The 72,089-nt window shown below is 41.5% G+C and overlaps 2 protein-coding genes and 1 long non-coding RNA gene across 6 annotated transcripts in view; 1 reads left to right on the top strand and 2 right to left on the bottom strand.

Annotated features, from left to right (window-relative positions):
* Window positions 1-420: 420 nt before the first annotated feature.
* On the bottom strand, window positions 421-43,140 carry LOC133457726 (uncharacterized). 2 transcript variants are annotated; one of them, XR_009783900.1, is made up of 4 exons: window positions 43,080-43,140; window positions 28,867-29,019; window positions 13,084-14,451; window positions 421-873 (listed from the first exon to the last, which is right to left on the bottom strand). It is a non-coding gene; the product is annotated as an uncharacterized LOC133457726 (long non-coding RNA). The 2 variants fall into 2 exon arrangements; XR_009783899.1 differs by lacking the exon at window positions 43,080-43,140 and adding an exon at window positions 38,298-39,089.
* Window positions 43,141-52,248: 9,108 nt separating this feature from the next.
* tmem161a (transmembrane protein 161A) lies at window positions 52,249-62,650 on the top strand. Its single transcript, XM_061737744.1, has 11 exons — window positions 52,249-52,353; window positions 52,909-53,012; window positions 53,765-53,848; window positions 54,003-54,094; window positions 54,210-54,366; window positions 54,480-54,695; window positions 54,862-55,005; window positions 55,088-55,201; window positions 55,352-55,526; window positions 55,615-55,711; window positions 60,227-62,650. The coding sequence occupies exons 1-11, from the start codon at window positions 52,351-52,353 to the stop codon at window positions 60,529-60,531; spliced, it is 1,491 nt and encodes a 496-aa protein (XP_061593728.1). The 5' UTR covers window positions 52,249-52,350; the 3' UTR covers window positions 60,532-62,650.
* Window positions 62,651-64,097: 1,447 nt separating this feature from the next.
* mef2b (myocyte enhancer factor 2b) overlaps window positions 64,098-72,089 on the bottom strand; it is a 16,106-nt gene continuing 8,114 nt past the window's right edge. For all 3 annotated transcript variants that reach the window (XM_061737745.1, XM_061737746.1, XM_061737747.1), the window contains 7 exons: window positions 71,858-72,061; window positions 71,569-71,697; window positions 71,223-71,412; window positions 70,142-70,272; window positions 69,796-69,910; window positions 68,288-68,399; window positions 64,098-66,750 (listed from right to left, as the gene is read on the bottom strand). In XM_061737745.1, coding sequence (XP_061593729.1) covers window positions 66,432-66,750; window positions 68,288-68,399; window positions 69,796-69,910; window positions 70,142-70,272; window positions 71,223-71,412; window positions 71,569-71,697; window positions 71,858-72,061 — 1,200 coding nt within the window. In that variant the 3' untranslated portion in view covers window positions 64,098-66,431. The remainder of the gene's footprint in view (window positions 66,751-68,287; window positions 68,400-69,795; window positions 69,911-70,141; window positions 70,273-71,222; window positions 71,413-71,568; window positions 71,698-71,857; window positions 72,062-72,089) is intronic.

The following is a 72,089-nucleotide window of genomic DNA, read 5'->3' on the forward strand; positions in this document are numbered from 1 at the left end:
CTTTCTCTGTTAGACTTCTTTTATAAATATATATATATATTCAAAACAAATATGTAATATGTATTTAAATTGCTATTACAGCTGGCGTTCATTGAAATGTCACCCAGACGAGGTCAACAAATATGAAGCAAATAGAAATAAATTATATGAACCTTTGGATAGAGAGAGGTAAAATCAAATTCTTAAGTCCAGCTCTTTTCATCACATTACTGGACTAAAAGTAAATTAAAAAGTATCACCGGGCTTATTTGTTCTGTATAAGAGTATAACATTTAAATACAAACATTACAGAAATGTACAGAAACTATATAAACAGAGAAGGAAAAAAACAACTGAGGCGGTTTTTAATTTCAAAATCTCGTGCACTTTATTTGAAATCTCAGAACAAAGCAAAGACTGTTTTTAAATGAAATAGTTCATTACAGAATGAAAGTAATTATCTGCATCTCATGCTCCAAACAAGAAAACAAGAACATTTTTTTAACTGTAGCTCACTCGTATTTAGATATTTTTTCAGTCACACTTTATGTAAAGTTTACTGAGAAAGAAAATAAAACAGAAACAAATTGGGAAAATTTTATCGGACAAGTTTACTTTACAGTTTACACAACTCCTAATTTAACAGAACCTCCAAACATACCTTTTTGAAGCAGCTTTGACTTACCTGTTTTCAAAGTCCGGGGACCAGATGAACAACAATATAACGATGTGTCTGAGTGTTCATGCAGGTGTGGAGGTGGCATTTTATCTTTTGTGGTCAGGGCTGAGCATGTTCAAAGAAACTGGCTACAGGCGGCGTGTGTTTCGTTGTTCAAGGCCCAAGGGTGGGATCACTGCTTTTCATCCACATGGTAGATATTTCAAAGACTGCATCTGAGAAAACACAAGCATAGAAAAAGGAGAGTTCAGTAAAGGAATGAACCTGCAAATTGTGCTTTTAGTTCGGCTGTGTTGTACCGATTCTGGATACATTTAAGTAAATGCTGACAGATCTTTATGAAAAGAAAGGGATGAGCCCACATGCAGAGCAGTTTCCACCACGTGAGCACAATGCATACATCCAGGAAGAATGACGTTTGGCCGTGTCATCATCATAACGTCACGCCGAGCCGTTAATGTTTACAGGAGGGGGAGTGTGTTTGTTTGTGCGCATATCAGCTGTCTGCATCCATGGTGTGCATGACCCCTGAGCTAGCAGACAGTCATGGTTCAAAGGTCGGGGTAGATCCTGTCTGGGCCTCCTGGCTGACCCCAGTGCCTGCAGCACAAACACATACACAAAAACTGGGGGCTCCATTGAAGGAAGGGGGATGGGTAGTCCCCCTGCCAGACTAATATCACCTTTGGGATTAGGATCCAGACAGAAATACATTGACCCCAAACATGCTCACACACACACACACACACACACACATGCACACGCATGCTGCTTCAGTTGCCAGATCTGCTTGGTCATAAAACAGGACTTGGCTGTGCAGCATGATGCAGAGAGGAGCAGAGGTGCTGAGTCTGGGAGGACCGTCTAATTATCTTTGGGCGCTGAGTTAAAGAGGGTAGTGGAGGAGACTGGGGAGGTTCAAGCGTCATCATGGTGAACAGGAAAAGAGGCTAATACATTGCGAGGTGGCAACATGAGGCTGTTAATCTTGCAAGGAGGGGAGAAGAGGCCAGGGAACAAATCTGTAAGGCAGGCATAAGTGCAGATACAGTTTGCAATCAATGTTGTGTAAGTTAACCTTATGTTGAGTGTATTAACCATTTTACAAATACAAGCTCACACAAACAACGTACATTATGTTAAACCATTATATATTTAACAAAAATGAAGCCAAAAAAAAAAAAAAAAAAAAAATATATATATATATATATAATAATATATATATAATAATATATATATATATATATATATATATATATATATATATATATATATATATATATATATATATATATATATATATATATTCCATAGGATTTAAGAGGATAGATAGTAGCAAGGTGCTGCTAATTGTTAGCTCTAGATGAAGTGGTGGTCAGCCAGTGTGCAGACCTCTATAAAAAGGTATTTTGCCAGTTTGCCCTCCTGTCAGACAAAATAATTCTGATGTGCAATAACACTATGCTAAAAAGGGAAAGACATGAGCAATATTGGTTGAGAAGAAAGTGTTTTTAGACATCAAAATGGAAAGGGGCTATATAAAATGTACAAACATCTAGTGTTCAGTGTTCTGCAGTGAGAAAAAGGATTAGCAAGTGGAAAGCATTCAAGACAGTTTGCAATTTTTCCCAGGATCATCTCAGCAAATGTACCCCAACATCTGACCTTGCAATACTAAGAGAAATGTTGGATTAAAAAGGGGGTATCAACTGTTGCACATGACTGTATATGCAATCTATACAGTATTCAGTGGGGGGTCATTTCTTCAATGTTTAATCATACAACAACAAGCATGTTGGGCGTAGTTAGGGTTTGCTGTGTTTCGTTGCCCAGCAACAGTTTTTCACATGAAGGAACTAGAGATTGAACTGCTGACCTTCCAAGTGGAGAACAACCACTCAACCCACTAGCGATCAATGCAAACAAAGATGCTGGGATATGTCAAGTATTGTAGCTCTTTAATTTAATCCAAATACTGATGTGGTTATACAAAGTCAGAGCCTGGAGCAACATCATCAGCATGCTAGAAGTTTGCAAAAAAAAAAAAAAAAAAAAAAACGACCCGAAGAGAAGAGGAACTGTAGGATTTCAGCCTCGAGTGAAAAAAAGGTCAAATTCAGAGGAGCTGATAGGCTTCTGCTACCGGGCCACTGGGAAAACTTCCTAAATAAGCCAGAGTGTTAAGCCTGCTAATCCCCTGTATTATTGTAACATCTGTGAGGTCTAGAGCGGCTCTGCTAGTGATTACCGAGACAGATGTAAACAATATCCTGGCTGAAAAGGAGAGGAAGGAGCTTGGTTAAGTAAGAACCTGCTGTTAGGATCAGAACAGAAGATGGTTAGAATTTGGAGAATATAAAGCAGGTATGGTGGGATGATGTGTCAAGGGGGATAAGGGGGAGAGGGGAGGGGGGGTGATGAAAACCAAAGCAAAAGATGTAGCAACTGTGATTTTTGTAGAAAGATGTAAATAGAAAACAGAAAATGAGAAGAAAGAAAGTGGAGAACTGTATTAGAGTTAAACTGAGGGGGTGAAGAATGCAGGATGCCCGGGACCCCTGAACAGCCCAGAAAACTGGGGAGCAGCTATGGGTGCTAGCGGCGGGAGAGCAAATAGGGCACAGGGAACAGAGGGGGGATGGGGGAGACAACAAGAGGCTTGGAGGATGCTCTCCCCGCTCAATTCAGCTGTGGCCGTCCGTCCGATATCCCATTAAGGTTTGGGACAGCTTTTGGGGAAAGAAGAGGGGAGCGTCACAGACTGGGGGGATAGGTGGAGGGGAAGTGAATGGGAGGCTGCTTGCCTCTCCAGTTTGGCTAGCCATTAAATCCATGGGGGTTGTGTGTCTGCTTCTCTGCATACTAATTCCTTTTTTTTTTTTCTCCCCTTGAACGTGAGCATGGAAGAGGGCCGGGGGGAGTCAGGGGCAAGATGCCCCGATGAAGAGCAGTCAGGGAGACAGGTCCAATAGCCATTAGCCAGACTATTATTGTTATCCCTATGAAATTGGCATAGTTCTGTTTTAATTTATCAAATCTATTTATCTATTCTATTTTTAAAATATCTATATCGATTTTTAAAATACAAAAATAACAAACTATAATTCAAGCTAGTCAATTTTGTCTTATGAACTGATTAATCCACTCGTAAAAAAAAAAAAAAAAAAAGTCCTAACAGTCTTTTTGTACTCCCCCATCCGCAGGACTGTAAAACAAAGCCCCCTTTTCAGACGAAGCTGTTCTCACTAGAGTGTAATCTATATACACTATTTAATAATCCACAAGCAAAAAATGGTCAGAACTCAGATCTAAACCACCGCTGTCAGATAACCGTGCGCAGTGACCCGATTTTCTGAGACACAATGATGCAAACGCAACATCGGCAAACGTGCTGCAACATCGGTATACAGTAAAACAAATCAGTAGCAGCTAATGTCATCCGTCAGAATCTTGTTTCCGTTGCGTGTTGAGCGAGTAGACAGAGAGTATGCTTTGTGTATGTGAAACCTGGCTGATTGCCACGGGAATCTGTGTGTGTGGGTCGTTCAAGGGCCCTGCGAGAAGCGGAGCGGACAGCCTGGCAGGGTGATGGTTGAGTCTGGTGATGCAGGCAGACAGTTTAATGACAGTCCTCACCCCTGAACACACAGACCTGTGAGCGCCTGGCATGCTCGCAGATGAACTCACACGGTATGACACATGAGCATATATGTGTGATCTATGGTGTGCTGTTTTGTGCACGAGACGCATGGCCTGGTGAAAATGAAAGAGGAAAAAAAAATATTTCTATTTATAGCCTCGGATAAAACAACTTGGCTACAAATAGTTTCCAAGTACTTCTTTGGAAATGTCGTAATATGTTTTCATTTAGAGCTTGTTCTTCACATTTGAGGATTCCAAACAGTGCTTCGAGCTGTCATTAGGAATAGCTAATTAAAAATAGTAGTGGTGGCTGCTAGTCGTGTTTGCAGAGGAGTGGTGAGAAAGTAGGAAAACTTTTCCAAGGGCTCAACAGTAGCTGGGCTCTTTGTGCTTTTATTGTCTGCTAAGTTGTGCCTGGCCATGGCTTTGCATCTTATTCAGCGAGACTTGTTCGGGTCTGGACTTGAATTTGGTACCCAAACAAAGACATAGAGCCACCTCATTAAAAAAACATGTCATTGGATCAGGCCTGGGCTGAATTGTGTGATTTTCCCTCCTACCATAAGTGACCGTGACTGCGCGCTGGGCTGAATGAGAGGCCGAGTGGAGGCCTGCCCACGGAGCGCCGCGCCGCTTTCCTATGGGAACCTCCCCCCTCTCAGAGGGAGCGGGGGGTGAGCACATCTAAAGCTTTGTTGGTCTGTTAACACAGATTTATAAAATGACTCTATGGAGTCAGCTAATGAAAACCACAGCCCCAGCATTTCTTCTGACAGAAGGAGATTGTGTAAATTAAAATTGGACAGTAGAATGAAGGAAATCCAAATAAAATGCACGCTATCTGGGATGAGTTGTGGCGCACATGTAAAGAGGCTTTATTGGGTGTGTGTCTGCATAATTGGTTCAGCATGCTGCATATCTCAACATGAGTGGAGCGTTGGGCTCCCAAGTGCAGCAGCCACCGGGATGAAAATGCATGCACATGCTTCGCCTCTCTCTCCCTTTCCTTTCCCCTCGCGCCATGCACAAGCAGCGAGGACCCCGTCCTCGCCGTCTTATTGCTGTCTGCTGTCTGCCTGATGAAAAAGCAAACCGACAAAGGGGGTCCACATGCCTAAAGGCAAGAAAACACACATTTCTAAACAGGAGCGACAGAAACATGAAGCGTGATGGGGAGGTGCTCAGACATGCCGTCAGGGATCCACCCGTCTGTGTGATTCACTGTCTTTTTTTTTTTTTTTTTTTTTAATGCTGTTATCCTGCTACATGAGAAAGTGTGACCGTTCGGCGTCTGTCACCACCCAGCAGAGGTGATGGTCTACGGGACTGCGAATGCACCAGAATACATTTGCACAAAGACTCTGGCATGTTGCCAGATGCACTGCTGAGAGAGCACAAGCCCATGATTGCCCCCCCCCCCCCCCCCCCCCAAATTAAAATGATAATGGAAACATGCACAAAACAGGAAACTGTGACTTTATTTTTATTTTTTTCAAAAATAATCACGGGAGCCTGCTCGTCTCTGAGGGGAGCTGGGTTTATGTTTATAGTACGAGCAGTACTTGTGAACCAGTAAGTGAATGCAGCAGCGTAAAGACGAACCACGGGGGGCACCAAAATCAGAGGTTATGCAAATCATTTTCATAACCTGGGATAATTTAGCTCGTGGGGGATGATGAAGACTACCCTTGCATCATTTTAGATGAATAGGGAAAGCACTTTGACTTAAAAGTAAGGCTAAAATACATTTTTAGAGCCAAATGTAAAAAGCTCTTTTCATAACAGACATATCTGACATTTACGTGTAGCAGAAATGCTGAATGTGTTTAATCTAAATGAAAAAAGTTGTACTCTTTTTGTTCATAAGATTATAACATTTTTCTGAGGTCTTAATTATTTGTCTGTGACATGTTTCTCAAATAGCAGAGGCATACAATACAAAAGTACCCCCTTTTCAGCATGTCTTTACAGCTCTGTTCACAGCAGCTAGTTTAGCATCAGTCAGCATCTCAGCGTCTTCTAAAATAAATGTTCCAGGTGTGTAATACCTTGTTACAGAAACGGAAAATCTAGAAAGATGTGAACTTGTGTGGCGATACAATATGATGACACTGGATAACATCTGATCTGGGTCTGTGGTGTCAGAGGTGCATCTGCATCTTTCAAACACCTGAGCAGAATTTTATGGATTTTATGATAAATGCAACTATGGTAGATAGTGGGGAAAAAATGAATTATTATTCATTCTATTGTCTCAAATTGCTAACATAGAAAATAGGAAAAAGTGGCATTAAAGAATGTCACCGGACAATTGTTTTGTCCCACTGTAGTCCAACTTCAAAATAATGCAGAAATTAGACCTCATTTCTTCACACAAAGGCCAGATATATCTACTTTCTGATTGTATTAAAAGATACACAAGAACTGGGCCTAAGATGATAGGATTCCACTAACCTTAGGATACAGAGCTGCTCTCAGGAATAAAAACCAAACACATTCATTTTGAAAATAAAAACAGGTAGGGAGCAGAATGGGGAGTGGGGAAGCCCTGTTATAAACCTCTTGCAGATATAGTCAGCTTGCCAAACCATCCTGTCAGATCAGTGCCTGAGGAGAGGAGGAGGGGGAAAGAGAGTCGGCAAGAAGGGGAAGAGAGCAGAACAGGGGTGAAAGGGGTCAGCAGGGAGGAAAGCTAAACCCCAGAAGCAAGCAGACGATTGTGTGTGTAGCGCATTTATATTTCCGCGTATGTGTCTGTGTGCGTGTGTGTGTGTGTGTGTGTGTGCGTGAGTGGGTGGGTGGGTGGATGGGTGTGTATGTGTGTCAACGCCAGCTGGGCAGACATTTACTTGACATGCTGATAGGGATTTAAGCAGTGGGTGGTGTGTCTGACCAAGGTGAGTGAATGAGCAGAGAAGGGGAGCCGGTGGGGATCGGAGGATGATGGGAGGTGGAGGGAGGCGTCAGACCAGAGGGGCTCACAAAACTGCTGTTACTAAGCTTGGTTTCAGCGTGACTTGAGACGATTAGAAGACAGAGACAGAAATGTGGAGGAAAACGGGGGTAAAAAGGGGCAGCTTTTTGTAGGAGAACCCCTCCAGGCTCTGCGAGAGAAGGGGGACCGGTCTATGAGGTGATGAGAACAAGTGGGGTCTTCCTTTCAGGCACTCTAATGAAGCTTAAGTCCCCGATGCAGAATGGGAGCAGGCGACCGCAGGGTGGGTTTGCTTGTGCCTGCGTGCCTCTCCATTTCTGCCCTCTCTTCCTCTGTCCTGTCTTTTACCACATCTCGTCTCCTTCATCTCCTCCCCTCACACGCTGCAGTCCCTCCTCTTAAAGGGCTTACACAGTCCACAACGCAATGTGCATATATGTATCGTGACTCGTAGACTTGACTGCTGGATGGTTTGATGAAATGGCTGCGGCAGAGTGGATTTCACCGGGATAAGGACGGTTGGAATTGATGTCCGGCTTGATCCAGAAGTTCTGGCACATTGCACAAAATTAAGAAATTGGGGCAAAAATAAAACAGATATCAGGATCGTAATTTCATTCAAATTTAAAAATTGAGATGAATTGAAATGACATCTGCAGAGAGCGACCCCCAAAACCAGCCCAGAGTGGTGCTTGTGATGAAAGACACACGCGTCTTATTGAGGCACGCATAGTCGATGAAGCTGGAGCCGACATGTTAAATTACAGAAGGCAGCAGACTGAGACAGACGAGAGGGGCTGTCAAAGCGTCTGACTGGGGTCGGCCGTGTTTGGCTGGGGGTTGTTTGACCAAAGGGGTTGACTGGGCTGCAGGGCTGATTTCTGGCACGATCTGGCTAAGGGGCCGGCTGGAGACCGTCCAGGACTCGCTGCAGGGGGGGGGTGGGGGTGGGTGAAGTGGGTGGGTTAGAGAGGGGTGGGTGTTCCTCTTCCTGCCCAAGAAGTCCCGGGAGCGAAGCAATAAGAACCAGCTTATGAAATGAGAAAACACGGCGGCAGATTACAGACAAGCCAAGCAGCCGACTGGGGATGAACAGCAGACGGATAGCAAAGCAGCACACACACACACACACACACACACACACACACACACACACACACACACACACACACACACTAGGGATGGGCGGTATGGACTAAAAAATGTATCACGATAATTTCTGGCATTTATCCCGATAAAGATAAAAATGACGATAAAAAAAATACCAATTCAACTCCATCTTTTTAACTATAAATCTATCTCGCTCTCAGATCCGCCATGTTTGTTACACAAAAACATCATCAACGGGAATTTATCTTTCTTTCTTTCTTTCTTTCTTTCTTTCTTTCTTTCTTTCTTTCTTCTTTCTTTCTTTCTTTCTTTCTTTCTTTCTTTCTTTCTTTCTTTCTTTCTTTCTTTCTTTCTTTCTTTCTTTCTTTCTTTCTTTCTTTCTTTCAGGCTCATTTCCTTCCTTCCTTCCTTCCTTCCTTCCTCCCTCCCTCCCTCCCTTCTCCCCTTTCCTTCCTTCCTTCCTTCCTTCCTTCCTTCCTTCCTTCCTTCCTTCCTTCCTTCCTTCCTTCCTTCCTTCCTTCCTTCACGTACGTTCTGCGTGGATTTAACACAGAACCATAATTCAGCTTTACACACACACACACACACACACGCACGCACGCACGCACGCACACACACACACACACACACACACACACACGCATGCACACACACACGCACACACACCGCTCTATCCTGCAGTGATGACCCCTCCCCCCAGCCTCCTCTAACCTTGACCCTTGAGGTCCCTCTTAACCTATTTCTGAATGGAAGTCAGTGCAGCTGGGGTGTCTGGCCGTGAACTAACCGCAACCCCCTCCACTACATAGACTCCCTTGTCTCCCTTGTTCCCTCATCATTTAGCACGTTCCCACGCTTTGTGACTGAGATGCTCTCTCTGCATCTGAATGATTCAATCTAATATTTATGTGGCCACCGTCTTGCCTGTTTCTACGGGCAACAGCACTTTCAGGGTTGTGCGCGGATTGTGAAAATGACCTATTAAACATTATAATCCCAGCGGTTGATTTTTATGATGGTAATTTAAGAAGCTTTTGTTTATATTAGCACATAAATGTTCCTCTCTCCGGTCTTCAAATAGCATCCACAGCCTCTCTCTCTCAGCGACGTACCCAATAATAATCCATCCGGCACAAGCGCACGTGTACACTGTAGCATGCATGCGGAACAATGAGGGTGTGTGCGCCCATACGCATCATTCACGGGGGTTCAAACCCCACCACCTTCACATTTTCATTACGGCCAAGTCTCAGGCCTCTGTTAGAGCAGCGTGGCCTTTCGCAGGCAAGGAGGCAGTTTAATCACACATACAGCACAACTCCATTTTCATTTCCTTTTCATATGGCCCCCATTCCACTCCAGCTTCATAACTCTCCTCTCAGAGCTGTCTAGCCCATCTGAGTGTTTGCAGCTTGTTGAAATGACATAATCAGTGACTTGGATAAATGCCTGGCTGTTTTTCCCCCCAGTCTATAATCAGACTTGGGCCTCAGCAGCAACACTTGGAATTACACCCTAAGATGGGCAGCTTCATCTGAGGAACGTGCTCAAGCATCAGTGAAATGAATTTAGCTTGGTCTACTTAACGTATTGCTGCTAAAAGAAGGAGACTGACTTCTTGTGCTTTTCAAGAATTTAATATGCTCCTTTTCTAATACATGTTATTGTAATGGTTATGCGTGTACGTATTATTTTTCATGTTAATGAGGAGCAGATCTTTGGTCACGCCAGAAGAAGAAAGACCAGGATAAATTGAGTGATGGCTGTAAATGCTTTCAGCAACTATTACTTGAGAGGGTTGCCCACATTCAATCAATACCTCGGTGTGTAAAAAGCAAGGGGCAGTCAGAATGAGAAAAGCTGCGAGGGAGTAAGAAATAAAATGATAAGTGGAGAGAGAAAAGAAGACACACAAATGAACAGCCCAAATTCAGAAGATTAAAATAATACACTAGAAAATGTGTTATTATCTTTTTCTTTTTACAGTTGCACAAAAAAGCTTTTACTATTTGTGGGTCATCAGAATTTAGGCGGTTATTTTTTTTCTGTCCTGCTATAAAGCCATATTACTGTAACAATCATGATTCAGACATCGTCAGCTATTTTCCGTGATTTATCTCAAATTAAAACAATTGGATTTGCAATTATCAGTACATATACCCGGAGACAATGGTCCTCTTTAAAGACGACTGAATAATAATAGTGCGGACTGTCATTCACCCATGCAAAACCAAACAATAACAGTCAAGCATGCGCAGCATGGCCACCTAAACCCAGGGCGACTGTACCAACCCGCCAGTGTCCTGGATATTGAATTATGAATAGCTGCAGCGCTGTAGTAACACACATGCGGCCGCTGTCATTAGTGTAAAAGCTTTCTGCAGGGCTTGGTGTTTGGGAGTGCTTTTTCCTTGTGAGTAAGTGTTTATGGACCTGTGCAAGTCCGTGTGTGTGTGTGTGTGTGTGTGCAGTGAGTGATGATACACTTGCATGCATGGTGCAGTGCTATGTCCAGTGAAGGTTTTTTGTGGCACATGGCACCATCTTGTTGTTTGAAAATGCATCTTAAAAGGTAAAACTGCTCCTTTGTGATCCAGACAAAACGGCGTAACGCTGATGAACCGATTTCCCTCAGTCAGCGGCTTTTATCGCCTCTCATTCACGTCGTCTTCACTGTTTTAGAAATACAGCTGTAGTTGCACTAAAAGCAATAACATGCTTTTATTCACTTCCTAATTCTAGAAAGCTTACAATAACTGGATGAATAAATAAGCTTAATCTTCATAGCTGCTTTTTTCCTGTTCCAGTCACCCTCTGAGAGCTGCTTTGAGCGTATCTGTTGTTGTGGCTTCTACCCAACAAAGCGACAGCCCCTCCAGACTAACCACAACCACCGCTGGCTCTTTATACTAACCTGCTTACATCTACCTAACGGCAGAATAGCCGTGGGCTGCTTAGACAGAGACATGTATTCAAATCGTCTGCAAGACACAAAGATTGGCTCCAGACTTAAAACAAAACAGAAAAAAAATAAATCTCTGCTTATCATGACTGGATCTACAGGAAAATGTTTCTGCTGTAGCATGAACAACCTTTACTTAGAACGGCTGAATAAAACACACGGACGGGGGGTTTTGCTGGAATTGTTGTTTATATTAAGATTGCAAAGTCATTTTACTGTCAGACCTGCCTCACACTTTTAAGTTCTCTGGCTTCAGCTTACAGAAATACAAACTATACCATGTCATTATAACAGAAACAGGATAGTTTCTCCTGGAAATAAAAAAGAAAATACAAATAGCAATTATATGTGTTTTAATACGCTCGTGTTCTTATAGTTAATTTGAGCGAAACATACAGAACGCGCATGGATGTGCCATACTCCTCTCACTTCCTGTAAAGTTCAAAGGGATCCTGGTGCAGACTCACAGCAGATGCCGTGCAGCAGGTCCTGGGGGTGGCAGAGGGGCAGGACACACACACCTCACCCAATCAACCTCTGCCATAATTACCAGTGACAGGTGGAAACAGCTACAAATGTCATGGGAGCTGACTATGAAATGGACAATTGCACAAATACACACGCATCTACGGAGCATAGAGATGCACACACACACTCACACACGCATGCACACATGTTGATGTGCAACATCAGCAGCGGAGGTTTCCGTTGCCACAGCTAGCACCACATTAAAACCATAAAGCACCAAGACGTCTCCTTCTCCACGTATGCGACGCGTACCCTGCTGCTCCCGCACCGATGCCCCTGATCCCCCCTGCACTTTGACAAGGCGTAATAAAGCCTGTATGAAGCGCCACATTGTGTGGCGAGAACACAATGTTGCATGCTGAGTGCTGTGAGAAGGGCGTACACTGGCGGGTCCCACGGCGCAGCAGCGCACCAGGGCCTATAGCAGCGAGTGTTGAGCATGCTAATGAGGTCATTATGTTATGCCTCTCCCTTGCTTTTGCTCTCCTTTACAGTGAGGGGCTTTGCCTGTCAGAGGAGCTCCCGAGTAATGCAGCCGACCACAGATGTCGCGTATGGCACAATGAGAAAAGACACACGAGCTTTCGCCGTGTGAGTTGTGGAGAGAAGAAAAAAAGAGGTGATGCTGCATTTTTCAGTTGGCATCAATCGCACGGAAATGGCGCTGGTGATTTGCATGCAGAATAAGGTGAACGTAAAGAGATGTAAAGAGCTGAACAACAGGCAACATTCATTTGCTAATTGCCCTGACTGCGTATTCAATCAGCAGCCAATGCAGGATTTTGCTTTTATCCCTTTTTACACCCACGCTATTATTTACAACCAAGGGGGAGGGGTTAAGCACCAAAGCACATGCAAAAGGCAATTACAAGATATTTGCATAGCCGTTAACAATCAGAGGGCAGATGGCAAACAGCGGGCATTAGAAGGCGGCGAAGCGCCATCTTGGCTGAGGGAGACAGCTGGCATACAGGAATCGGCCATTTTGTAAGTAAGTGTCGCTGCCAGGCTGAGGCGAAGAGAGGCACCAGCTTATTTCTGTATGCCAGGAGATTGGCAGGCGAGAGGGGGGGGGGTGGTGATTTAATACCCTCCCTGGTACAGACAACGCCAACGTAACATGTCTGTGTGCAGTTTTTCGGGGAGGGATGGATGTTACATCAGCATAACAGAGTTAGGAGAATAATTCTTTTATACCTGAGATTATTTGAACATGAGTGAGAAAACGAACAATCACATGATACTCACCGGGAGGTGCATATTTCATCATATCTGTAAATGTGTTTGGGAATGCGGCCCTCTGGACGACCACGAGCAGTTTTCACTTCCTGAGCATAAACTCGAATTTCCTCCTGAAATGTTCTACATTCTCTTATTTTTCCATTCGTCTCTGTTAAAAGGCAACGTTCTTTAGTCTCAAAGCATTTTTGAAAGAAAAAGTGAGCGCAATAACGACGGCTTGTTAAACTGCTGTCCTTCTCAGTCCACCTCTCATTCAGTTGGAAGCCGTTAACGTCAGCGGACGTCAGGTGTCATTTCTCCCCACACGTAGCCAGCCTGAGATGTATGAAAAAACCTGGGCCCGCCTTTCTTTTCTTCCACCTTCAGATCAATACTGCACTGCCATATCCTCTGATGGGAGTTGCAGTTGTGAGGGTAAGAAAATCTAAGGCGAAAAGACAGGTTGTGCCTGATATAGTAGATGGGAGAAAAAGTTCAAATTGTCTTTTCATCCTGGCTTATTAGATCTGAGGTATATTGTGCCCTACATGCTTGGAAGTGGGATTGAGCTGAAAAGTCCCGTGTATCATCTCAGGTGGATCCTCATTCAAACAGTGAAAGTGGGATGAGTAATATGAGGGTGTGAGCTGGGAGAAAAAAGAGACGTTCAGCATCTCATTCTTCTGCCGTGTCTCGCCCTCCTTTGCTGTCTCCACGTCTTGCTCACAAACTTTTATCAAGTGGTGTTGGACGTCAAAAAACGCCCTGGGGCTGAACCACACACAAAGGCGGAGTCTTTCTCTTCCCCTCTCTGCTTTTTCCTCTCTTTCATGCACACGCGTGCACGCACCGACACACACGCTGCGTGTGGGGCCGTTGAACGGTTTAGGGCCCCGGCCCTGGCTGGTGCTGGGACTGCTGGAGAAGGAGAGAGAGATGAAGAGCGGAGCTGGGAGTGGTGGTTGCTGGTGGTGGTGGGTCCCTGGGCTCCGAGGCCTGCAGGCGGTGCTGGGCAACCTCTGCTAACCCCTCTCCTCCGTATTGATTTCTGCTGCTCCGCGTTGCTCCGCTCTGCCGAGGAGGCTCCTAGCCGGCGGGGAATGCGAGCACGGCTCACCCGCCTCACCTGCCTCTCTCCTGGCTTGGTTTGGCCTACCCTGCCCACTCTGCTGCAGCTTTGGCTGGCCCCTGCTTGGCTCCGCGGGACCCCTACACAACACCGGGGCCACAGGAGGAAGGCAGCCAGAGAGCCCATGGCGATCCACAGCTGCGTTCACCTGCTCAGGGTTCACTCGCTTCCAACCACCTCCTCGAACTGCGTCTATCGGTTTCTCATTCCAATCTTCCACCCACTCTGCTTTTTCTTTTTTCCTCCTCCTCTGCCTCCTCTTCTTGCTGCACACAAACAACCACAGACAAGAGATGGAGAAAAGACAAGTTGATCTCAACTTTCAGCATTGCTACCCCGCTCTGAATGTCCTTCCTGGTGTTTGATGAGGAGGAGGTTGAGGGTGAGGATCTTGGCATCCTCTCTCAGCTGGTAATATGAACCTGCTAACCTTAGCGAGCAGAAATTGCAGAGAGTTAAGTGTGTCAGGCAGCGAGATACTGCTTGCCAATGGTACTCTAAGCTATTATATTCTGATGTGCTGCAGATATAGCAAAACGTAGCAAGAGTGGGCCCATTTTTAAAATCACCACTGCATCAGTGGAATACATTAAAAATATTTACAGGAAAAGTTCTTCAACAACCATCCTCGTTTGCTGTCTCGTAGCAGCACAAGCCCAAACAGTTGCAGTTATTTACTATTAGGGGTGTAACGATACACTAATCTCACGATACGGTACGATACACGATATTGAGGTCACGATAACGAAACGATACGATATTATAGCAGTATTTTTTTAACAACCTTGCATGAGGAACATATGACTGGAAAAAATAGTCTTTTATTTGAAAGACACAAAATACAAAACAATGCTGTGCATTTGCCCTATTGTTACAGTTTGTAATGCTTTATAACTGTTTAAGTTTTAAAGAGAAAGCCAGGCCAACCATTTTCCACAAACTGAACTAAAAGTAAATATCAGGTTTGCATTATGCATCTTCAGTTTCATACAAGTAAAAATATTTTTGCCACAAACTGAATAGTTTCTCTCATGTATGATTTGACTTTTTTCTTTTCCAGAAATTTAACAACTAAAATTGAATAAATAAATACAAGTAAATAAATACATACAATTTTACATCATAAAAAAGATTGATTCATGCTCACCTTATAAGTGTAAGAGGAGATTTATTTTTGTTAAGAAGGTTATTTTGGTAATTCAGGGTTCATTATTTTATAAATATATTCTTTATATTCTGTAAATCAGGGACTATAATTACACTAGTCAGTTTATCAGTTGTATGTAGTATGTTTTAGATTGGGCGGAGTGATACAGCACTAGGTGTTGTGTTGATGTTCTGAAATCCTACGCTGTTGAGCGGACATTGACGTACACGCAAACTCACGCAGAAGTTGTCCCCGTGTTTATCCTACTCACGTCCCCAAAAAGGTTTAATTTAATAAGGTGAGGCTTAACTCTACACCAGCCTTACATAAGTAAAGGTTCAGAGCTCAAAACAGGACCGCAAAACGGGACTACTTTCTTCTCAGCGGAGTAAGATATTGGTCCGCGCGGTCGCGGTCGCGGTCGGATGCGCGTTTCTAGTCAACACAATAAATTAATATTAATATTCCAATATCGCGATACACTTTGTCACCTCCACGACGCGTATTGTGACGTTTTTGTATCACGAAATTTTGTGGCACGATATATTGTTACACCCCTATTTACTATAAAAAGCCAACATTAATGTCGCTTTTATTAGCCGTAAAAAGCCAGATCTAACACCGACAGGGTAGTTCAAACTACTCTTTCCTAACTCTTCTAGCAGTGTATGAGAGTGTGAAGGAATGGAAATGTTTTGGCCCGGGATAGCGGAGCCCCCTTAGAAACTTTGTCAAAGAAAACATTGCAGCTTTTGTATCAGCTAGAGTTATTCAAACGGGTTCAGCAGCCCTCTTCTTATGATAATAGTAGATGGGGTGGTGGTGGTGGAAGGGGTTTTTTGGGGAGGGCAATTTCTTTGAGGATTCATAGTCCTATTGTGTATCCCAACAGAGAAGGAGCCACGGTCAAATTCAACCCCCACCATGCCAACCGCACAATCGCCAAAAACGCTCCCACCGCAGTCACCAGAGAGAACCGCAGAGCTGCAGAGCAGCTCCACGTCTCTCTCCACCCCTCTGCACGCCCAGAAGTCAGGCTGAAATCTAGGGGCTGCCTGTGAGGAGGGACAGCAGCATAAAGTGCGGCGGGTTTAGAGTCAGTGGGCCGACAAGGCTTTGGAAGTTGGAGCTTTCTGTTACGGAGACAGCGAAAGGGGGTGCAAGTGCAATGTGGGGGTTTCACTGTTGGGACAAGAAAAGCAAGTTTGGGAGGGGGGCGGACGGGGGGGGGGGCGAGTTGAGTTAGGGGGACATGGATGGGGACCCGGGGTGCGGTGTATGTCTCAGACACAATAATGCTATTCATTGGGCTCAGACATGGGTGTTAACTCCCCTCTGACAGCGCACAATGAGACTCGCTGGCATTCAGGCAGCCTTGGTGATATTGTTAGTTCAGGGCTGCATTCTCGCTGCCGCAGGACAGAGCGCCTGCATTGTGCCCGAACAGGCGGGATGGATGGCGGGAGGTTTGGGAGGTGAAAGAAGGCAAAAGAAAGAACAGTATGTCTGTCTATCTGTCAGTTGCGAAGAGGAGAGGGCGGAAGGAGCAAAGAGGCTGGAGAAGGCAGGGAGGGTGAGTGGAGGTGGCGGCGTTGTTGAGGGTGTTTTTTGCCCCTCGAAAGGAGAATTATTGGTTTCAGGTGGAATAAATAAAAGGAGAAACATGTGACCCGAAGAAGATGTGCTGTAAATTTGCTGAGGACGGGACACAGATGTGTTCAAGACGACGAAGGCGCGGTGGCATTTATATCGGACGGGTTTTCATGTCAATTGTTCATATGAATATAAAAGAAGGATGAGCTATTGATACTAAGAAGGGAGAGATACAGAGGAAAATGTAACGTGTAAAGAAACTACAATAGTTAAAACAGCAAAGCAGGAATTCAGCAATCAAGTGCTGCAACAAATCAGGTTTATTCCGCCCTTTATTCTTCCAACATCGACGCGCTGCCATTCATTGTCTAATTGCTTGATTTTGTTGAACTAATCTGTGCCATATTCTTGCTTTGTTTCCATGTCTGTGCATTAAATCAATTGATTTTTTATTTTTTATTTTGGGACTTTTCATTTGATAAAAATCTGAGAAGATCAAGCTGAAGTTCATGAAATTGTGATGATCATAAATGAACAACAGATATGAAAATCACCCTCAGTTGCATCTTAAAAACCCTGCATGTAGGACGCCCCGACATTTAAAGAAAGGTTTGTCTCCCTCATGAAAATAAACTCATCCTCATCACCACTACTGCCCAAGCTTCTTTGAAACAGTTCTTTTTTATGTTTTTTAAACCTATGTGATTCTCTGGACACCAACACATCTATATTATAGAAAGACATGCAAAGTAGAAAAATAGGATGTATGAAAAGATGTATAATCATCCTTTCATCCAACTGGTTCCAACAGATGACACACAGCCCACGACTTGCACTGAGAGTATCACTGCTCCTTCTGCAGAGAACAACCTGCTCTCCTGAACAGTACTTTGTTTGTTTCCCCTCTGGTAAACTCTGACCAGCTGTTCCCATAGCAACCCCTACCTGTTCATTCGCTGTGTGTGTTTATGTGATAAAGGGAAGAGAGGCAGAGAGAGAGAGCGAGCGAGGTATAATACGCAGAGTAGTGCGGAGGCTCCATGATCCTAATGCGAGGATGCGCCCGTGTACGAGTTCGTGGGCGTGGGGTGGAAATATGAACTGAGGGATCCTGTCAGAGTATGTTTTGATAAACACTCTGCGCTTGCTTTGTGTTTCTGCATAGCTCAGCCAAAAGCAACGAGGTAAAGACAACACCGAATTGTAGATATTATCATACATTCATAAACATGCTCCTGGAGTTTTAGTCATCAGCATTCCCTCTCAGCAGCTTGAAGTCAGACGGGCTTCCTGTGATAAGAAAAAGAGCCAGAGGGGAAGATGCTGGGCTCCCAGGCAGGCAGGAGCATGCTGGGGCATGGCTCTCGTGAGGGGGTTAATGCCCCTCAGATGGTAGCAAAGGTACTGCCCTTTGTCCCTGGATGGAGGATTACACTGGTCAGCCAGCACTGACAATGTACCCCCCTCCTGAGATGGGAGGACCAAACTGCTCTCTACCAATGATAGGGGCAGTCAACTGATCACTAACTTAATTAAGGACGAAGAGGAAGGGGGGGGGGGGTATGAAGAGTGATGCATAAGTCACAGAAAGACGGTGGGCAAAAGTAAAGACAACAAGTGAGATGAAGAGATATCAAGAGGAGGAAAAGAAAGGAGTACAAGCAGCACAGGGACACGCTAAAATAAGAAGAGGCACTGAGTAAAAAAGAGAGCAGCGGAGGGGTGAAGAATAGGGTTCTTTGGAACAGGATTAGGGAGAGGAGATGAAAGGATCAGGTTGAACACAAGACAGTAAAAAGGCCGTGCGAGATACCCAGAGGAGAGGGACCACAGACTTAAACTCAAGGAAATCAAGTAGAGGACAGTGAAGGAAAAAGAGGAGGAGTGCTCAGGTGTCCATGACCTCTAGGGAGTGACAGAGGGCTAACTGAAAGCTTTATTATATCATCAGGTGCTCGTCTGACAAACTCCCTCTCTCTTTTCGCTCTTTTTAAGCCACAGCACGCACCTATGAAAATCTAATGACAAATGCAGCGGGTAATTCTATTACTTAGGACTTTAATAGAGGATATTTAGGGGACAGTTAGCGGGCCTGGGTGGCATAGCTCAAGCCCACTGCAGACAGATACGGCTCCGCAACACTTAACAACAGGGATTTGGCAGCACTGTTGATGGAACATGCCAAATCCCATTTGTCGGAGGGCTGTGCGAGTTTGTATCGACACTCTGTAACCTTGTGGCTCCGTAAAAAGGAGACCTCAAAGTGTGTGTTGCGTGCATGTGTCTATGTGTGTGTGCGTTTTTTGGTGGGCGGGCAAGCAGGTGGATGGCAATGTTTAGTTTGCCAGTTTGTTTGGATCTTCATCCCATCTTTGTTTCTCTCCTTCCTTCCATCTCTACATCGCTCAATTCTCCTCCGTTTGGAAAAAAAAGGGTGACAAGACCGAGATAAAGAAGCTTTCTCAAGACTTCTTTTCTTGTTTTCTCTCCCTCCCCCCTCTCCGTTCATTCCTTCCATCCCCTACGGTAGAGCTGCCAGACAGGAGTGCTCAGCGGCTCTCCGAACGTTATTGATCCTGAGAGCGAGCTGGACAGGGAGTTGGTGTCTCTCCCTCTCTCTCTCCATCTCTCCTCCCTCCTTCGGAGCTTCATCCCCCCACAGAGCCCACAACTTTTTCCTATACCTCCCTTCCTCTTCCCACCTCTACTTCATTTATCAAGGTTAAAGAACTCCTATGAAAAAGGGAAGAGGGGGTCGCCAGGATGTTATCTGACTTCATGAAAGAAATCCCCTCAGGCCACTCCACGAGAGGAGGATGCTCTATGCTCGACCCGACTTTGCACAAACGCACACACACACACACACACACTAATGCAGAACGAGCTGTGGCAACAAGCAGCGGCCCACTCGTAGCCTCCCAGAAATAGCAGGCGAAGTGTCCAGTCTGGGTGCGAAGAAGCAACAGGCCAATCAGAAACACAAGTTTAACTGGAACACACGAGCTAAAGAAGTGCAATAATCTGCTGTTTTAGGTTTCGCAGGAAGGGAAAACTGTTCCCTAAGAGTTCAACTTTCTTTCAACTCATAATTTGTTAGAGTTTGTATGCTGTAACTAAATGTTTTAAACATGTACACATAATTTGCTCAGGCTTCATAAAACTGCAGCATAACAAGTTTAACTTATGTTGCTAAGACAATTTAACAACTGGCTGAGGTTACAGGTAAAAAGACAAGAAAAGACAAGTTTAATCCTCGCAGGGTTGGAAAACATAACTCTCCTCACAACTCCTATCAATTGAGTCTACTACTGCAACTGGAATACATCATACATCACAGCTATTGTTGGTAATGGAGAGGCATTTTTGTCCTAAAGGAAAGTGGAACCAATTACAATTGCTCCTTCAAGTGAAAGCATTAAGCATGGTTTTGTATGTCATTTTAAAGGTGGCATACTTAAAAAAAAGTCAGTTTCTCTGTGCTTGAGTGTATGAACTCATTACAACCCCCCCAAAACATTCAGATCAGAACACCTGCAATCTGAAAGGGTGTGTTACATCTGAGCAGAATCTTCCTCATCTCTATCTACACCCAACTTCAACTGAAATAACACTGTACTCGTTGTATCTTCTAACTGGGGAGTCAAGACTCTGAATGTAGTTAAAGAAAGAAAGAACTTAGTTAATAATGCTGTTACTTTTTTAATGTTTCATATCTCCACCAAGAAATTCTATTTGGCTTTGTCTGTGATTTTTTTTGGTCTTGTTGGACGGTGGAAAGTCCCTCTGAAAACTTGAGAAAAACACTGGTAAGAATTCATAGAAACTATATTCAACTAAATAATTATGACGTGATGTTTTTGAGAAGAGTGCTAACGCCAGCAGACGGTTGTTACATTCCGGCAGTGTTCCCATCTATGGTGCAGTGTTTTAACAACCCGGGCCAGTTCAAGGCTTCAACACTGTCTAAAAGAGGGAGTGCAAAAAGTCCTTGGACCAGGAAAAATGAAATAACTCCACTGGTCAAGTCTTTTTTTTTTCTTTCCTCTAGTCGAGCACCCAGGTTGCTGCAAATCAACAACTTTTCTGTTCCAGTCGAGCTGAACAAATGAATTAACCACATTGTAAATACATTTTAGCTGACTGGCATGAGGAAGACTTCAGTGTTCAGGCCAAATACGATGGTTTTCAAATCGAAAAGACACAGAAATACACACTTTTGCTTAAAGTTAATAAGACTTATGAGGTTCACTGACATTATTGACAAAAGAAGATATGCTGAAAGTGCAATCTACAATGGAGGACCTTGGCACTTTATATTCACTGGCAAACTGGCAAAAAAGGAATATATGTATATACACATACACACTTGTACACACTTTACACTTGTGTTCTCATACTTTGCAGGTAAGACTCGCAGGAACATACTTCAGAGGCCAGAAATATGCCGCTAGTTTTTTTCTGCAGTTGGAAAATCAGTGTATTTTGAACTACATGGCATGACAGCTGCAACCAGGCTCATACATATATTTAAAAACTTCTACAATTTAAATGAACATTAAATAAACACTCATTAATATGACTCATAATGAAGCGCGGACTCCTCGGGCAAAAGTATTTCTAATCTTTACTTTAAATGTGTTTTTAATGTGTTTTATGCTTTTGTAATTCAGCCACATGAAGAATTAAGTTTGGTAGAGATGAAAAAAATAAAAATCACATTTTCTAACTTGATATATTGACAACACATTTGAAGTTAAAAGAACGATATTGTCGAAGTTAAAAGAACGATATTGTCACACGAAAACATGTGACAATGTCGTTATAGTTATACTTTTCTCTTTTACTCTTCTCTTCCCCTTCATTATTTCTGATTGTTGATGCGAAATGCATTCTGGGAACCTTTGCCTCAAGTCTACACACGGATGCATCCTTGACAAGATTGGCAGCATGAAAACACATCGAGGGAATTCAGGGACTTCACTAGATGCAAACTTTGATGGGAGCTCTACGGACGATGTTTCACAAGTAGAAACGAACACCGGAACCGACAAAAGTACGTATATTGAGTTATAGCTCAAATTCGTCTCATGTCAGAGTTCACGTGAACAGCACACACATCTCTGATTGCCGCTGTGGATTTCGTATATATCTTGCAAAGACAAAGCAAGGGATGGCACCCTCCTTCAGACTGTAATCATTCTGTGTTTGTAGAGTTATAATTGCTCTGCTGAAATTCAAAACTCAAGAAAATATCTCACTGGTGGTGCCAACAGGATACTAGTGGTGACGTGTCAGATTGTGTAATCAAGGGCAAGACACTGAGCCCACACATTTCCCCTTGACACGGTCATCAATGCCTGAATACACAAATATGCTGCCTTTAAACAGTGAGGCTCCATGAGTAGGTGTGTGTAAATGAGAAACACGTTATAAAACACTTTGTAGAGCTTAAACAAGGTTAAGAAGAAGTTAGAGAAATACAGGACTCAGGATGTGATGTGGTTGTTTTGTATAGAAATGATTTCCTGCGATCCAGGTTATCAGACCTTTTATCCATTCTTAGTTTCAGTATATTCATTATTCAATTAATTGATAAAATGATCTGCACATCAGTCTGTAATTAGAACACACAGCAGGGGCACCGTTTGGCTCGGCGTAATAAGCAGAGGATCCAGTCTTCTGCAGGCAGTCCAGGTTCAAGTCTTTCACCTTTTCTCCCCCCCCATTCTCTATCGAAATACTGTTAATAAAGGGCACTACCAAAAAGATATAAATATAGCAATATTTTAAATTCTACTTTATGATGTTGATCATTTGTTTGCCAATATTAGAGATACATCTTAAAAAATGACTTTAGAGATGTCGATAATTTGTTAATTTGTTTGCTAATACTAGAGATAAATCTTAAAGTCATTATAATAACCATTAGCTTGACAGAAATTGACAACAACAAAAAAGAATATAAAAACCTGCATTAAGATGTACAACTGAGAGAAAGTCTGGCTCCGGAGATGGAAACAGCTTCTACCTTCCAGCCTTGAAGAAATTACAGATGATGTTTTCCCTGTTGTAAAAAGGCTGAAAATGGCTCTCATATGGAGCCCATCCTGTCTTCCATTGTTGCTGCTTTCACTCACCCTATAAAGGCCTGCTTGCACTCGGGGCTAAAACAGCCCAGCGAACGCACGCGGCAGCACATTACAGCGCCAGTGCTTCCCGTCCCTTTGTGCTCGGTAATTGCCACAATGCATCTTCTCGTCCAGCTAATTAAGTGAGTCTTCCCCATTGTCTCCCGGTGCTATCACCTCTTCACGCAGCCAGGGAGAAACGAGGGACGTATTAAAGAAGGAGAAGGAAAGAGCAAAAAAAAAAGTGGAAGACATGCTAAAGTGGGGGTCCAAACAGAGAGGATGAACAACAACGGTGTGTGTTTGTGTCCTAGTAAATGTTTACCAGCTGAAAAAGGTGCCTGTAGTCTGTGTTTGCTGGCGAGTTGCAAACATCACATTACTGCTGTCAGATGAAAATCTTCATTCGCCATGACAACAATTTTTTTTACCCGTAAATAAGTCTATAATATATAAATATTCTAGCAGTAAAGTCGTAAAATAATACTAAAACTAGAGTGGTATGCATCTGGTAACTGTGACAGAGCGCTGATAGAGCAGTGAGTACTGAAATACAACTCTGCTAAACTGTAACACATTACTCTGGACCCAGTCCTCAGCCCCGTCGTCTGCTGAAGTGCCTTTGGGCAGGACTTTGAACCCCACACTGACCACGCTGCCCGAGACACTAAAGCCGGTGTCTTTCTAGTACTGGTGCCAAGCCCGGATAAATCGCCAGGAAAGGCATCGGATGTGAGACGTGAGATTGAGCAGCGTGTGATCAAATGAGACTTTACGACAAGCTCGGAGGCCCCTCGTGAGTCAAAGCTTATACAAGTCAGATGGAGAAGCTTTCGACCTCCATGGCATTATGGAACTTTATAACAACACGTATCCTGCAGTTAAACCTTTGATATTATGAATATTAAATGGAAAAGTGAGATGAGAATGTGACGCATTCAAAACACCTACAGGAGGTAATCCAAGTACAGGCCGGGCAGCGATCCAGGATGGTTTCCCTCAACTTCAACATCCTCTTCCCACAGGAGTGACATCCACTCCCGTCTTGGATATTTAGTAATATCACCTGAAAATTATATTAAATTAAACTAACAAAGAGACCATTTTCACTCATTTGTGCATAACTTATTAACTAATTAAAGATCAATGTATTACTGTAAGGGGTGTAAATATATGGAATGCACTTGATGAAAAATTGAAGATGTGCCAGTCGATTCATGCATTCAAACGTTTGTTTAAGTTTAATGTGTTTGAAAAATATGAGGGATCCAGTAGATGATACTATTACGGAATTATGTTTGGGATTGTGTAAACAATATGATTTTTTTGTATGATGTTTTGTATGTTGCGATCTGAATAAGTTGATCATGTGAGAAGGGTAGGCGTAAATAAGCAATAACTTCAGCCTATTCCTTTTCGGTTAGGTCTCTTTATTATGTGAACTAATGCTTTCTGTTGGTGTCTAAATTCTGAATGACCTGGCCGAAATAAATATATTTTCATTCATTCATTCATTCATTCAACTGCCTAACTTTGCTTTGAACAAAACGTTTTGTCTTTATTTCCTTCTTCCTTTATATTTCTTATGGATCTAACTAAGTGGTCTGTGCCTAACACTGAAATATTATAAAATACATACATACATACAGACTCATCTAAATTTCCCTTTTTCTTCATAGTTGCTAGGAAACCCCAAAACACACACACACACCACATGTTCCTTGGTCAAGTCCACTTGCTGACCTCTCAGGCCAGACACTGTCCTCTTTACAAACTCCAAGCCCTCCCCATTACAAAAAAAAACAACACAAAAAAAACAGAAAAACTAGAGCATGTCCTTCCCCTTCCAGCTCTGAACCCTTCTTGAACTTCTTCCACCACTACTTTCTACCTATCCTTCATGTTTTCCCGTCATTCACCTACGTTCCTTCCATGCCCTGACGAACAGGCAGACAGACAGACAGACAGACCACTATGGAGACATCATGGAGAGACTGATGGAGGGAGGGAGCTGCTCGTCTGTGTGCCCCCAGCACGCACACAATACAGCAGGGCATCTGGCACTGGGGTGGCGATGGTGGTGGGGGGGGGGAAGGATGGGGCTTTCAGGGACAAAGCATTTACATCCCCCTCCCTGGAATATGATTATAGTTTGTAAATGGCAACTGAGACATAAAAGTGTGAGAAGAAAGGGCCTTCGGTGCGGAGGCTGGTGGCTCTACGAGAGAGCTGCAGGTATGGACAGTACTGTATGTGCGGGAAAGATTGAACAAATATGTCACTATATATAAAGAAGACTTTGAAATGTTTTTGAACCCTGATAAATGTATAAACAACATAAAATACCTGCATTGTTGCATCAGTATGTGGTTGAGAGGCAAATTAAAATGCAACTCTCACGGACATGAACGTATTTGCAGCTCGATAATTTGTAAGATTTAAAATTAAGCCAAGTTGCACTAATAAAAACAGTGTCTCCCCCCCTCCTGAACTTACGTCTCTGTTTTGGAGGCTGTCAGCTTGCTGTGTGCATACGTGTATGTGTATATCTGGGTGCATACATAAAGTAAATGAGCTGAGCGTATGCATTGTGAGGGTCCGCAGGCTCTGCTTATGTATTAGAAATGTGACTTGACCCTGGCAGGCTGAAGCGGGGTCTCCGCGTCGTACCGGGCGTGGGAAAAAGGGGAGACCTCTTTTCACAGCTGCTTTGGCCGTTGCATTGAACCAATGGAGGCCCCCACTATAGCCCCACCGCCCCCAACCTGCCTCCACCACTAATGCCCACACCCCCCCCCCTTCCTCCCCTCTTCCCATTCACCACGCAGCCTGCTGCCTTTCAGCGGACCCCCTGTCCCTCCCTCCTCTGCCCGTCACCCCTCTGCACCCCTCCATCACAGTCAACACCAATCTTAAATGCAGTCACTATTCAGCTCGTGTGCATTAAGATGCCAGAGGCCTCTGTGCTTTGAGGAGCAAAATAAAGCAACAAATAACAATGGAAATAAGTCACTTGTATGTCTTGAATACACCACAATACACAGCACCAGCAACATATCCTATAATTTGCTAAATAATAATAAAAAACAAAACAAAAGAAAGTTTCATTGAAAGCCAACTAGGTCCAGACTCATTTCTCGTGGTACTTTTAAAAACAATATTTGTCCTTCAAGCCCTGATATGTTCCTCTTGTTTCTCCTGAGCTAGGATTCCAGTCTACGTTAGCATGCACCAAGCACTCCACAATTGTGTGCCTAAGCACACACAGGCATCGAGCGATTTTTACTACCCTCCATCCAGCGTATCCATCTGAGGAGATTTATTTCCTAGCAAGCCACATAATGCAGAGGGTGTAATTTAAATCAAGTTTTAAGAATAAGCAAAGCAGCACAGTTTATGCATACAGATCCAGAATCACTGCAAAAAAAAAAAAATCACTGCAAACAGAACAGCAGGATTCTAAATGCAGATGATCAAATTTAAGAAGCAATGGTGTCTTGCCATTAAATATGACCTATAATAAATAAAGCTCTCAATCAGTCCACCTAAGCACATACTGGAGGATTGATTTGTTTCTGACCCACAAATCTGATACCATATCCACGCAACAGCAGGTTAGGAGAGGAGTCCCAACACACATACTGTACATGTGTAGGATTTTGTAGAAACTTTAAAAGGTCACAAAACGAGCTGAATAACTCCAGCAGATTCCCGGGAGCTGGCCTATCATGCCGTCTAGCTACCGTGCTGATACACCAGGCATGTTGAGGAAATGTTGAGAAGCAGCAAAGGGGGGGATAGCGACAGGAGGAGGGAGGGAGGGAGGTTGTAGCAGAGAACCTGAAAGGACTCCATCTCCCTTGGCCAACATGCCATGACGGTGTGGAGCGGCGGTCTGAATTGGTTTCTCTGGGGTGGCGGAGCCGGTGAGGTGATGCCAAGATGAGCCCCAAAAGGAATGGAAGAGGGGGTTGAGGGGTCTTGGAGGAGGAGGAAATAGGTTACGCTGAGGTACGTGTGTGAGACAGAGATGGCAGGCTGAATCTTAGCTACTGTAAATCAGTGGATTACTGCTTCCCTCTCTTCCAGTCTCTCCATATACATAAGAGTGCTCAGCCGTGAAAGCGACAGTGCTATGTGTGAAATCACACATCCTTCCGCCTGAACTTCCTTTAGGAACAATTGCAATAAAGGCACAGCTTACATATGGATCCTTGTGGGAAGGATCGTGCAGTGTGAATGCAGACCCGTGCATGCCAGCGCTTAATTCACTGTTACGAATACAAAGACGAAGATGCGAAGAGTGTCACTTCTGAATTGATGCATCTGTGCGTCAAATGTAGCCCATAGCTATGCCTATACCACTTCTAAAGCTCATGTCCAGCCGAAGCTTGTTTGCATCGATTTATCTAGTTTGCGGATATGATATTGACTAAGTAGACCGGCAGCTCTCATTGAGTTGAAGCAAAGAGAAGGAGGTTTAAGAGGTGGTTGAACGCTATGGAGGAGGATAGCCACAGGCTGTGAAATCTCCTCTGATCTCTCCTTGTCTGATTCTCAAATGCAACCTCAAACAGTGGGTGTGGGGGTGGGGGGGTTGATATAGAACTAGGCCAATGTCACAGAATGCACAGAGCATTCATTTAGCCCTGGAGGGAAATAAAAAAAAAAAAAATCATTTCTTCGTTTTCTCCCAGAAGAGAGACCTCAGTCTCTGTGGAAGGTGTTTCTGCTCCCTCTCCTCCCCGTGTTTCTGCCTCCATCACTCCCTCCATCACTCCCTCCATCACTCCCTCCACTTTGTTCTCTTCAGGAAGTAGAACATGTATGAGTTAAGCGGTGTCCTCTGGCCTGCGACTGCATACCAAGATATCGAAAGTAATATTTTGTCACACTGAGAGGGAAACTGAGAGGAAAGTGAACGAGAAACATATTTGTGGTTTCAGCCTTCAGTCGACCGCATGATTACATATCATTACAGAAACTCACATCTTGCAAGGTTTTTGTCAGCCAAATAGCAGAGCACCTGGTGGATGAATCCAAATGTTTCAGTTAACACAAGTTCATGGTTCCACCGTGAAAGGCTGGATGGTATCTAATACAAGCAAATAGTTCAGGAATGAACAGCCATCCTGTCTCTACGATGATCAGGCAGAAAAAAATGACACTGCTCCTTTACATTGGTAGAAAAGGGTGAAGGCCAAAAATTCTTCCGTTTCAGAAAAAGTGGACCTTGAATCAAGGTGAAAAGGTACATTTTGGGTTTCTTTCTATAAGTAAAACTACAAAGATAAATAACTATACATGTATTTGTGTTTGTAGATTAGTATATGATGCAAAAGAGGTCAGAACACACAAATACTAAGCAGAGAAGAGAGCAGTCGGAAAAAGTGAAATGAAAGACTAAGCCAGCCTGGCAGTCCATCCACATGAGCACACCTTGCACACCCACCAGCCCAAAGCCCTACCATCCATGATCCTTTAAAAGGATCAAAACACAGACAAGGGGATTAAAAACATTGATAATATAAGTGGCTTCTTATCGATAAAGAATTAAACCGATTGGTGAAAATGTTATAAATAAAAGGACTGAAAGGTGACTGAATGACAGGGTAAGGAAAGCAAATAAATCAGTTTGCATGCTAGAAAGAAGAGGCTATGTGTGAAGAGTTGAACTGATGAAGGCTCCATTTGCTTTCCACAGGGCCACAAAGCAAAAAACAGACTCATGTTTTCTGAGAGTTGTGCCTAACTTGGTTCAAGTGTGTTGACAGAAGCCCCCTCATTAGCATAGAAGTGTGACTGTGTCTCACCTGTGACAGCCAAGTGACGAAACCTCCGTCTGACCCGGCTGCTAAGCTGAGCTCCAGAGAGGCAGGAGGTGGGCTGGCTCTCACGTGCAGGCCTGCAGATGAAGCGTGTGCGCATGTCTGTGTGACTGCACTAAATCTGCACAACACTGAGTCCTGTAAAACAAAACATCATTTTATGAGAGTGGAATCAGATCCATCTGTGGTCTCGCTTCACACCCAGCACACATACGATTCTTCTGGAAATGTTTTCAGAGGTTCACTCATTATTTTCTTTAAAGCTCCCATCTGTGCCGTCTAGCATTATTGACAATATAATAAACACAAAGACATTTATTTTATATTTTTATCTTTAATACATACAATAGCATATTTATTCGTGATTTCTTAGTGTAAGATTCCGCATTTGAATCGAAAGGACAGATATGTTTTGGGAGCCACTTTGTCATAAACAAAGACATAAGACAATCTTTATTGAAAAGATTTATTCGTTATCTAGGAATGTAATAATACATAGTAATACAGATTAGAATTGCGTATTTAAGTATGTAATTAAAAATCTGCAGTTTTTCCTGTTTAGGTAAATGTGTAAAATGTCATACATTTCCTGTTGTAACTGACAATGGTAAGTACACAACAATACCACACACACTTGCGTGCACGCGCGTGCGCTTCACAAGTGATTACACAAAATACTCAAAGATTACATCCAGTGAAATCTGACGTCCTTCGTGGGTTTAAAGCCTGCATGTCAGCCTTTCAATCCCCCCCCCCTCTATCTCTTGCATGGGTCAGAGGCTGTTGCTAGGCTACCAAACCCAGAATTCATAAGTTCAGAGAAAAAGGTTTTATATAGTCCACAACAATTCAAGGCAAGGTGATAATAGAAAACTGATAACACCAGAATATGGATTTAAATTATATGGAATCAAATAGACCATGAACTCTATTTCAGATGTGAACAAATGTCTAATAATAATAATAATAATAATACCGTAATAATAATAATGATGATGATGTCCATATAGAACAACAGAGCTTGATTTTACGAAAACAAAAGCTGTACTCCCCTGTGTGGTAAGTAAAGTTGTGAATCCCACACCATAAAAAAGGACCTTTTCTGCAGTCCACAATATTCTGTCATGTTTATTGTACCCTGTAGTGACAAAAACAAAGACAAAAGCAACAACTAGGCACTAAGGATGCAGTAACAACGTTGGGTAGCACACACATAAACACATGCACAGAAGCACGTGTACAGATATATAGGTGCAGGCCCACATACACTCAACTCTCAGCTCTGCAATCTAGTGTCCAAGTGTGACACAAACAAGATAACATCTATGGGATGGTAGCTTGCAGCAGGATAATAAACCAAAAACAATGGCTGTGTTCTGTGCAGGATGGAGTGTGGAAGGACTGCTTTTTCCAAAGTTTTTTTGTGAAGAAGCAGTGTGCTAATATGCGACATCCAGATGCACACCATGAAAATATCTAACACAACTGAAAGAGATGGAGAGATGGGCGTATGGATGCATAATAAAAGTCCTCTTGCCTTATTCATCTTTGTCATCTCCCTATATTGCTACTATTATTTGTGTAATTTTTTAACGACGCCATCCTTGTAATTATACAAGACATTCAAGCAGACGTACAAATGTAGAAATCACTGAGACAATAGAATGCTTAATGCAGCCTTATGGCAGGTGTTTGCAAGCTAGACCTAGTCTAGACTGGGCTCCATCTGGTGTTGAGGGCCTCCTCCTGATGGCGGAGAGAGGGCCCAGACAGACACATATTAATGTGGGAAAACCAACGTCTAGCCTGCCTCTCAGTCACTCACCAGACTGCATTTGAATCTCAAAGGGGCTCTCCCCATATCCTCCATTTATTAGCCTTCAGTAATGCATTAATTTCCACCGCAACGGCGTGAACGCCGGGAGGGCGGTGCTGTCGGTGTAGAACAAACACAGTTGACGGATCACGCTGTGTTATAAATGCTATAGCTTAGCATTCCAATTATGCGTTAACGGGGGAAGAAGAAACGGGCAATTCAATGTCTCAGCACACACACTCTTGAAATTATTTTTCATGAGCTTCTTTCCTCATATCACAATAGTTTGATTATTCTGGTTGTATGTGATACTTAACTATATGCACCCACAAACAGGCTTTTTAGGAAATTGGTTTAGACAGATGCAGATATACTCATACTCTGATTGTTTAACTATTGACAATAAATTCATTATCTAAAGTGATCATTAATAATAAAATAACCTTTGCAGACAACTGAGATTTATAATGTAACGTGTGAGTGGGTATGCATCCACACACTGCCAACCAATTCCTACACACAGAATTGGGGCACCACAAAAGCACAGCTCTATACATCCATTCACCTGCTCTGGTGTGTGACGCAGTATGAAGCGGAGCCTAGCAAAAGTAGCACCAGGCTCTGCCCTGCTACATGCTCACACTCCCTCCTCACTGCACGACCACAAGCAGCTACAGCTTTAGCAGCTAAGAACAGAACTGACTTGTTTAAAATGGGCCGGGCTCCACAGAGTACCACCTATCACTCGGGTCCCACCTCTTTGTCTGGGATGGAGGGAAGACAGAACAGATAATGTGTTGTGCAAACAGCATCATACAGCAGGCCTGAAAAGCAGCCAGTTTTCTCCCGATGACATATCTGACCTCACTTTCCTCAGCACTGCCTTTAAAATCTCTGCAGCTTCAGCCATGGAAACATGTTTAGGCTGTGTACTATTTGCGTTGACATGCCAGTATTGAATATCATTTGTTAATACATTTCATAAGAGAGAGAATAAGTCACACCAACTAAATTATAAAATTACATAGATCAATAAGCTACAGTTTTGAAAGCTGCTCATCAATAGCTTAATTATTTCAAATTGTTCAGCATCTGTTGCTTCGGCAGCTGTGATGGCTCCTTTTTTCCCCTTTCTCATGCATTAAGCCCAAAGGCCGTGCTATTAAGTGCATCAATTAGGGTAAATTAAAGTATATAGCACATTTTACCTCTTCTCCATTTCATAACCTGTAACACTGATGACCTAGTGAGCTTTTTTCAAGCACCATTAAGTCACCTGATAACTAAGATTGTTTGCCACTTCAGCCAGTTTGAGCACATATGGAAATTCTCTGTTTTAAACAAAGCACCTTTTGTGTGAGGTGATCTAGCACAGTGAAGCCCCTGCCTGTAGTCAACTTATACCAATACTAATAATGTGTGTTTAAATCCAGCAGGCATACAGAAGTCTGAAGACAGGAGAGCCAGGTGTAACTGCATTAGCTTTGATAGTTCAAATCTTTTCCTGTACTACATGGACAGGCCACCAGCAAGGAGGTATGGGGGGGGGGGGGGTTACTGGTAGAGCACGTGACTCGCAGGAATCCTCCAATCGGGTGCCTCTTCCATCGTTTTCATCTCACCTTATCTCCCCTGCTCCTTTCCATCCAAGTAACGACACAATAAGAGCACATCTGTTTAAAGGCAGCCTACTATGAAGCGCCTGGTGCTCAAGTAGGCTATGATCCATTAAGATGAAAAGCAGCAGCTCACCCGTTGCTGAGCATCCTCCTCCTCCTCTACCTCATCACCACTCCATGAATGGAGCCTGTCTCCTGGATGCTAAATAGTGTCATTCCTTCTGTGAACGAAATCTATAGCGCCATGTATCCAACTCCACACCGATGTATGTCCAAAGGAGGAGGCTTTTTCTCCATGCAGGGGCTGCCGGTCCTCCGTGCAGCAGCATCCCGTCATTCATCCCTCCATCCTTCCGTCCGCTCCGGCATCCCCCCCTTCAGTCGATCCGGTTCCGGCTCGCTCCCCGCCGTGATGGTAGCAGAATTAGTTTCTACATTCGGTTCTCTAGCTTTATGATATTACATAAACTCATACAGCTAGATAACCAAAGAGAAAAACTAACCCACGTCTCTTAAAGGGGCCGCCGGCCGCCGGAGCCGCCGGTGTTGTGGTCACATGGAGCCCTCGCTGCACGCTCCCTCTCTCCCCGCTGCCTCTGGAGCTCACTCTAAAGCCGGATTTATGGTTCCGCGTTATATCGACGGCGTAGGGTTACGCGGCGACGCGCAGGGTACGTTGCGCATCGCCGCGTAGGCTCTGCGTCGGTGTAACGCAGAACCATAAATCAGCCTTAATATGCGCACAGAACTGCGCGCATGCACAACGCAGGTTACAGTCAACGTGATACCCTGTTTTATTATTAGCTGCATGCACACGGCTTCCCCTCTGTATAGTGCAAAAACCCGCCACATTTACACCAACGTACAACCAAACCTGTTTCGGCGAGAAGTGGATGCGAAATAAGGAGGGAAGGCAAATAAAAAAGAATGCAAACCACAGCCTTCATCAGCATGAGGACATCAATAGAGTAGCACTACCCCAATTCAAAGTGTATAATTTTCCTACTAAGCTTACCCCTCTCTCCCGTGGCAGATTTGATCACATTCTTTCCTCATAAAAAAACACCATGGAACTTTATCCCTCATGCATGAGCCTGAATCCCTGCGAACATCTGCAGGGTGAAGTCATCCAGCTGCAGGAGGATGATGACACATCCGTCTATCATCCGCGGACAGCCCTAACAACGTGTAATAACTACAACATAGCCCGGGTAATACCAAAATGACGTTAAATATGACGACACACAGCCCATAAACCAAAGATAGAAAGCCCTTCCTCCAACCAACCTGCTTATTGCTGTTTTAAATGCCAACTTGCATCGACCCGTTCAAACCACAAGACCACAGCTTTCGCGTTGAGTAGATTAATCTCCGAATTGCTAGAAAAGCATGACAAACTAAAGCCTTGAGAAGAATTTCTTCAGGCTATATCTCAACAACATGATCCAGTGGGATAAATCCTGCCTTGCTGGGTGCTTCCGTGTTTTGTAATTAGTCCAAGTTGTAGCAGTGCCTTTATTATCACTCATTATACTTGTACATCTATTCAGGACGACGGTGATGATAAGCTTTTAAGAATAGCTTCATGAACAGTTTAAGATAAATGACTAAAAGAGAAATTATAATTTGGCACATAACAGGTTTAATATAAAATAGTTTTTCTTTAAGGGTAATTTGATGTATCTTGTGATATTATAATTATTTTGACCATTTTCAGACAGAGTATATTTATTAGATCTTTCTGAGAATGAATTTTCCATAAAGAGGCGAATTTTGGAAAATTTTAAATAAACAAAAACAACATTCACACATTAATTATATATGCAACATCTGTGTTATCGGACAGCCATTGCCCTTCCTTGTCAAATGTGAGAGCCTCATTAAAATAGATTTAGATTTGTTTTAGTTTCACTCCGGGTTGGAAGCCTTTCTGTGCAGCCGCGCTGTGTGCCTTATTCGACCACGTGGATTACATGCACGTATAGCAAAGACAAAGCCCCTTACACGCGGAGTCTCACTGTCGATGTGACATGCGTGGCCGTGAAATACACGAGGACCAGTGTTCACTGTGAGTTGCTTAAACATTGTAACAAAGGATGGACGCAAAAAAGGAGAGAATGAAAGCGCATTGGCTATGCGGGAGTGGGATGCGGGTGCAGGAGGCGGAGGGCCGCCCGAGGTCAGCCGGCCCAGGGATGCGCGCCGTGTCCTCACAATTAGGCATGCTCATTGGCACACATATGGATGAGCTTCGGGGATGTGGGATGGGCAAAACGGATAAACCAAATAATATCAAGAGAGTGTCAGAATACAGAGACGTATTCATCAACTCGTGCATGATCATAAAGAGCTTCTCCTCGGAGCAGTTTTTGGATCTCAAAATGAGGTCCCAAATCCACTGATGTGGCTCCTCCGAGCTCCACTTTGCCATGGCAAATTCAGGAACAAATTAATTCGTCTGCAGTCCATAAGGAAACACCCAGCTTCAAAACAGTGTTGGAAATACACAGGCCTTGTTGCACTATAGAAGCCTTCAGTTAGAAACAAGTTAGCCACCTATACAGGCTTTGGACAATCTATCTCCCAAGTGGCGATTTCTAAAGATTTGCTGACAATCAAGAATCGTTTAAGCACACCTTAACAACAAGAAGCCAGTATTTACTGAAAACATTTTTCATCTAATTATTATTAATGCAAATATAGGATGAATATTATCAGCTCAATTATTTTATCTTCAACACTGATTTTTCTAAACGAATCACAACCCTCTAAATGTATGATATAACTAAAGTCTTCAGGTCTGCTGAACAGAGAATAAATGCAGGGCTACTGTATGCTGCACATATGATGGAATATATTAACCCACAGCCTTTCCTGCAGGCTCAGAAGTCCGCTCGGTTTGCTTGGCTTTGCTACCACAACCACGTGGATGGAGCGTTATAAAACTCCCGATGCATGCTAAAATAACGAGAAGATCCATAGTCCCTGTTTATCCCCATCGTGGTGACATTCTGTCATTTGCAGACGTATATGTGTTTGTAGTCCGTGTGTGAGAGTGTGAGAAGGAGTTCAGTAATATAGCCAGATCCAGCTCAATATATGCTTTAAGTGAAAATAAATTAGAGTAATGTTGAGCAAACATGGCCTAATTTTTGTGTCTGTTTGTTTTTATGAAGAGAAAGATAAAAAAGGAAAAGTGTCTTTCTTTTTTATTTCTTCACTTGCATTTACCTGTACTTCTGCTTGCATAAAATGCCAGCTTCATTCATATATATATATATATATATATATATATATATATATATATATATATATATATATATATATATATATATATATATATATATATATAATATATATATATATATATATATATATATATATATATATATATATATATATATATATATATATATATATATATATATATATATATATATATATATATATAGTACAGTACACACACACACACATTATATATATATATATATATATATATATATAATGTGTGTGTGTGTGTACGTGTGTGTGTGTGTGTGTGTGTGTGATCTGAGAGAGAGAAACGACATGCCTTTCTTACAGTTAAATTACTTGTGCCTCAAACGGAGGTAATTTGTTGCTAACATTGTTTGATTTTATGTAATGTAACCATATAAATATAAATATATATATATATATATATGTGTGTGTGTGTGTGTGTGTGTGTGTGTGTGTGTGTGTGTGTGTGTGTGTGTGTGTGTGTGTGTGTGTGCGCCTCTCTCGAACTGTACATTAACTGTTAATGTACAGCTATACACTAATCGAGCTCTTCCTCTCATCAGTCTCACGTTTATTCATCTGAGCACGCCTCCTGACTACGTCACGTCCTGCCATACTTAAAACATTTAAGATGTCCCAGAAACAAAACTCCAACCCCTTACAATGTTTATTCTATTCTATTCTATTCTATTCTATTCTACTCTATTCTATAGTGAGTTTACTTTTCTTCTTTGCTAATCCCCATACCCCGAATATTCAAATAAAAATGTCCCCCTATATTTGTTATGCTGTTTGCTAAACTCAAGAATATCAGACAGAAAATTAAAGAAACCCTTTTGTCCCTCTTTTTCAAAACCTACATGAGGCAAAGACGTAAAGGGACATCCAATTACAGTGTTTAAGTCTATAGTGTTTTAATATATTAAAAGAAAGATGTAGTGATTTTAAATTTAGAAAAAAATCAAACACACGCACAAAAAAGTCGCTGTCCTTGGTGCTGAAACGAACGAACTGAAATTCAGGGTGCTGAAGTGCTGAAGGCGAAAGTAAAAAGGGTGGAATAGTTTGAATATGAATATGCATATCTAAATCCACAGAGGTTTTATTAAATGAGAGGAAATAATATATGAAATCTAAAATATCCTAATAAAATTTCTTTTTAAATATAACATATTTATAAATATTTAATGGATGATAACGAATGAGTTATGCAACCTAACTTGAATGAGTTTATTTTTCAGTATTGTTTTTTCATTATCACAAAACAATACTTTTTGAACAAAGCTTGAAGAAGCCCAAGCACGTATGATTCTCTTTTTTTCTTTCCTGTTTTAAACAGAAAAAAGAACAACATCTACATTTAATCGAGCATTGTATTTACGAGTTGTTTTTTTAACCATAATTTACACGTGAAATAATTGAGATTATTGGTGATATTAGTCATTATATTACAGGAAAAACAATTTTCAATGAATTTATGCTAACCCTCGTAGTACAACATGTCACAGTAGAAGGAATAAATTGTTGTTTTTGTATGTGTGCTTTATTGTGAGGGTAGAAAGTGTAAAGATTTAGTTCGGCCACAGGAGCATAATTAAAATTAGGCCTACACCTGTTGAACGGTGAAAGAAAGAAAGAAAGAAAGAAAGAAAGAAAGAAAGAAAGAAAGAAAGAAAGAAAGAAAGAAAGAAAGAAAGAAAGAAAGAAAGAAAGAAAGAAAGAAAGAAAGAAAGAAAGAAAGAAAGAAAGAAAGAAAGAAAGAAAGAAAGAAAGAAAGAAAGAAAGATCGTCTTTAAATTATTCAAAGTAACGCTCTCGCAAATCTTTTTTCACATAGTTCTATTGTATCTGAGGAATCGGATTTTTCGGATGGGAAATTGTTTAATTTAATCTCCATTTTTAAACGTCATTTGGTGTCTAAATCCTGGAAAATTGTAGGCCCGCGTATCCGGTCTTTAGCTTGTGAAAATGTTTTGTAAACATATATTAATAACTATTAAAAAATAAATACATGAATTAAAAGAAAAGTAGGGGAAAAGAAAATACAGAAGAAAAATAATTGATGTATAGTATTCCTGAGAAGTTGAATACTCTGTATTGTAGTCAGCTGCGCTGGTCTAATTAATTAATTTCAGACTGATTCTGGAGAAAATGTTCCCACAAGCAAAGCGACTAAGAAAAAAAAAGAATAATGATAAGAAAAAAAAGTCTCCCAATAAAAGAAAGAAAAAAGTCAACATCAAGTTCAACAACGTGCTGGTGCTCATTAGCATCACAATGCTGTCTGGGAGCACACAAGTCTTCTTAACAAGAGGCTCTGGCGTCAAGTCCCTCCACCTCCCAGCCGAGGGGACATTTTCCCAGGCTCTGTTAACAATCACACAACTGTTTGCTTTACAAACGCCAGCTCTGGGGCCACTCAGCTCGCCTCATCAGCGCTCAATGGATCCTGCCGCTAATATGGGACGGAACAGCCGGCTGCCACTCATCAGTCTGGCTCTCATCGAATCTGACAGCGCAATTTTCTTTTATTTTAGCTTTCCTGCAATCACTATTCCTCATTATCATTTCTACACGTTTATTTTAAACATATACTATTTACCTTAACTAAAACCATTAATAATAAAAATGAAAATAATTGGAGTTTTATCAAAGCATCCACATTTTCTATGCCCCCAAGGTTAAAAGCTGCAATTAAAAGACATCTTATAAACCATACTTACGAGCAATAAATTTAGGGTAAATCCCGCATCTCCGGTTCAAGTCCTCCGACTCGTGTTGCTTACCAGTCATCTCTGACTAGTAACTTATCTGCAGGAGCCCAAAGTCCAGGGAGAGAAAGCCCAGCGACACTCGTCTTCACTGAGAGTGAGTCTGCACAATTAATTCATCCAACAAAGAGATGGATCGGCTATTTTTTTTTTTTTTTTTTGGTTTGTTTTAAATAAAAAACAAACCAACAAAAAACGTTGGGATTGTTTTTTTGTTGCTCTAGTGTTTTTCCTTTTTCTTTAAATCTTCAAGCCATGGGCTGCTGCTGCTGCAGCCAGCATCCTGATCCCGCTTCCCAGCATCTCCTCGCCAGCTCAGGGTGACAGTAATGAACGAAGGTTTTCTGTCTCTCTCTCAATCCCTTTCTCACGCACACACAAACTCCCCCGCGCACATAGTCTTCCGCCTGCCGGTCTGTCCGACGTGTATAAATACCCACGCATACGACCAGCGCAAACTCCCGGCTCTCCTTTAGGATGCGGGCTCTCTGCTTCTCCCCTTGATGCTGCGAGCGTGTGATAGACGTGCAGAGCCACGTGCAGCTGTGAGGCTGCGTGCATGTGGCAGGGCGCAGGAAGGGGTGGAGCAGGGATCCAAAGGACCTCTGGGAGGCAGTTGCAGCAAACCCACAACCGATTTGGGTGAAAATTACGGCAAAACGCCGAGGGGGTGGATGGATTACTGATGCAGGAAAAAAAGATGCCTCTACTCTCCATTGTCAGTCCTGTTTTCCTCACGGTCAGCCACACAGAGAAGTGTCGATGGCACTGCACGGAACAGAACACCTGCGCATGTGACCACGAGATCCACGAAACGGCAGCAGCTTAACGAAAATGGCAGATTTTGGAATATATATATATATATATATATATATATATATATATATATATATATATATATATATATATATATATATATATATATGGGTCTGTAAAAGTCGACTGCACAGGGAACGGCGTGCAGAGAGCAGATCTGAGGTGGAGACGATCAAAGCGCAGCAGCAGCGTGTGCGCGGTGCTGCTGATGCCGCAGCGTCAGCGTCGTAGGAGCTGATGCTGCTCCTCATCTCCACTGAATCACGCTGCGTAAAGCCTGAATTATGGTTCCGCGTTAAATCGACGCAGATCCTACGGCGTAACGCGCACTGTACGCTGTACCCTACGCCGTAGCTCTGCGTTGGTGTAACGCGGAACCATAAATCAACCTTTACGTCACGTTCATTCCCCTCCGTGCGTAACGGGGCGCACGCTGGATAATTATGTCAAAAAGTCCTCAGAGGACAATACAAATAAAGAACAAATGTATGAATTGAGTCTACGAAAACTAAGAATTCAAACAGCGTTAAAGTAAAAGGTACCGTGGAGAGACAAAGCAGGCTAATATGAAACGAACCCTTCAAATGGACGCGGTTGTGTGCGTGCTGACGTCAGGCGCCAACACAATATTCCATATGTAGCCTATTATCCAATAGGCTTTTTTATGGGATCGGCGGTTTATAACGTGAAGAGTGTCACTTGCATGCTCATTCTGGCTGGTTTGTGTTATATAACACATTGATTTTGCAACATCTCTCCAGCTAATGCCACTCTTATGATTTTTTTTTTTTGTTGCTATTTTCTATATCAACTTCAAATGAGTCCGAAATTAGAGAAAAAATCACTGAAACAATAGATCTGTATCGGTCAAATAGTCTATGTCCATCTCTCTCTCTCTCTCTCACTCTCTCTCTCACTCTTTCTCTCTCTCTCTCTCTCTCTCTCTCTCTCTCTATATATATATATATATATATATATATATATATATATATATATATATGTATATATATATATATATATATATATATATATATATATATATATATATATATATATATATATATATATATGTATATATATATATATATATGTATATATATATATATATATATATATATATATATATATATATATATATATATATATATATATATATATATATATATATATATATATATATATATATATATATATATATATATATATATACATATACATATATGTACATACAAGAAATTAAAAAAAAAAAAAGACATGGCTCGTGCAAGTTTCAGTGACTTCATTTTTAGGACACCAAAGTAAAACGTGTTTGTTTTCAATAGCAGTGGAATAATTGAAGTTGAAACAAATAGGCCCTTACACTCCAAAGTTACAGCCAGAGTTTCCTATTTATTTGATTCAAGGGGGAAAGAAAGATAAACTCACTAAATAATAAGATGGTTCAAATTATCCGTTCATAGAGCTGCAGTTATGCGACACCTAGTGGCAGCAGGGTGGTACTGACGCTCCACCTGGGCCTGCGCGGACAATGTACGCCATTCGGCCTGAATCTGCAAACTGCGTAAAATACAGAGATTATTTTTATAAATAAGGACATGGGAGTGATGCAGTATCAAGCTACTGAAGCGCTGCTCGTAGGATCCAGCATTAAACAGAGTTGTATATGCAAACATGTTGAAACAAAATAAAGGGTAGATCAAGTTGAAACATCTTTGAGGTTTTTGACTTTAGGATATCATTAGTACCAACATCGTCATTGCCTCATTTTGCGTTAAAACCATAGTTAAACCATGAGACGGAGATGATGATAATGCAGCAGGAGGTATTAGCTTTGAAAAACAGGCGAACAAAACAAGCCATATCACAAATATATCGTGTTTTACAAAATAGGATCTTCTTAGAAGCGTGAGGTAAAATAATATTTTACAAATAAAGCAAACATTTTGTTACACAGAGAAGATCTTTAAATAGACAAAGATGAAGAGCTGCTGTGTCCTTTATGTATGTGGTTTGTGTCGCTGAAGAGCAGCTTATGGAAAAGTAACGTCACAATATCCCAGATAATAGCCTCTAAGAATTAATGGAAAAACTATTAATCTGCAAAATTGTTTACGTTTATAAGATTTACATTGAAATCCCAGGAAGTAATTCTTTGATATTCACAAAAATGAGACTGGTTTCATTTGCCGAATATTTACAGTTTATTCTAGCGCAAGTCGCGTGATCTCACATTTCTGCAGAATAAACACATTCATAAATTGTTTTAATGCGTGCGAAAAAAGTATATTAACCGTTGTGATTTTGCAGGAAAAATAATATAAGTAGGATTTTATTCTGTAAGTTTATGGACATAAGAAAGCATTGGGAAAACAGAAGGAACATTCATTTAAACATGTAAATTCAAACAATATTTCATTTTTTTAATATTTATAAGTGGAAAACCTAAAGAGATAATTAGACAATTTTCCAAAGGAAAATATATGGTCTAATGTAGGTGTTTCTCAGTTAAGTTTTTGCTGGAGAATGTTGATTTCTTCTTAAAATAAAGTCATTGACAAAAGCTTGATATTTACATGTTTTATTAAATAAATAAAGGAATAATAAGTGACTCTTTGTCACTTATTTGGTGCATACAGGGATATTATTGTATTTAACGTTAAATGTTGGAATAATTATTAAGGATGTTTTCTTCCCTAAAAGACAAACATTCCTTACTCCACTTGTACAATTATATAACGTAAAAGTGCATTATTATTTTCTTCTTTGTCTCATAATTAAACCATATCTTATTATTTCAATTAAGATATTAGGTTAACACATAACTGGACCAAAATCCTGAAAATCCTTGTTTCAAAATGAATCCATCTCCTCCATAAATTTGAATAGCTGACATCATGCATGACCACACTGAACCCTGTTGGGTTCAATTGCTAATAACTGACCAATTCAAGTGGCCACTTCTGGGAATTGTTAAGGCCTCTCCTCAAAGAGGCCTGATCTGACACAGGGACACGAAAGTGGCAAAGGTCAGACATGAAGACCAACAGGGTGCTAATATTTGCCCTTCACTTTGTCATGCAGCCAAATAAGCACTAAGTAGTGCAGTTACAGAGAGCTACACTGCTTTAGTACTGCTGAAGAGGAACACTCATGTGCTATTACAAAAGATCTGGATTGTCACGGTCACTGAATTGTCTGACCAAAATCATTGACAAAATGAGAAGTGCGCCTCAAAACAGCAACAGCAGGTGTCCAGTATGGCTCTCTGAGCTCTCCCACATCTCCAACAGAATTATATGCCAATTATATCATTAATAGATGCAGTAATACATGCTTCTGGTTAAAAGAAAGCTAATCATAAACCACTCAGAGTAAAATGTATCCCTTTTTGGTTTTTAAAAATCTTGACACATTTCCATCAATGCATTGTTTTCACATGCAGCAAAACATCAGCTTTATCAGTTAGATCCCCAAACAGGTGAGAATTGAACATTTTTGGTCGGTCTGCCAGTAAGCATGTCAGAAGCAGCCACACTGTAAAATCAAGCTGGCCCCGGACAACTCAAATCTAAAGGCTTTCAAGATAACATCACTCAGCTGTTGGCAAGATTCCTCAAAAGCAAAGCAACAAAACTGCTCCCCCATGCATCCACCAAATGACTCATGCAAACTTAGAAGTGGAAGCGAGAACCAGCTGTCAATAATCAAATATCTACTATACAGGACACAGAACAGGAAATATAATAATAATAATAATAATAATAATAATAATAATAATAATAATAATAATAATAATAATAATAATAATAATAATAATAATAATAAATAAACTCTTTTGTTATGTTTTTAAAAAGTACGGAAAAAACATCACTTCAATGCAATAGAAATTTTGCAACAAATCCAGCGCCATGAACTCACGTCTCAGCTGCTGCTCTGACTCGCGTTCCTCTGACTGCAGGGGAGATGCTGGTCCTTTACCCGCCACGTGAAAACAGAGTGAGGGCCTCTCTGTTTTCCTTGCTTAATTGCCAGCAGGCTGAATTTTATGCAAATGAGCACTGACATCAGTCCCGCCAGCTTCCTTTGTATAAAGAAGCGGAGCAAAGGGCTCGTCGCGCCTCTTTTCCCAGCCGGCTCCGTCAGCCAAGTTCAAGCGCAGCGCCGCGATTGTCATTGAAAATATGGGAATGCGCACAAAACAATTAACAGGGGAGGGGAGGGGGCTGCAAATGCATTCCGATTGGAGAGGGAATCTCTCGGAATGTGATTACTAATTGAAACTGAATGAAAACTTCAAGCACTTTATTGAAAAAAAAAAGACCTCGGAAAAAATGAAGTGAGTCCGAGAAACATGAAGAATGTATAAGATCTAAAATAAATGGTGTCATGACGAGACACTGGCTGGTGTCTAAATTTTCGTAAATGTATCACCAGATGGGTTTAAAACCAACAGTAAACGGGCATCACCCATGTGTGTGCGTGAATGATCCGGATCATCTCTGTTACGAGTGACCGTCTTATGTGCGTAATTGCATTCACATTGTGCGGCCATTCGTGTCGTCGAAAATCCACGATCTGTGTGACGACGAGAGTCACAGTTTATAGACACTCACAGCTCAGACAGGCGGGGCTGTATGTAAACTAGAGTCTGGGTGTGGAAATGAGTGAACTAAAACACACAGGAAAATCCGAGGCCGCTCTGTTGAGCGTTTAAAGGCCGCTGGAGAGACGAGTGTGTGCGTCTTAGTGCTATGTTACTGTACTTAGAAGAACAGATTCATCTGAACTGAACAGCACTGACAGATTTTTTTTTTTTTTTACTTTCAACACCATGTTGAGCGACAGTGACTGTATCTGACGCGTGTGCGTTAATAACTGAGGGTTTTCCAGGCTCAGTTTCTAGGAGGAGTACAGGCGTGTATCAGTGATGGCTTCATCACATCAACTTCAGTTGCAGGCGCTGCCTGTCTTGTGTTTGCTGGCTCTCTGCCACATATCATACCTAGGTGGCCGTTAAGAACAATTCCAGCACCTGCTTTGTGCAAACAACAAAAAACCCAAACCTGAAGGTCTGCCAAGATTTTTTACACTCTGGAGGTCCCGGATTTAATTTAGCTTTCGGGTGACCTATAAATGGTGCAATTATGCAAGTAGTCTACTCTTTAAGTATAAATTACAACTAGTAAGTGAATAAATAAATAAATAAATAAATAAATAAACAAACAAATAAATAAATAAATAAATAAATAAATAAATAAATAAATAATGCAATATAAAGTCAGGCTTATAATGAGTGCATGATTTGCTTGATCAGAAAAAGAAAAAAACAAAGCTATAGTCAAATTTGGCACTTGATTTTATTTGTTTATCGCCCAGTGCTGATCCTGCTAAAATCACCTTCAAAGGCTTTTTTTCATCTCTCTTCACATCTTTAGATGAAACTGTTAATTAACAGTCAGGAGTCTCACTCCAGTTCTACGAATCCCTGTGAAAACACAGATCTGGGCCTGTATGGTTCCCAAAGATGTTCCTGCACACACTGCAGAGAGGACAGCAGTTATGGCAGTAAAATTGAGTCACACATGGGGTGTAAAATAACCAGTGGTTCTGCTGGTTGTTTTCGGGAGGGAGGGAGGGAGGGGGGGGGGGGGTCCTTTGATTTGCTGCCATTGCAACATTTGCATATATTCAAATAAGACATGAATGGCATGCATGGGGGCTAACAAAGAAGAGCCAATGGGTGGGCTGCGTCCCCGCTGAGGGCTCAGAGGCAGTGGTCGGTATCCCAGCAGCACCCTCACAGAAAACACAGGGAAGTGGTGTGGGAACCGAGAGGCCCCCCGAGCTGAGCCCAGGGAGGGGAGCCACTTGTAGCCAGTAGGGGATTTGCATTTTAGTTGTGTCCATTTTCCCCTGTAATTTCTGCCCTGGCTCTTCAATCACAGATGGCGAAAATGGAAGAGGGATTAGCATGTGTGTCGAAGATGATAATGATGGAGGCGCTTTCTCTCTTTTTTTTCTCGTCACCCAGGCAGAGCCATTTCTTCTATTAGTGTGACTGACATGTTAATGGCTGGCATGTTGAGCAAATGTGAAGAACATTTACATTATTTTTTTCTCATATTCTTTTGTTTGTCACCTATACCAAAAGCTGATATAGAAAAAAAAAACAAAAAAAAACACATTAGTTAAGGTGAGGATGATGGTTTAGCTGGTGATGCTGCGAGTTATGTATAAAAAAAAAGGAAAAGAAAAAAACAGCTCTAACTGCTTTTATTGGCCACAACAGCCTGCATCTTAAAGAAAAAAAGGTTATTTATTTATCAAAATTAACATGCAAAAGAGGGCAGCACAGTGGCTTAGTGGTTAGCACTGTATCCTCACCGTGAGAAGGTTCCCGGTTTGACTCCCAGGCCCGGTGGGAGTCTTTCTGTGTAGAGTTTGTTCTCCCCGTGGTTGTGTGGGTTCCTTCCGGGTACTCTGGCTTCCTCCCACAGTCCAAAAACATGCCTAGTAGGTTAATTGGTGATTCTAAATTGCCTTGTAGGTGTGAGTATGTCTGGTTGTGTGTATATATGTGGCCCTGCGATAGACTGGCGACCTGGGGTTTATCCCTGTGCCTGTGATGAGATAGGCTCCAGCAGAACCCTGTGACCCTGCAAAGGATATAGAAAATGGATGGATGGAACATGCAAAAGTAAGATTTTACTTAAAAATGCGAAGCCTCTTTTCCAGAATCTCCTAAACTCATAGCCGTCAATGACTCGTGAAAATACAACAGCCAAACAAGGTTCAATATCAAGCTAAAAGACTAATTTCAGAGTATTTAAGTTTAAGGATGTTTGTCTGGCAGCGAGGCCGCTTCACTGCACCAAGATCCATTTCATCAAATTCACAGCCCTCGCTGAAACAGGAAGCATCTAGTGCCCAAATTCACAGGGCAAAGGATCAGTCACATCGTCAGCAGAAGGGGGTGCCTCCAATTAGCAAGAAGAGGGAATTTGATCAACTTAATGGACCACACAAATAACATGGGAACACATGCTAAATACAGATTTGAATGCCGGAAAGGATTTTCCTCAGAAGCCGTGTTGTAAATACTTTGCACTGTTGGAGGCGCAGGGGGCCTCTGCTTTACAAAGCATGAGCTGACATTATAATGCATGTACAGGCTAGTGTGTGTGTGTGTGTGTGTGTGTGTGTGTGTGTGTGTGTGTGTGTATGTGTGTGTGTGTGTGTGTGTATGTGTGTGTGTGTGTGTGTGTGTGTGTGTGTGTGTGTGTGTGTGTGTGTGTGTGTGTGTGTGTGTGTGTGTGTGTGTGTGTGTGTGTATGTGTGTCATTCACACACTAACTAAGACACACACGGAGAAGGCATCTGTGCATCCAGAGCTGGCGACCTGCATCCCCGAACACCTCATGGCTTACTGTAATCTGAGGCAAAGAAATCATGTTAATACATTAACAAACAAGGAAGACATAAAATTGGCCTGAACTGCGTAAAAGAAAACTGCAGAAAGCATTTCATTAGTATTAGCCATCAAAATGGAAAATAATGCTCTAATACACAATTATGTCCAATATGTGTGAACTCTGCTTTTTTGCACATCCCCGGTGAGCAGTGTGTTAATGCAGAAGCAGAAAGTAAGAGGAGCATATCTGAGACTTTAAGCTCCACTATTTGCATAGTGTTTGTTTTCATCCTGTGTAATTTTAAGACTCGTGATGGCGGAAGCATGAAACTTGGAGATTATCATTAAGAGGATCAAAGAAAGGCATTCAGAGTTATTGAAGAAGAACATGGAAGAAAATGGCTGTACTTGAACAATGAATAGTGGCACGTTGGTGAATTAAAACGGCCTTACAAGGTTCTTATTACATATTTTATTTACATATAAATCCATGTTTCCAAAACAGAAAAGACATTATAAAATGAATTTAGAACCATGTAACTGAAATGACTTTAAAGACAACAAAAAGCGATGGAAACTGACATCTTTAATTGTTCTTTGGGAAAGTATCTGGAGAGGGAAAGGTGGTGTAGTTTTTAACACAACATTTTTACCCACTTTCACTTGGTATTGGACTTAAGCAGTCTTCTATATATGCATTAAATATTTTCTTTGATCGGCAGGTCTGTTCTGCAATCAGTTTAACACTGAGACTTTCTTACAGAGGGATGCTCTTGAAATATGAGGAATGCAGTTTGGTATTGTCTTGCTCAAATAGGAAAAGCATTCCCTGAAAAGTGTCTTGCTAAAAATCTCCCGTCCCCACACACCAGCATCGGCATTTTTCACATTCTGTCTTAAAACCTGTAATTTGTAGGGTTTGTATCATTTGGTCGATATAAAGTATCACATTGAAGATGTGAAACATGTTCAAAAGTGAAGACCTGTCTGAACATTATTCTCTGGAGAAATTAAACCAATTTCTTTCTCAAGAATTTGCCTGTTTTTAGAAACACAAATGATTCCTTCTATTCAGACCAATTTCTGAAAATCCCCACTGTATGATGCTACCACCACCATGTTTCACTGTGGGCAAGGTGTCCTCTGGGCTAATGAGAGGTGTTGGGTTTGCACCACAGGCATTTTTTTTCCTTCTCGGGTAGAAAGTTCAGTTTTGGTCTCACAGGATCAGACCCTTCTTCTCTGCATCATTGAAAATGATCCTATATGTTTTTTTGTTTTGTTTTTCTTTTGACCAAGTAGTAGGATTTTTATCAGATTTTTTTGTGGAGTGTACAGCTAATGATATTCAAATTTCTGCTGCAGATGTTTGCACCTTTCCCTTTGGCCTTTTTAGTTACCTCTCTGATCTCTCTTAATGCCCTTCTTGCCTTTTATAATTCATGTTTTAGCAGGTTTGTGATGCTGTGAGTTTTTGTAACCCAATCTTAGTCCATCCTCATCCTCCGTGACCTCAGTGCGCTTAGACACAATTTCTCAATACTTCCTTCTCAATAGACTCTCATCCATTGGCATCTTCCACATGCCCCTCCTCTGGTTTCATTCCTATCTCATAGGCCGCGCTCAGTTCATACATCTTAAATCTTTCAGATCCGGCCCCTACCTAGTTACGACAGGTGTGCCCCAGGGCTCTGTCCTGGGGCCCCTTCTCTTCATCACCAGTATTTTTCGCAAATTCAATATTCATTTTCATTGCTTTGCCGATGACACCCAGCTCTACCTTTCCAGTAAACAAAACTCCGTACTCCCACCCTCCTCCGTCACCTCCTACTTATTCAAAATCAAATCCTAATTTTCCTCAAACTTCTTGAAATTAAGTACGGTAGTGAAAAAACTGAGTTCCTCCTCATTGGCACAAAATCATCATTATCCAAAGTTGACAGATTTCCCCTTACAGCTCCTCAGTCTCCCCCTCCCCTCAGGTGAAGAATCTGGGTGTCATCCTTGAGAGTCATCCCTCCCTCACTGTCCACACTGCCTCCATCCTTGTCCACTGTTTTTCTCACTTCCCGGATCGATTTCTGGAACTCTCTCCTTTTTGGTCTCCCCCAGAAGTCTCTCCACAAGCTCCAACTGGTGTTTAATTCGGCTGACCGGATCATAACACTAACCCTATTCACTCTAAGTCCAACTACCCTCTCCTTCTTTCTTGTATTATATGCTGATTTTATCCATTGTTGTGGTTATATCTGTTTGTTGTAAAACATACTAGGGTTTTATGAAAGGGTGCTAAATAATAAAATATTTAAACAAATAAAATTATCTAATATAATTATTCCTATTATTCTCATTATTAATAACCTGTACTTGTCCAGATCTTTGTTCCTGATGGGTCTAGAGCGCTCTATGGTTCTCCCCCTTGCAGACCTTGTAGTGTTTCACAAGAGATGTGTGTACGCTAAAACTGTGTGTTATGTTTGCCCCCTCTTTAACAGATTATTTTTAGATGCCTATTTTCATCTTTGTATCTTAGAGGTTTAACTTGCATCTGTGCAGTCAGGGATGAAATGCTGACTGACAGCATTTTTCAGAAATGAACCTGACCCCATGCAGTTATTTATTTCCACAACCATATCATCGTTTGATTTTAAACCGGTATTCTCGGCGAGTTGGAAGAGCATAACCATTCAGTACTGATTTTTGGCTTTGGCCACAAACAAAGATACTTCTCTAGATTTTAATGGTGAAATGTTCAGATTCTTTGAAACAATTAACTTTACTTTCTCACACTGTATTTCACAGAGTAATGAGCCCCTCCCCATATTTAATCATGTAAAACAACACTTTGCCCATTTATAATCAATGGTTTATTACCAGGTTGTCTGCTAATTTTACTAAATGTGAGATGTTTCATATAAATGTATATATTTTTTAACATTCAATAATGAAATTAGATGATATTGCTATTGTTCAGGAGCTCTTCAGGAACAGTGGGAATACTCACCATGGTTTGTGCAATACTACAAGGTCTTTTCTACACAAGCCTTGTTTGTGCAGGTTTGATACATGTTTAAATCATGACAATAATTCTGTTGAACTCAAGCAGCATGCCAAAATAAGTTTTCTATTAATCTATTTGTATATTATAGAAACAAAAGATCAACATGTGGAAATCTTCAATCGATATGAGTCTGAGCTAAGAGGGCTCGGTAAGTAAAAGATGTTTGTAGGCCTAATAGTATATTCAAAACAGCGCTGACAGGATCCTGATGAGAGTGCGGAAATATGAGCACATAACACCCGTTCTCCACTCAATCCATTGGTTCCCTGTCTCAACCCGGATTGAATACAAAGTCCTACTCCATCCTCATTGCTCCCCAAACCTCTACCCGCACCGTCAGATCTACAAACTGCTCGCTCCTCTGGGTTCCCAACACCAAGCTCCACACCATGGGCAACCGGGCCTTTTGCTCAGTAGCGCCCCGCTTATAGAACAGTCTCCCTGACCATCTAAAACTTGATTCATGGTTCTGCGTTAAACCAACACAGAGCCTACACCGTTGCCGTGACGCCGACGTAAACCCTTCGGACTTCTCCGTCACTCCATTTCACCGCGGTGCAATACCCCCCCAGAGCGCTAGGGGGTTGCGTTCTTTTCCGGAGAAAAGAAAAGGCAATTCATGCTAGAAAACCCTCTAATGTGGCTGAATTACAACAATTTTATTGATATCGTCGTCTCTAGTTGATTCTTTGTTTAGCTTCCGGTTTTTCCGGTCACAGTGAACAATGGCGACCGAGAGAGAACCGGAACCGGAAATGCGTTGCTACCAAGCAAACCAATCACAGCCCTCTCGGTCTGCGTTGGGTCTGCATCGCCTCGACGTGTAGTTAAATTTTTTGGGAGGTGCACGTCGGCGTAGGCTACGGAGAGCCGTGTACCCTACGGCGTAGGCTCTGCGTTGATGTAACTGTCATGCTGAGTGTCAGGCTGTGTTTAATCGTTTTATTGTTTTGGAATTTTAGTGTAACATTTTATTTGCATGCATGTTTTGTTGCTTTGTCTAGTTATTATTGTTTGAAATGTAACTTCTTCTGTTTTTGAGTTGGCATGCAATTACCTTTTTGTTTGAGTTGATTAGACACAGCTGAACACAATCAACTGAATCCTGACAGACAGCTGCAGTGGCCAATAAACCACTGCAGGCTGGCCCTCCTAGACCAATGGTGAACGAGGGGAGGGTTTCCTTCCCCTTATATATTCAAGGCAGACATTCAAGCTGGGAGATTGAACGGACGGACAGAGGCCCATGAGGGACGAGAGTTGATGAACAAGAGTGGATGGACTGACGTACAGAGGCCCATGGGGGCCCAGGTGGTTGGGGAGCCCCCGGCGGACTCGGACCGGGGATCCCTGTTGGCGTGGGCCAACAGGGAGGGGGCACTGAGAGGGCACTGGAGGACAGTGAGCCCAGAAAGACTGAGACTGTTCATTTTTAACCTTTTTTAACCTTTTATGGATTGGCCATTTTAGAAACAGTTCTATTTTTTAGTGACTCCCCCACCCCTGATTTTATAACCGTCTTGGAGCAATAAATGTCTGTTGCTGCACTCCTGCTTTTTTGTTGTGGGTTACTAAGCGCTGCTCACCCTCGAAAGTATTTAATTGGGGACTTGAACCACCCCTGTGACATAACGCAGAACCATAATTCAGCCTCAAGACAAACAGCCACAGACAAAACTGGCCTAAAAATCTTTTTATTCAGGAAGGTGTTTTTGACTTGAGTTTTATGACTTATCATTGTTAGTTTTAACTATGTACTGGCTCTGTGGCACTCTGAGATTATTGGATGAAGAGTGCCTTGCAAATAGAATGCATTATTATTTATTATTATTAGTAGGAGCAATAGAAAAATACAGGTTACTGTCTATGGCAGTGGTTCTCAAATGGGGGTACGCGTACCCCTGGGGGTACGTGAAGGCACTATAGGGGGTACGTGAGATTTTAAAATATACATATATTTAAAAAGTAGCATCCATGCAAAAATCCTTTATAAATAAATATTTCGTAAATAATTGAGGAAAATATAAGTCTAAATTCATAAAATGAATTTTATCTTCCGGAGTAGGCTATTCAACTTATTATGCTAAAACCCCAGAGTCTCCCCCACACCAGGATGGTTCCACCTAACCTGTCAAAGGCCACCTGGCTTCACCTGTCAATCACTTGGACCAATGATGGATATGTGGTTGAAGCATAGCAGCAATATTTTTATGTTTAATAAATCAGTTACTGATGGCACAGTGCTCTGTTTTAGGTTTTTTTTTTACAACCAAAAGTGCTTTGTGCTGGTTAGGGGGAAGGCTACTTGGCTGAAAAAATATTTCACAGGGGGTACATCACTGAAAAAAAGGTTGAGGACCACTGGTCTATTGTATTTTGTAAATAGTATACATAATTGAAAATAATCTCTTGTGTTAACAGAACATCCATTAAACACTGGCGATCTGTCCAAGGTGTAGGCCTGCTCCGACGGACCACCGTGACCCTGCAGTGGATTAAACGAGTAGAGAAAATGGAGGGATGAATGTGGCGACAACACTTTCATCATTGCAATTTACTGAGCTTTTGTGGGGAAGTGAAGGCAGCACGAGAGCCCGCGACTACATCCGGGTCACCAGCAGTTTCACATGTCAGCTTCAGCTGTCTCTCTCATGCATGCTGCGGTTCCCTGCCAGCGGCACAAACTCCGGTTTTAACCGCATCTTTTCATACAAGAAATGGTAAAGTTATTCATTCCCTTGTCACTAGTTTAAACAGCGCACTGTTTGGTTCATGAGTGAGCTCAAATGAGCTGCTGAAAGATAGTTTTCGGATGCTAAGTAGTTGGCTAAAGCCTGAGTTATGGTTCCGCGTTAAATCGACGCAGAGCCTACGGCGTAGGGTACGCGGTGACGCGCACCGTACTAACGCGTCGCCGGTTATCCTACGCCGTAGTCTCTGCGTTGGTGTAACGCGGAAGCATAAATCAGCCTTAACGCCTGCAGGAGGCTGACAGGTGCTGGACTTGAGGCTAAATTTAGCTCTAAAGACATTTGTTAAGTTTCATTCATTTTGTTAGGCTTTCAACACATTTTTGTTTTTAAATTTGGTAAACCTTTATCTGTGTTTGTGATTATCTTTTGACCCTGGTAAGCGGCTTTGTTTAAATTAAGTAAAACTACCTTTTCTTGGCACTGTTGTGCTCCCTTTCCTCACCTGCTGGAACATTAAAAAAAAAAAAATACAATTTTCCAATGGGAGGCAGAGTTTAGATGTGTGTTTCCTTCCTGGTACAGGCTCTGATGGGGATCCAGCTGGTGGTCAGCTTGCTGGCCGCCTGTGTGATGCAGAGGATGGCTCCTCACTGCTCTCTGGCTCGCTGGCTGCTCTGCAGCGGCAGGTAACACCACCTTTACTGCCCCTTCACACTGCCCTAGGGTTGCCAACTCCCTGAAAAATAGATAAGCGACACCTCATCAGCAGGGCAACCCGGTTGCCTTCACCCTTCCTGGCCTGGTGAAGTTTTTTAGCCCCTTTTTTTGTCAGTGAAACAATTTTTTTAACTATTTGACTCAAACCTGAATTGAACTAGATGTATATTTATGAATGCCATGAACACATGGGAATCAAATTATTATCCAGTAATTCACTTTAATACTAAATAACAAAATGAACTGAACAAAATAAGTATCTTTCTTAAACAGAAACTTGTCCTGCTTAAATTAAAACTGTATAAATTAATATAAAACAATAGAAATAAAGCAGAACATCCATCCTGTAATAGTGCACATTTTTAGTGCAATAAGTGCAAACAAAGTCTGTAGAAAACTTGTAAACATATTTGTGCCTCAAAGGCCATGACTGTAGGCTACAGTTGCAGTAAAACAGAAAAAAAATAACTTATGAACTCAACAGCTCAATGCCATTTTCCATTGGGATTTTATGACTATTTTCTGACTCTCGCAGTAATACGGGACAAAGTGCGCCCCTTTTCATCTCAATACGGGACGCTACTTTAGTTCATAAATACGGGACAGGTACTTTAGTTTATAAATACGGGACGATTCCGTTTTTCAAGGGACGGTTGGCAACCCTATACTCCGGTAACGCATTGAATTAGCTGATCACACATGTGACTGCTGTTCCCTCCAGTTTGTTCCGATTCAAGCATCCTTCTGAGGGAGAGCTGTGTGCGTTGGCAGGAAAGCAGATGCCCAAACCAAACAGGAGAGACAGGTAAAGAATGGAGCACTTATTTTGTCAAAGATTACAGCTTTCATTGACACCTTGCTTGTGACTAAAAGGGTAGCTGCACATATGCACGTTTTTTAGTTTGATATTGGGTTAACTCTTTCTTATCCACAACGTGGTTATGATTGACTGTTTGCAGGAGACAGAACGGGGAGAGCAAGCCTCTCACGGTGCCAAAAGACATCGAACTTCACTTGGATAAAGCTCCAGTAAATGTGATGGACGCTCTTGGTAAAACACAGTTTTGGTTATTTTGCAATGTTTTCCAGTTCAAATTATAGTCTTAAGATAAAGCACTGACTGAAAAATGCTTAAGAGTCTTTCTTTTTGCCTTTTTAACACACAGTGCTGCGTTTTTTCCTGGAGTACCAGTGGCTTATAGATTTTGCAGTCTATGCAACGGGTGTCTTCCTTTTCACTGAGTGTTACTACAGCGTCGTAGATGCCAGCAAGGAGGTTAATATCGGAGCCATCTGGTGTGTCCTTACGGTTCTCTTTGGTCTGTATCCTTCAATGGCAAACTATCCTGTTTTAACACAACAGTACTTTAAACTTATTAATGAAGGGATGAATGTTATTATCCTTCGATTGCGTTCCTTTAACCTGTAACCCTCAGAAAGACCCTTCACTCTCTGATGAGCCACTATTTCCGCTCTGAGGATGGGGGAGAGCGTTCGGTATGCCTTTCCTTTGGCTTCCTGACTTTGCTCGTGGCCATGCTGGTGCTGGTGGTCAGAGAGGACTACCTGGAGTTTGGCCTCGAGTCCGGCTTTACTAGCCTGTTTGACAACTTGGAAGTCTTTGCCAAGCAGCAGGGTTATGCTCAGTGGTCGTAAGTATCCATGCACGCAAAGACAACTTAGAACTGGACAAAGTCTCTGTTTTTTAGTATTATTTTACGTTGCAGTCGGAGGCAGCTCTTTGATTTAGTGCTTAACTAAATGCAGATGTATTGACAATTTTGAATCTCATACTTTTGCTGGTTGCTTTGACATTAGGATCCCTGTGACCAAGCTGACGGTGAAGCTCGGTCTGGCAGCAATCTGTGCTTACATCGGTGCCCTCCTGGCCTTCCCCGGACTACGGCTGGCTCAGACTCACCTGGATGCCGTACAGATGAACTCAGGCCGCCCACTAATCCAGTCAGATCGGTTGCATAAAAACAAATAGTCCCCTTTTCTTTTGACGGCATGCTCTCTCAACCATGTCTCTGTCTTCCAACAGGCTTTTGCTGCACATAAGCTTCCTGTCTCCAGTCATTGTGGTGGTTCTGTGGATCAAACCCATTGCCAGAGACTTCCTGGCCAATGCACCTATGGGAAAGACTTCTATTACATTGTAAGAAAACTTTTGTTCACATTTTTTCCTTTTATCCACTACAGGTGAACTTTAGTTTTAGAGGATAAGTGAGTGTTGGGAAGACATAAACATCCTCTGAATGCTGCCTAGAGGATAGCAGGCTGATCCCTCACATTGTCACGTTGACAGGGTGCCCAGTGCTGCATTTGACAGTGTGCGTCTGTGGGTCATCGTGGCGCTGTGTGCACTGCGGGTGGGACTGGTCCGATACCACCTGCAGGCCTATCTCAACCTGGCTCAGAAGTGGGTGGAGCAGATGAGGAAGGAGGCGGGACGTATCGCTGCCATCGACATCCAGAGGAAGGTTAGACTTGCACTAAGATGGATCCTGATTCCTGTCCTTTGAGTTTGGGGTTCTCAGTCAGATCTAATATACTTTTCTTTTTTTTCAGGTTACACGTGTGTTTTGCTACCTGACTGTAGTTACTCTTCAGTATCTGGTGCCTGTTCTGCTCATCCTCTTCTCCACTCTTTCGCTCAAGGCGCTGGGTAAGTTAAATGCCACCCCTGTCATAAGGGTTGCACGATACAGGATTCAGTCCCCATTTGATTTCACAGTAATCCCAATGTAAAGTTAAAGGAGTGGCTTGACATTTTTTGGGAAACTGATTTATTTACTCTCTCTTTCAAGAGAAAGTGTCAGCTATAAAACTGTCAGTTTTATTGCAGGCCTCTATGAGAAAACAGTCAGCATGGAAATAATTTCCTATAAGTAATTGAAGTGGAAAATGTTGAACTATACAAATTTGATAAAAATAATCGCCAACGATTTTAATTGTTGGCTGTTTTAAAAAAAATAATAATTTAAACGGTGAGGCATCGCCCTCATCTCTGCTGAGAGTTGCTCATGTGCAATATTGTACATCGCCAGGTAAACAATAGGCAGCCGATGCAACACTACTGTGGCTGGCAGCAAAGTTCATTAAAAGATGAATTTTTAAATGAGTTGTCCATCTTTCTTGCCTTTTATTTTGTAATTAGTACATCATTTAAACAACCTCATGCAAAATGTAAAAACCTGGCACTAATTAAGAGGCATATAACAATTATGAGATTCTAAATCCAATCAGTCAACTGATTTGTTTCAATAGTTGATGACTAATCGACCATCCGTATAGTCCTTAGTTGCAGCCCGACTGAAAAGTCTGGAGTTGTTTTTAATTTGTTACTCGGGGTGATGTGAAACATCTAGTCAGCACACCTAAGGTATATTGTGCAAAATTAAAAGATTGGAGTTACAAGGGTGCTAATATGTTTAAGCAATAGGCAATAAAGCCTTATAATACACTTTTTAAAGTACTTGGAAGGTAATTGAAAAACGGCTATGGTGACAAAAATGTTTTGTTTTTTTTTCTTTTGTTTGTTGGGAGTAAAGCAGGTGTGTTTTGGAACCAGCTGCAGTTTAGAGAGCAGTCTCTTGTTGTCGCCATGGATTTAAAACTAATGCCCTCGTCAAGCCAAGATAAAATAAAAAGTTGAATTGCTTTCTTAAAGTCAATGTAGCAGAGAAAAACAATTTGTTATTGACAAGGATCTCTTGCAGTTTTTTATTTCCCTTAACAAATGTTTGTGATACATACACAAATACATCTGAGTCGTTTAGTGGCACAGAAAGAAATCCATTCTTTTAGAGACAGAACCTACAATAACAAATACTGTAGTTTTGTATTAGTCAAACTAGGCTTGTTAAATTTGTATACCCTCAGGTCATATATATATATATATATATATATATATATATATATATATATATATATGTAGTTGTATTATATATATATATATATATATATATATATATATATATATATATATATATATATATATATATGTATTATATACACTGTTGCCTTGAAGGTGAAAACAAAATTGACTGTCATGTTCAGCAGATGCTGGTTCAGAGAGATATAGGTAGGGGAGATATTTATCTCAAAACATGATTTTCAAACGAACAGATGGAGAGTTGATTAATTATTGCTAATTCCCAGTGAAAATATAGATTTGTTAGACGATATGTATCTATGAATATATAGTTTGGTTAATGAGAAAGGGACAGATGAGAAATTCACAACTTTATTTTATTACTCTGAAGGATTCCACAAAGAGACTAGTGTAAATTAAAATGTTCACACGCATTACAATAAAGGTATGAAGTATAAAGCCTCCAGAGTGATCTCACAGCTGGTTGCCATGTCTGGATTGAACTGGTTTATTTGCGGTTGTGGGAGAAAAAACACTGGTGCATCAGAGATGGTTGGTCAGTCATTAAATTGACGATGTGAAACCCAGACATTACATTTAACTGTGCTCCGTGAAGTTTGTATGAGTAGACGTTGAACAGACTGTAAAATTTGACGATCCGTTGCATCTGATTATTCGACCTGATCAGCGCTAATCCGCGTACGCGTCGCGCATCATTCAGTCCATGATGAAGTTTATGAAGAGTCTGGAAGAATATAAAATAGCACCAGGAGTCAGTCTTTCTGTTTGGTGTCCTCTAATAAAATCCAAAAAGGTTTCCTCATCTTTTGATAGTGAGACCACAACATGCCTCTATTTATACTGATCTAGTCCATTTGAGTGATGGAAATCATTTCATTCAGGCTTTTGAAGCGTGGGGAGGAGGGTGACTTGCAATTTAAAAAAAAAAAAAAAAAGATTTTTTTTTTTTTTTAATCTGCAAGCTTACCGTACTTATCTTAAGAACCTGCTTTTGATGAGAGAGGAGGTCTATTTTCCTGTTGGAGGAAGCAGCAAATAGGGCTAAAATGCAGTCCGCTTGTATGTTTTACTTTTTTGGGAAGAAAAACTATTTGAATGTTGATTTAAACCAGAAAGCTAACACTTTTAAGCATGGATTTTACCCAAACATTTAACTTTGCTGACAATAAGTGACTTGATCCTGAACTAATCATTTTAGGTAAAACCATTGACAAGGGCTGGTTTTTAGTCATTTTATTTTAGTTTCTTTTACTTCCTTACATGATCTGAATTCCTCAGACTCCTCTGAACAGCTGATCTTGTTCTAAATTAACCCCTGCTGCTGATGTCTGTCAGTTAATGTTACATGGTCTTTCTTAATCAGACTGCTGTCGCACAGTACCATGGGTAAAGCACCTCGGTGCTATTTCAGACATGACACCCACATGTTCAGCTGCTGTAGGGTTCACGGAAAGCATATAAAGGGAAAGGGATTCAATTTATGAAGCTGCTATAGATCCTTCAGTTTTGTTGGGTTCTGCTGGTCGACAGAAATCAGTCTGAGCTTCATCAGGACATTCAAATACATGCGTTTCATGTTTAATCTGTTGACTTTAGCAAAGTGTTGGGGGTTGTCATGATAAAAGATGAACTTCAATCCTATTTTCAAGTCTCTGTATGACTGAAACAGGTTTTCTTCACAATTCTGCCTTTTGTTTAGTACAGGGGTGTCAAACTCATTTTGCTTGGGGGGCCGGATTTGACCAATTTCTTTCTCGCGGGCCGCACGCTCAAAATAACAAAAACGGTGCCAACATTTTTTTTTCTAATTCTTTTTTTTTACTATTGTTATCTAATCCAATATCAGTTTAGTTAATTTTAAAGGAAATATGCACTTTGTTTACACTCTAATTATGTAACACATATTTCTTCAGGATCTTTTCTTGTAATTTCTCGTTTTTTTCAAATTATGTAAGATACTTTTAATATAATTTTACAAAGATAAACAGAAACAAGTATGTTTTTTTTATATTTCGCTTTTTTATAGGAAATGTAATTAAAAGCATAATCTTTCTTATTACATCCGAGAGTGTTTCTTTGTGATTTAGAGATTTTTCCAGTACAATTAAGTGTATTTATTTTTAAAAATTGGTGCGGATATTTACGCCAGTGTGCCGAAAAAGTCTGCACTTCTCTTTTAACTGTTTTACTTTGTCACTATCCTTGTATTCAAAACTGAAATTCTCCGAATAAATATATTCTATCATCTTTTTTAGCAGTGATATTTTTCCTGCGAAAATATATAAAAGTAGTCAGTCAATAAAAATAAACGACCGTCTACAAAGAAATAAAATCGGCAAATGCATTCTAGAGAACTAAAAAAATGACAAACTGCTCTCTTTGTGGAATAACAATGGATTTGTAGAAGAAATATATTATCGGATATGCTGCGGTTCATGGCAATTATTTATGCCTTCCGTTTTAGTAAATTAACATTTTGTTTTTTTGTGTTGGAAACTTCTCGCGGGCCGCATGAAAATCTCTCTCGGGCCGCATGCGGTCCACGGGCCGCACATTTGACACCCCTGGTTTAGTACGATTGATCATTCCATCATTTCTTAACAGTTTCCCCAAGTTCTGTTGAACTATATCCTCACAGCGCAACACTGTCATCACCATATGAAAGGTGTTGAGTTTGCAACATTTCACCACTTGCCTCAACCATTTAGCTTCCTCTGTAAGTGTCCTCTGTTTGGGTGTTCACACCAGGGACAGGTGTCTTGAAGCAGTTGTAAGATGTAGTATACTCAGGTAATCATCCTTTTACTTGTGCTAATGGTATTTACTGAATTTAGTTCAGTAAACATGTTAACAACCAGCATTTTAGTGTAGAAAAGCAGCTGTGAGATCACTACATTTTCTGGTTTATATTAAACGAGTCTTGTTGAAAGGGTGTCCTTTTGTGAAAAAGAACACTTCTAACACCACTTGCAGTAGCTCCGCTTCTGAGGAAAAGAGGACAATGTGAGTTAAGTTGAAGAGGAACTACTTAGAATAACATTGGTCCAAAATCAAACTATTATTAAAGCTCACCACAATAATAGAAAAATGAGCCATAACATGGGTGGCTGAGGTCAGTAGACTAGTGCAAAGATCCTGCTCAGCTGTTCTAACTAATAACTGTAGCTGTAGCCAGTCCAGCGTTATTTGCAAAGCACTTGAAAAACAGCAACCATGTACCAAAGTGCTGAACATTGAAAATGTGTTTTAGTTTCAGTGGAATCTAACTAACCGAACTCCTCGCAGGTGACTTCTCCTGGTCTGCAGCTCCTGACCAGACTCCTGCGGTGTCACCGGCGCTGGTGATGCCGACAGCAGCACCTGTGCTGACCGTTGGTGTGGATGAAGATGAGGAGGGGATGGAGGACATGGAGGAGGACATCCAGGCCACAGTAGCTCGTCTGTCAGAGGCATTTGCAGCACTCCGTTTGGTCCTCACTCCACTTTTCTTCAAGGGTTTTTTCGCCTTCCTCACTTGGTGGGTGGCTGCCTGCCAAGTCATCAGCTCTTTGTTCGGTATCTACTTCCACCAGTACCTAATGCAGAACTGAAAAAATACAACAAAACGATGCTCCAGGACTCAACATTTCAGTGTAGGACTCGTTGTTGCAAGGTATTTCTGCAGACAGCTGAGGGGACATGCGTATATTCACAGGGACAATCACGATTTGTCGGTAAAAGATTCTCTGATTGAGGTTGGACACTGGCAGTACTGACCAGCAGGGTACTGGCATCAATAACACAAATACAAGGAAACAAGTCGGGCTTGTGTCGCACAGCACATTCAACTTCTGGGTTTCATAGTTTTATGTCTGTGGAAAATGCAGCATTCGAAGCACATTTATCAGAAAAACAACCAATGCTCCAATGTGGGTTTGGGCAGGAGGCGTTCTGGCACATCGTTTGAGACAGGTCACCTGTGCCATGGAAGTGTTCAGGGCCTTTTTCTGGACTGCAAGAGTGGAAACCCTAACCGATAGTGACCTCAAATGTTAATTTGAAATTAAAGTCGGCAATTATTATTAGGTGAACTATAAGTTGCCTATTATATTCGGATATAGAAGGAGCTTTAGGGTGGAAACTGAGGACGGCGCTTTGAGAATCAGTTTTATCCAATGTACCAGTTTTATGGATCTAAAGTTATGTTTTAAAGCTCCTCCAACTTTAAGTCAGGAGTATTGGCCCCCCACCCCCGTTCACTTTTCATTTCATGTGTAATTATAGGGTTTTGTGGCTGTAAAAGGTCTGCAAATATAAAGTCCACATTGCTGCTGAAAACATCTTCCCTAATCTGATTTAATTGCTTTCTCGAATGTGTAGCATTTTCTTCTTACTGATCCGCATCACCACGTTATATATCTGCAGCATGTGTTAATATCAATGATAGCATATTGATAATTATAAGCTTATCTGCTAACAAAAGCTGATATTTAGGAAGATGAAGTAATGAGCGGTGGAAACCGAAGGACTGTACGCCTTTTAAAGTGTAGGATCTTCCTGCAGAAAAATACTTCTTTCTTAGTAAAAAAAAAACAAAAAAAATCAACCTAGTGTCAATGACACTCGGGAGCTAAAGGAGCTGTTTCAGTCAAATGTGACAAAGAATGAAAAAATGTTGCATTTGAAATGTTATCATTTAATACTCATTAAAAACGACACTGTTGAATTCCAAGTTAATAAGAAGCAATAATCACTTGGGTTGTGATAAATGGTTTATTTATTTAGAGAGTGGTAAATGGACAAATAGGTAACCATGGTGATTTTTACCCGGCTGAATGTCACCCAGCATGGCGATGGTCAGAAATCTGAGCTGATCTGAAACCGGCCAGTCGTGCTCCGTTACGCAGGCCCGTTTCACCTTCTAGCCACTTTTTAGAGAATCCTTTTCTGCAGTTTTTCATGTATCTGTGTTAATTTTGTCTTAACTGTTCCTAAAGACTGCTGTTAAATGCTGCATTTAAGATATTTAATGGTACCGGGGCAGGTTTTAGGACTTGCCCAACAGTATGTAGAGAAATGTTATATTTTGTATGAAGGGATTTTGTGTCCCTTAAAGAACCGATTCAAGAGTGCTAAAGTCTTTTTTTTTTTTTTTTTCGTTTGTGTAATTGCATAGTTGATCACAAAGTTGATCAGGATAGCGTTTAAAAGTGTGTTGTGGGTGTATTTTGATGTCTGAAAGCCAAACATCGGGGAGCTGTTGCTTTGTATCCAAAGTGCCCAGGAGCTCAGGGGTTTTTAGTCTTTTTTTTTAAATAAAACTCCTCCTCTCCAGTTTATATGCATTTCTTAATTGTTTAAAATGCTAACATAGTTCTGTTTTCAAAATGTTATCTTACAAAACACTACCCATCAGCAACATTTTAAGGTGTTAATTAGCTCCTTCAGGCTTTAGTTTGAGGTTTTTTGTTTTTTTAATTGTCAGTGATGTAGGTCTTACTCAAGACTGCCTATTTATTTATTCATGTTGCATCGCCTCATATCATTTGTGACTTAGAATTCTTAACACTTTTGTATTCTGTTTGTATTTGTTTTTTTTCTTATCATTATACTGTGAAATGATTTAAAATGCTCGTTTGAGCTTCTCTGAATGCATGGTGTGCAGAACTTTTGGCTATAACATGAATGCTTTGTGTGTGTGTGTGCAGCTTAATAAAAACATGTACTTTATGTGTCATTTTTATGTCCTCATTAATTCTTGCCTTCTTTAACAGAGCGTGGGAAATATTGCTGATAAATATGCATTTCTTTTTAAGACTGGTGCTCTATTTGACAAGAGATCAGGCATGACAATGGAGCGTCTAGCCGCTGTTCAGGGTCCTGATCTCTGACCCCACCTCCTGAGAAGATCAGTGTTTAATCATGGATGATTGCTATGAACCTGGTGCCCCTTACACATCTGAGAAGAAATAAGTCTGGCTGTTCAGCTTAGTTTTAAGAATTGTCATATTTGGAAAAACAATATGAATTTGAACCTTTTATGCGTCTGAAAGCTGACATGATTTATTGGCGATGCCATTTGATTTCCATGCCTGAACAAGAGTCGCAAAGATCTTCACAGCCTATTTTCACGTGCAGCGAGTTGTGCTTAATCAATGGACATAAACAATCTCAAATCGACTGGGAAGAGACCAAATTTGGGAGGCATCTCCTAAACAACCTGACATGAGAATTTGCAGAAATTCTGTTTGTGTATACTTTACATAAAATGATTTAAGCATCTTTTGAGTCTCATGAACAGCACGTTTTTGAGTAACATTTTAATTGAACATAAGCCCTTAAGTGTGCCGCTCTCTGGCAGGTCTGTGTGGGTCAGGAGTGACACCTAAAAGGATAACATACTTGTACAATAACATTTCTTGTGAGTCTGTACTGGAGGCCACGGGCCCCTTCGGTCGGCTCTGTTGACGGCTGCATGCCAAGTCAGGCAGCCGTGGCTGGCTGTGGTTGCCATAGTGACCAGGAAGTGTGTGTGTGTGTGTGCACGCTCTTTGCTCAAGCACCCAGACATGCCTTGCAGACTGGGCCAAGTCTGGACTCAGGCTAACAGCCAACACATGACCCCAGCGAAGGTCTAAGTTCATGTAGCCGTGGGAGATGAAGGAGAAGATCTACAGCGATGTCAACTCCTCCACGTTTTCCACTTTGACCACAAGCTGAAATAGAAAGGAAAGCAAATGCTCTTGATGGCACCAGAAAATGTTAGTTACTACGAGACACTTTTTATGTTGAAGGTTTTTTTTCTTTTTCATGACCCCCCCCCCAAACATAAAGCGTTAAGTGAGCCATTCTTGTTGGTTCTGTTTGGTGACTGCAGTGAGCTGTTTGACAGGATCCTGACACGTTAATGAGGGAGTCTGTGTTCAAAAGATGGATCTTAGGTGAAAAAGAGGAAATAATAGGACACCTGAAAGCGACACAGCGGAGGGTATTTTATCTGCCTCCACCCCTCCACCCTCCACCCCCCAAAAAAGAAAGGAGAAAAAAAAGTAACAGAACATTTCTTTTCAGACAGATATTAAATTATAGTAAATGTCATGTGGTGAACAAAATTGAAGGAAAAAAACAGGCAAAATTACAAATTAAAATGTTTTTCTTTTATTTAAAATGACTCACAGCAAATATAGAATAGACATCTTTCTCTGTTCTGCTAGTAAAGAATTCAGCAAATGTAAGAAATAATAAAAAAAAGAAGAAAAGAAAAGAAAAAACTCAACCCAAAAGTAAGAACACTGACATTGACATATTTTTCATGCTAATATTACCTGCACAAGAAAAGTAAAAGAAAACCAATTCCACAGCAGAAGTTGCACGTAAGGACCATGGCCAGGTTCCTGCCTGAATCGCTGCAGAGTTTGTCATGACGTGTTTGCTAAGTGTCATCAGGAACTTATTAAACTGAAATGTATTAAACACTCATTTAGAAATAGCAAATCATCAATGGCAAAGGCCAGTCTTCTCTGCTCTGAAACCGTCAGTCCCTTTCAGTGTAACGGTGCAACATGTGATGACCCCTTGAGGACAACAAGAGGAAGTGAGCTGAATTTAGACTTTCTTTTGTCCAGTGCACAAGATAATCAACACACTAAAGCACATGCAGATATCCAGTGCAAAAAACACTTTAAAGATGGATATACAGTTGTAAAGATAAAAATATGTATTCTATGTAATATTCTTTGAATATTTCACACAATTTCTTACATGTATTTCTGAACCTCAGTATTATCATGCATGCACCTACTAAATGAAACCCTGCAGAAACGAGTGACTGAATACAGCTTATTGTTATTGAGGTCCATTTAGACCAAATATTGAAAATAGAAAAGAGAATAAATGGCTATTGCAGTATTTCAGAGTATTGTAATAAAAACAAAAGCAAGAAAAGGAGGATTATTTGCAGAAATAAAAAAACTAATGCTGAACAGAAGCTTGAAAGAAAGCCATCATCCAAGAGGACATACTCACATTTTTTTTTTTCACACGTCTGTCTTAAAGATGGCTACCACTGACCAAAAGTCCAATGTCGCTCTAAACTGATCATCACCCTGTCAACAAGGGGCCCAAACATATCCCTCATGTATGTGGGTGAATTACTGTCTGAAGTAAAGAGTGAACTTTTATGCTCAAATGTATGTTACCGTCTGAAGGTTGATGCTCTGCTCGGGCCAGAGCTGGTCTTTCCTTCAGTCTGGGCAGGGGGGGGGGGGCGGCCTCTGCATCATCTACTGGGGGTGGGAGGTCTGCAATCACGACTCGAATTTATCATGGCAGGTATTGATGCCGATATCAACCCTTTATTTGTGTCAAAATGAAGAGATGAAAGCTGTTAGGGCTCTTTATCATTGTCTCACTGTCAGTGGAAGGGTGATGATCTAAAAAAAAGCTATATACATGTGTATGCCATATGTATCTTACTGTTAGTGTACTTGTTGCTTTTTATTTTAAATGATTTTGATTTGGGGAGTGTGTATACACATCTTACACAAGGTAGTTTGCTGTCTAGAGGAAAAAGATGTATAGTTTTTCATCTTTAACAGACTATTTTCATTCATTGATTTTAAATGCGGTCTTATTTATTTAGTCAATTCTGTGTCCCAATTTAAGTACGATCAATACAGATATTAATTAAAACCTTTTTATTAAGTGTAAAAAGATTTTAATTTGAAAACCGATTATTTGGATGCATTTAAAAGTTTCTGTCATTTTAGGTGCATGAACACAGCTAAACCCCGAAAAGTTCACCCCCCCACTGGCACACGTGAATTTTTCTTTCATTTAGAATGTAAACTAAACTACAATTTAATTCATTATTGTTCTTTTAAATTAAAGGTTTGTTTATGATGATATGAATGAAATACATTTTTTTATACAGATTTTTTTTTGTGTTGTGTCTGAGTTCGCAACAGCTCATATTTGCTACTTATCAACACTTAAAAAAAAGATTCAGATAAAATGAGAGTATTTCCTTGAAGGTACATTTTCAGAAAAGGCCAAGACCCCTGCAACAACTGACGATCAGATGCCTGATTCTAATATTTATATCATGTTTTTTTAGTCTAGGACAGTGTGTATAGATTTAAGAATCGTTGTCCCTTTCAGCCGGATTTGTTTGTCCGTGTGTTTAGCCCTCTCAGGGTAACCCGGTTGGTCCCTCTGCTGTAGCATCAGAAAAGTCACAGAACAAAATCAACAGATTTCAATTTGCATTCACCAAATATAGACGTACACCAAAAGGAAACAAAAATTAAACATCTGTATGCATCTGTCTCCTCATTGAATCAAAACATTGATGCAGAGAAGACTTCTCTGCAACCTGGGAGAGACCAGCTCTGTGTGAGGAGACGAAGAGGGCCATCCTTCTCGGGGATGCTGGGAGCAGATCCGGTCCCCATCAGGTTCTGCTGGTGTAGCCGCTGGATGGGAGATGCTGGTGGACGACTGCAGCAGCTGGCTATCTCTGCCAGCTGGCACTCATGTCCATCTGCCTGAGTGACTGCCCTCCTTCCTCTTCCTCTTCATCCTGCTGGTAGCTGCCTTTGGGAAACACCTTTGTCCCATTGGCTGGGTGGGTTTCTGGGGGGCTATGGCGAGCTGAATCGGGGTTGCTCATTGGAGAATCATGCCTGAGGTGGTGTAGAGGAGGGGAGCTAGGTGAGCACATGTGCTCCGGGGAGCTGCGCTCTGATTTGATGCTGAGGTTGAGGGAGGGCAAGTGTGGAGAATTTGAAGAGCAACACTGAGTGGGGAAGGAGCACCCTCCGCTGGATATCCTGGATACAACAAGCAGACGGAAGAAAAAGAGTGTGAACGCATCTATCTTTACTGTTATTGGAAGGACATGAGATGCATATAAATTACAATTTGGTTAAACGCCAGAAAAAATGGGATTAGGCCTTGTTCATTCATCCACGAGTTCTGTCAAAAGAGCTACTAGAAAACGTCAAAGTCTCCGACTTGAACAGTTAGAAACACCACAATGTTTAATCTAACATTTCATGGAAACTTTTGAAAGAAAAAAAAAAGATCCACTGGAATGTTACAGTAACCAAAATAAAATATTTTTACTCTGGGGCTTTGAATCGTTCCTCTTTCGTTGTATTTATTTTCATGCTGCAGGTCAGGATTTGGATTTGAGGAGGATGCAGCTGTCAGACTTTCAGGTAACCTCAAACATCATTGCAACATATTGTTGAGATTCACAACTGCACTTTGACTATGTGGTAAAAACAAACAAAAAAATCAAATGTTCTGTCAAGATCAGAAAAAAATCTCTGTTTTTTTATTGTAATAAAATGCAATAAATTACACTTCAAATTCACTTCCAGTGTTCCTTACATGTGTATTTCTGGAGGTTGGACTACGTTGGTTTTTTATTCTTTCCAATTTAATTTCAAGTTCTGACTTTTATCTTGAGATGTGGTTCCAGTTTCTCCCTCTTAGGTTCCAACTGATCATCCATTATCTATGTGGTTTATTCATATTTCAGGATTTCATTAAAGGAGCATGAGTCACAATAAGTCTTAGCTGACTTTTAATCACCAAACCACAGTCTGTGTCTGATCCATAATGGTTGTAAGAGGCTGCGGTGCAGCTGCAGCTGTTTCAATGCCAGGCTCTTCTTGCCTCCTAGTAGGCCATTCTCAGCCAGAACATATCTGACGATGCCCCACCAGCAGCGGGAGGTGAAGCTTCATGAAACTTACGGCCCTTTAAGTTTAACGTCCCTGGAGAAGCTGCCGCATGTTGGCTCACAAAGTGGCGGTTCTGACTTCAGCCATTGTCATATCATTTAAGTGCACGTCAAAATGAGTTTCAGTTTCTCTGGAGAGTTTGGAAAGTTTTATTCCCTCAGCAGTCATCTGTTATGGCTTGATAGCCTGATAGTTAAAACAGAATCTCCTTTATGGAAAACCTCTCAAAGTTAAGATTAAATCATTTTTGATTTCAGCTTTCTTTACCATCCTGAACTGATGCACAGTTGCTCTTGTTGGACATAAAATTACAGCAACACTTTTATCCTCAGTATTTCCCTCTTAAACAGAGTTCACTGAATCCGTGAAGCACTAAACTAAAACTGCATTAACTTCTACAGTTAGTTGTTTTGAACCACTGCCTGTGGTCACTGTGTGAAAACTATATATAGTTTTGTATTTGTCATACTTTAGAGCACAGTTTTCTGAAATGATTAGAAACACAGAGAAAAAAAAAAAAATTTCACCACTTTGCAGAGTAAAATTCTTGACTGATGTCACAGCCAGGCATGGAGAATGGATTTGTTTAATTAACATTGACATGTAATCAACTTACCCTGAACTAATATGAGGCCCGTGGTGCTGCTGTGGATGCTGCGCTGGCGGCCACGCGCTCGCTGCTCCACGTTGTAAATTTACCGAATGATAAAAACCAGGTTGGGTGTACTCTGGAGCAAAGTAGCAGACACGGGATCAGAGGTTAAGGGTTAGGGTTAGCAACATCAAGAACAGATAGATTTTAACAAAGAAGTTTCAGTTTTTAAAACAATCGCCCATTTTCACGTTTTTTAAAAAACTTATTCGTTTTCCTTTTGAGAGAAAGGTGAAAAGATTGGCACCGCTTATGTCCAAACAGAAAAAATTACTAAAATAAGCAGCTGTGCTGGAAGAAAGGAGAAATCTGGCTCCTAATCTCAAAAATGGACATTTTCTTCTCTCTTTTTTGGTTTTTCTCCGTTCAAATGGGACCACGCGTGGGACTACCTATTTCCGAGTGTAGTAACAACTGAAATGTGGAAACGCCGCGAAGCTCAAGGGCCGTCTGAGGCTGGCCCAAAAAAAGAATAGTCCTGTGGAAACCCCTCTTATCATGGGTTGACGCTGTGGCTGCACTGACCCTGTTCACTTCAGTTTTGTTTTTGTGGAGGAGCCGTTGTGCAAATGGTCTGCCCAGACGTTCGCTGTGGCCACAGAACAAGCAGCTGCCTGTGGTTACTTCATTTTTGCTGGCAGGAGAGCGTGAAATCATCTTGTTTTAGTCTGAGCAACTGCAAGTAATTCAGATTATTTCACAAAATGTCAGAGCGCTGTTTCAAAAGATCTTGTTGAATAACTTATACTTAGTACGACAAAATCTACAAAACTATGCCGAAACAACACGTAGTACTGGTTTAAGGTTCAGATATGAATCTGTATTTAGGTCTACCACGTACAATTGCTTCTCTCATATATTGTAATGCTCATCATACATCTAAACACTGTACTTAACCCGGTTTTTTTGTCCCCCTCCTGAAAGGCCCTCTCTGCGGGAGAGAGAAAGAGGCTAATCTCCTGTTTGAGGTGTGCCAAGCAAGCCGCGTGGCATTATGTAAACATGTTGCATGTTGATGTAGCCAAGAGAGGGGGACAAAAGCGAGGACTGCAATCGCAGCAGCTCAGGAGTGGTGTCTTAAGTGGGGGAGAATTACATCTTTTTTAGAGAAGTTGCTTACGCCAAAGCTGACCTCAAAAACACTGGCACACTGTGCGCTTTGGTGTTGTTCTGGCTTGTTGTGCAGTCTCTGATATATATATATATATATATATATATATATATATATATATATATATATATATATATATATATATATATATATATATATACCGGGGGTCATGACGACCATATTTGAAAAATAGATGAGCTGAATCATCAAGCCAATCCATCTTCAGTGCAAACCTTCAAGAAGATATCGCTGCCAAGCATAATCATGGCTTTACTTATACAAAAAGCCATTGAACATGCTGAAAGAAATAGGAAATCCTCACATTATTCACCAAGGAGAGGGTAATTCAAAGCAGACATACCCGAGGCTCCGGGGGAGGGAAGGCCATAGCCTCCTAAGCTGTGACTCAACAGCCCCGCCTTCCCCATGGCAACCATGGAGCTGCTGCCGTGGAGACCCTGGTACAAGAGACCCCTCTGATGATCAGAGGTAGAAAAAAGGTCATTGTGAGAAATCACACGCCTGTAGAGACAACACGGTGCCATTTTAACTTGTGAACATTGTAAATGTGAGGGGTGTGAGTTTGTTAAAAAAAAAAAAACAACCTGAGAAGTGACTTTGTCGAACAAAGCCTGTTAGCACATACTGTAATACTACAGCTTTTAAAAAAGCTATTACAACTAGTGTGTGTAGTGAGGGCTACATACAGCAGGGTTGTGGTTTGCTCGTGTGGACCCGATGCCCTGATTAGCAGCTTCTGCCCGCAGGTTCTCACTGCCCAGGCTCAGAGGGGGAGGGCTTTTCAGGTTGCCATGGGAGAACACAGAGTAGCTGATACCTAACCAGCAAAAGAGAGGAGCAGGAAGTGAAAAGAGATGTGGGCCTGTTTCACTCTCAGGGTAAGCACTCACTTTGTGACATATTCCCCACCTCCCTCCGCTGCTGACTGCATTACACTTCATTTCTCTTGGTTTGATCTCTGAAACCACCTGATCTGCATGTGATGATGAAATTTTGTGTACAGGTTGAACATTCTGTCATCATCTCAGATATATCGGTGAGCTTAAAGAGTCTAATTTCATTGCAAAATCCAAATGAAGCCCTTTAGAATAGGTTTGAAAGTCGATGATAAATATCTAATGATGTCATCCTGCATCCAGAGGCTGACACGACAAACAGGTGTGAGGCATTTAGCACAAAAACCACAGGAGTGGTTAGAAGGCCAGTTTCACAAAACACACACACACACACACACACACACACACACACACACACACACACACACACACACACACACACACACACACACACACACACACACACACACACACACACACACACACACACACACACACGTTTCCTGTGAGTTCACAGCCAGCTGCACAGATGGCTTACAGTGCCTGTGAAATTTACAGAAAGCTCTTGGTAAGAATGTTGTTGGTGGATTTAACTGTTAAGAGCTTTAAATCTGATTCAGAAGAGAATATAACTTAATACTTCAGATATAATATAGGCCCTAATAGCAATATTTGGAGAAATGATGCAAATGTGTAATTGAATAGTTTTGCATTGTTCTCTTCAAGTTGGTAGAAAAACATTCAACTTTGTTATTAAACCTTTAATGACACAATTTCCTTAACAAACTTGCACAAGTCGAGATGAATTTCACACATTTCCTACTAACATTTTTATACCTGTATGCATGGTGTTGAAGGAGCATTTCCAGTAAGTATTTCACCTTATAATGAAATGATTTGAGTACAGAGTTGTGGGGCGTGCCAGGCTCACCTGCATGTGGAGGCATGAATGCAGCGTGGGGATGTGTTGCCGCAGGGCTGGCAGAGCCAGGTCTACAGCTCAGAGGTTTGAAGCCCGGAGGCCTGTGTGAGGCCATGCTGGACGCAGAGGAGTTGGGGAAACCGTTCTCACAAGCTGCAGACACCAGGAACTGGGCCTCCGGCGAGAGCAGCGAGGGAGCCTGAAGACCAAACAGATGTTTTTCATACAACACAATGACTCAAAAACATTGACTGTTGATCTTATGATCAAATTTATATTTTTTCTCTTTTGTTAATTTAATCTGCGTGTGCATTTTTTATTGAATGTGAGTTGGAAAAAGTGTGTGTGGACTGACACAGAAGCGTTGGCGAGCCACAGAGAGATCCATGCCCTCACTGAGAGGGTATTTCTCCGCTGCTGCCTGGAGACTCTCCTCAGTGTCGAGCTCCGCGGGGTCCAGTCCGGGGCCTTTCCTACGGAGGGTCTGATGCACAACCGAAGGTTCAGTTTTAAGGTCAAAGTGAAGGTGAAGGTTAAAGTGTGCACAGTGTAAAACGTCATTTAAAACATTTTGAAAAAGCATTTCATGAACCTTAATGAACAACATACCTCTATTTGAACAATGTCATTTTTCATGTAAGTACCTCCAGTATGTCGGTGTTGGTGCGGCTCTCGTGGGGCTCGCTGTACTCCGTGTATTTCAGCAGAACTTTATCCATGTCCGTGCTGGCGTACTGGAACAGGCGGTTGGTGCTGTTGAAGATGATGAGGGCGATCTCACAGTCGCAGAGCACGCTCAACTCATAAGCCTTCTTCATCAGACCAAACTTACGTTTAGTGAAGGTCACCTGCCATGATTAAAAAAGACTGTGTCAA

This window comes from Cololabis saira, chromosome 13, assembly GCF_033807715.1.
Source record: "Cololabis saira isolate AMF1-May2022 chromosome 13, fColSai1.1, whole genome shotgun sequence".
Taxonomy (NCBI): Eukaryota; Metazoa; Chordata; class Actinopteri; order Beloniformes; family Belonidae; genus Cololabis; species Cololabis saira.

Bases quoted from the DNA above. Each gene is read 5' to 3' on its own strand.
- tmem161a (XM_061737744.1), top strand. The intron at 53,013-53,764 runs GTAACACCACCT...TGTTCCCTCCAG, and splicing joins TGGCTGCTCTGCAGCGGCAG to TTTGTTCCGATTCAAGCATC. The intron at 55,006-55,087 runs GTCAGATCGGTT...GTCTTCCAACAG, and splicing joins TCAGGCCGCCCACTAATCCA to GCTTTTGCTGCACATAAGCT.